Below are 67308 nucleotides of genomic sequence, written 5' to 3'. Positions count from 1 at the left end.
GGTGAGATTCGTTAGGAAATTGTGCAAATTTTATCAGAGATTCAAATCACGCAATCTACACACGTACATTTTTTTTTTTTTTTCGACAATTGTAAACTTTCATAAATAAAATAAACTAGTACAAACAATTCATTTAAAATACACACGTACATACTTCATTCAAGACTCTTCATTGCAACGGCAAGCATTTGTAGCATCAATGCATCAACGAATACACGTCATCATTTTTATTTTTTTTCTTCTGTTTTTAGGTGATGAAACAGTGAATTTCACCCATGAAGTACCTCATCGACTTTACTTGACTGCAAGAAAGAGAATGAAGTTGTGCATTTTTCGGTACAGTATGTAAATCACTGGCTTAACTAGCGGCTTAGCTTACGGGGCCATTTAAAATCAAACAGTTGACTTTTGTCATCATGGCCGAACCTAAGAATTAAAATATGGACATCAATTCAACCGTATAATATAGACGACGTTATTCGTTAATGTACTCACTTCGTCCTTAGCATTTGTTTATCTTAAATTAAAATACTCAAAAATATAAAAGCTAAACAGATAACCGAGACATATCCACATTTGTGAATATCCAATCTCAAATATGGAACATTAAAACTGTTATACCAGGTAGATTTGTACATCAATAACAATCCAAGTTATTGATGCTTCATCGACTAACTGAAAACCGTCACAGTCTAAATCACAGCAAACTGTTTCTACGCTATTATCCGCCTGTTACGGTGCATATAAAAATGACCGTCTCAAATACATAATGTCGGCCATGCATATGTATACGATGTAGATACAATTTAAAATGTTAAATACATAATGTCTCGAACATCGTCTTGGCAGAATGCATTGAAAAAAGCAACATTTATCTTATATACTTCTACATATGAGATGATATTTGATCCTTCTTATAATTAAAATAGCTAATAATGCAGTCGCAAACAAGACTAGCTGCTAGTCTTACCGAGTAACAAAATTTGTGCTTATCTCTAATAAATTTTATTTGAATTAGAGAGGAAAAAAATAAAAAGAATGATTGCGACTCGGTTGGGATGTATCTCGTGGTTTAATAATTGAATGCTAAGGAGTCAACATGGCGTCGAGTTTCATGCAAATCAATATTAAATATTTGAACTAAGACGATTTTACCTTAATACTAAAATAAATATTACTACTCCCTTTATTCGGTGAATTGTTATCTACTTTTATTTTTTGGTACATTATTTATTTGTTATCTATTTTTATATCTCAATATATCTATATTCTCTAATAGCTTATTTCACATGCATTGGTTTTTGTGTAAAAAAATAGATAATAATTCACCGAAATAGAGAGACTATTACTTATTTATTATACTGTAAAAGTTAGGTTCGAATCCGTTTTATAATTACAGCTAGTCTTGCTTGTGACGGGCTATTTCTGTCACAAGCTTGTGACCTCTCACAAAAAGGGGAGAGGGGAGAAGGTGGGGCACCCCCCATGTGCTTCCCCACTCACCTCTCATGGGTCATTTATGGGAGAAAACGATATCCGTCACAAGCTTGTGACAAATATCGTCATCACAAATAAGAATTTGTGTTATAATTATAGGGTGGTTTGCATAATTGCAGGAGTGGGACTCAGTGACCACACGTAGTAATAACAAAATCAATGTAGGGGACACTAATCTATCGTAAAATAAGAATAATTAATAAACAAATTAGTTTAGATCCCACACAATTAATGCGCGTTTTATACACTGTAGACCTGGTAAAACGGGTTATCGGGTTGGGTTTGGGTTGGGTTAATTTGGGTGGGGGTCACTTCGGGTCTCTCATTGATTTCGGGTCAGGACGGGTCATTTCGAGTTTCAGGTTTGTTTCGGGTTTGTTGGTCGGGTCCATTTTGAGTCAAGCGAGTCGGGTTGTTTCGGGTAACAAAATTATATATATATTTAAACTAAGACGATTTTACCGATATATAATTGTCAATTTAAAATATATATTCATCTAGTCTTACCGAGTAACAAAATTTGTGCTTACCTCTAATAAATTTTATTTGAATTAGAGAGGAAAGAAAACAAAACAATAAAAAGAATGATTGCGACTCGGTTGGGGTGTATCTCGTGGTTTAATAATTGAATGCTTGTATAGTTTATACTCAATTACTCATCCATAAGACCATCCTTAAGCAAAGGTCACGCTAACTAGGTCACGACCCGATTTTACTCTTAATCCCACATTATTAACCTTGACCCAATTCAACAGTATAATATAGACGACGTGCCATGTTCCAAGCACAACTATCGTCAATATCAGAATTTTTTGCCAAATTGGTGTTTATTAGCAAAATAATTAGGGAGTTGGGGTTGGTTTGAAACTATTTTGACTTATGGTGTCCACGTCATCAGTTTTTATTTTTTTTCCAGTTTTTATGGTAAGCCGCTAAGTTTCTTAGCGGCTTAATATTTTTTTTTTAATTTTTTTTTTCAAAAAAAAAAGTGATAAGAAACCTAGTGGCTTTACTATTCAATTTTTTTTTTTTCAAAAACCGTCACCTTCTAACACTGATAACAGCCTATTCTAGAAATGAATAACCACTAAAACCGCTAAGAAAGTTAGCGGCTTCCCTATTTCTCTATTTTTCATAAGCTTATGGCATTTATTATCTAAAAAATGACAAAGAGATAAAACCGCTAAGAAACTTAGCGGCTTTGCCTAAAAATTGGAAAAAAGATGAAACTGATGACGTGGACACCATAAGTCAAAATAGTTTCAAACCAACCCCAACTCCCTAATTATTTTGCTAATAAACACCAATTTGCCAAAAAAATTCTCGATATCAAGAATCTAATTATTTAGACCTCATGTAATATGCTCAACCTAACACAGAGACAAATGCAAATCATGCAATCTACAGTATTTTCTAATCCTAATGAGCACACTGGTGTGATTCGTTAGGAATTTGTGCAGATTTTATCAGTAGCCGATGAACGCAAACGGGTCAGGTCGGGTCCAAATCACCAATGTGGATTGAAGGACTTCGCATAGCAATAGTAAGGACTTCACCAATGTGGGTTGAAGGACTTCGCATACCAATGTGGATTGAAGGACTTCGCATAGCAATAGTAGCCAATGAACGCAAACGGGTCCATTAAGGCATTAACTAAGAATTTCGAATTTTCCCCTCGCTGCACCACTATGAACACTTGGTCTTGACACACGTAATCTTGGAACTTGTTCTTCACGCTTGCATAGTTGCATGCATTTTCGACATCAGCTTGACGATGATCATTTGACACTTCGTGTTATAGTTTGCTACGTAGATGAAAGCCGCATTCTAAACTCTGTATAAATTGAGAGAAATCAATCTAGAATAGCATAGCAATAGTTAAAAAAAAAAAAAAAACGGGTCAAATGGCTACTATTTCAACCCGCAAAGTTGCGAAGCTAAATTATTCTTTTTACCCAGATCACCCACCTTGTCAGGGTATTACAACATAAAATGAATATATTGTTTTAAAATAAAAAAAAGTTCAAAAATAGCACTTAAATTGGATAGATGAGATGACATTTTTGATAATCCTATGCATTATGCTTTATGTCATTTATCCAATTTGAATAGACCCGTTTTAAGTCTACGACAGACATATATGTCCGTTCTGAACAATATTTTGTGTATGGTAATTGGTACATCTTTCTTCCACTTTTGCATTTCCTAATTTTCAAAATTGTCTATACCGCTGATTATAATTGTGACGAAATACTAATACTAGTATTGGCTGGTTTGGTTGGGTTATAGGAGACGATGGACGGGGATGATGCTTCCGCCCCGGTGTAGCATGCTACTCATGAAGTCACGGTGGTCGTCTTTTAAGTTGACGATTTTTTCTTTATTTCTTTTCTTTTTTAAGTACGATCGAGTAAATATTTTTCAGTTTGTTCCTTTTACTACTTTTAGTAAGTTAAAACCATGTACGATGTACTTATCTATGTTATCATCAATAAAATCTAGACTATAATGTACTGTATGTGTTTCATGTTCACTTATCTTATCGCGAAAGTGGCAATTTGTTGAGAAATAGGAACATACATGGGATGTACTAACTCAGACCTCATTAGTTTTTGAGCTTATGTGTATTTTTTCTGAGCTTTTTTAAAGTTTATAAGTTATATTTTAATTTTTGCCGTCAAAACTCAAATTTAACTGAGCTTATATGTAATGTTTTTGAGCTTAATGTCTAATTGAATGAACTCAGAAACAAACTTTAAAACAAAACTCGAAAACTTTATCGTAATGCTCAAAAACTAAGCAATTGGTGGTAATACATCGGATGTATAATCTACTTACTACAATTTGCCCGCTTAACTTTGGTCAAGGGTGAAATTAGGCCCCTCAAATTTCAACTGTAGCAATCAAGCCCCTTAACTTTAACAAAAAGTGAAATTCAGCCCCAATTTTTAATAATTACTTAAAACTCAACAAAAATTCATTTTTATATTTATATTACACAACCAATAACAAATAAAAATTAATAATTTCAGTTTTAATAATTTATATAAAATTAATTATTCACCTAAACAATAATTTTACATTCATCTATGATAACACAAATTAAAATATGATAAAAATTAATGAACTATTCTAACATTTATAATAAATTGTCTAACAATTGTAAAATGATCAAAAATACTCGCCATTACAATTATATATTTTTATAAAAGTTGTACGATTATAAAAATTAAATTTTGTATTTGATTAATTCGATTATGAAATTCATTTTGATGGAATATTCATGAGAAATCACACAATAGGGTTTAATTTCACTTTCGATCAAAATTATGGGACTTGATTGCTACAAATGAAACTTAAGGGGCCTAATTTCACCATTGACCAAAGTTAAGGGGGCAAATTGCCACTTTCGCGCTTATCTTAGTATAAAGTACTCCGTTTTTCTTTACTCCCTACGTCGGGTTCATTAATTTTATTTATTTATTTGTATTAGAAATATTTTTGAAGAGTAATTTAATCATCTACGTAATCTATTATCCACCTGTCACCCAATAAGAACCCTTACAATCACAGAGATTTTTTCAAATAAAAAATCTCATAAACATTCATAAAGGCAATCAACTTGAACGAAAAAAAAATAACCGTTTTTGAAGTCGTTGCCAAAAATTATGACGAATTATCTTTTTGCATAAGGTTTTTAGACAACATTTGAGTGAATTTTTCTTCATTATACATGACTTCTTTTTGCCAATTATAATTTATAAAAGATTTTTTCATATCAAATCTCAGTATTGTAAGTTTCATACTTCGAAATTTTATATTTACTAGTCGCTGCGCCGCGCCCTCCCGGGCGCGGAGCTTCAATTTGTCGAACACCTTATATTATTTTCACGGCATTTGAATGTAGTTTAAGTGTGCGTAGCTTTTGATTGGGAGGTGAATTAGTTAACGTGTTTGTCCTCCACCTGTGTACGATTTGAACGGAAGCGGTTCTATGCATTTCTGGCAAGGCCAATGCTTTAGTATAGCGTTGGCGGTATTACGTTGAAGCAGTGAAAAGGCATGCTAATCGTAGGGTACAACAATCTTAGCGCCATTCAACTTGGATATAGGTAGGAATTAATACAATTAGTACGCCATAAGTTTGAAGGGAAAGTTATACACTTATACACAAAACAACAGGGTTGTTTAGTAGTTAAATGTTTCTAATCGCCCGCTAAATTTTGATTTGATCAGTTTGTTCTCACTACTGCAGATATTTTTGGAACTGTCTGAAGAGCACCTAACCCAAAACGTTTCCTGCTTATACTTGGTAGTGTGCACCGCCAACAAATCAAAATCACAAAATCCATCGCAAGTCCATCAACAAATCAAAATCACCCGTTATACTTGGTATGGACCGGGCGCCGAACTCCAAATTGAAATTCCGTTTGGAAGATCGCATATGCAAGCATCAGAATCGAAATATATTTTCTAAACTACACAAACGTATATAATCCCATGCGGTAACAAAGTACGCCTTAAAATTAGTCTCAATACAATTTCATTTGACTGCAACTTAATCTGTAGTGTTATGACTTATGAAGAAAAAATGTTGCATACAAACAGGAGGCAGGTTTTAACGTTTCTATAGTTACAGTGGTTCTCTACTAACAATTCACGGGAACACCGTTTGGAACACGCTTACAACTGAATCAGATGCATTAGTTATTTCTTGTTCGACCAATGCTTGGACACATTCTAATTCCCCAAGGAAGTAAGATGCATCACTTTCTGATGCAACTCAGAGGTAAGGTCATGGCGGAGGCTAATTTACGGCCAACCAGTTAGTGTAGCCGTGTTTTTCTATTTCAAACATTCGTCGAAGCTTGAACGCGAAAGCTAGTGCAATGATCAGTGGTGTTGCCAAATTCAATAACCATTGCTCCCATATACCCCGAATAAGATAAAGCGGGGTGAAGCTTCATTACTGAATCAGGGCCAATTCAAAGTCAGCTAACTTCTACGTCTCTTCATGGTCGCCGGTAGGTCGTAGGGAAGGAGTTCAAGTGTGGAAAAATAGTGCAAGGAATAGTTGTTAGTGCCAAGTACACCGGAACATTTCATAACTGCTATATGGTACATTGATTGCTTATAGAGACACCTCACTTGCGGCCACAACATCAAAATTAACAAATACGCAATGACAAACAACAATATACATATATCCAAATAGGGGTAACAAGCTAACATTTCGACCACTTTAGTTAGCAAGTCCCAACATTTGCGGACGGAGAAGTGGACTACACACATTACCACCTTACGTACTCTAGTTAGTGGTTCTACCATTCTTCGGGCTTCTTGAAGTGCTACGGACAGGGTTACCTTTCACGGCTTCGGGCTTCTTGAAGTGCTACGGACAGGGTTACCTTTCACGGAAGGAGAAGTGGACATAGTATTTCCGGAGATAGACATCGGCTCAACTCAAACCTCTCTTGCCCCCACCTTAGAGGAGCTAGGTTATAACAAACAATATAACCCTATATATTAGCAAACCAGCAAGTGCCAATTAAATGCACTCTAAATTCACTTCCTTCTAAGTTCTACCACCTTCAAAGAAACACGAAAAAATCTGAAAGTTAGGAATATAAGATCAAACCTTCACTAATTGTGAACACCGAGGTAAAACAAGCAGAAAAAATAAAACTTGTGTACATTATCAAGCAAGCGGGATTTCAGAGTCTATTGAAGTAGGAATACCTGTAAATTTGGTCTCGGGGATCACTTAATGTAGTTAGCTCCACCAAACCTTACCATGCTTCTTACTGCCTACACAACGCCATTTAGCAAAGTTAAATAGCAAGTAAACTTACTCTAATCACCGTATATAAGTACACAGGAAAGCTAAATCACCGTATAAGTACACGCCTCTACCATTTGGATCAACACCACTCCCACTCCCACTTCCACCGCCACAACCACTTTCGCCTACGCCACCGCTAACTGCTAAAAAAATGGCAACCTAGCAATGGAGGCATATAAGACACAAACAATGCTTCTAATCGTTTAGTCATTTATCACACAATGTTACGATTTCTTCTGATGTCAAGTAGCAACTCTTTTGGTAAAACTTGAAGACGCTAAGAAAAAAAGTTGGATGAAAATAGGCTCAGCCAGTAGTCGTTGTGTTTTCACTGTATTACCAAGCCAAAACTATACAAGCACATAATATAAATGAAAAAATGCACAGTTGTTTTCTTCTTAACTTCAATGTTTTCTCCAATTGTCGCAATTCTTTGCTTCACCCAATCCTTCACAGCCACCTTTTCATTGTTGGTTGCTCAAGTAAACCTAGGCCTCCAAGCCTTTTGTTAACTCGCCCTTCGACTATTTTGGTTCTAAACTGTTCAGGTTTGGATAACAGATCTTCCTCCTGCATTCCAATGTCTATTCCCTTTTCAACAATTTCTTTGAGAACATTTTCTGTAGAAAGATATTCTACTTGAGGGTACGCAAGCACTTCCATGGCCAGATCCATGACCTGTTCCCGAAAATAACACCCCTAGAAACAAATCCAGTTTCGCCGTTCACCTAAATTAGAACACCGATACGACTGTCGTGTATTTAGGAGCCTATTCTTCCTGCACCTGTGGTCCTACTTGCTTTACACTAATGTGGGTCACTTGGGTACTACCCCTTCCAGCGTTTTTTATAAAGTGCTTAAATTTGTTCAAGCTACACGCCGAGAGCAGCTCTTCACCCCACACCCAAAATTAACATAAACCCCGATCATATATAGGTCAACACGTCATTTAAATACTTGTAAGCTAACATGATCAGTAACATACTTTCGGTCAAGGGAAAAACCATCCACAACAACATTTTAACGACTGATTCCAAGCACACTAATAGGTATAGAGTGATCCGCCTCTTATCAATGATTATGGTGTATATATAAATCCAAACCAACTGTACTCAAAACAAAGACGCCAACTTATATACTCGACAAAGGTCAGAGATTGTGACGAGTCCAGTAATTGGCCAGTAAAATGGTGGTCATTCCTTGTTTGAGAAACACTATGTCTCTAAAATCCAAATGTCTCCCACATAAATTATAGACGAAAACACCAGCTAGGTCATATTAGTTACATATACGATTCAACACACAAAAGTTGGTGTACCAAAGAGTTCATAACTAAACCACTACATGTGTGCCGAAGTGGTAGCGCCACATTATCAAGCACAGTTCAATTCGGAACCAACCAGATGAAATTAAGACTTACCATCACAGGGATTTGTTGACTCGGGGGTAAAATGCTGCATATGTATGAAAACAAAGACCATGAGATCCCCTGCCTAAACCCGGACATATGGGCACTCCATATTATCTATCCTCCCGCCCATTCATAATAAGCTACCTTTCCCCAACTCACTTGAGCTCCCTTGAATCCTCAACCTCAAAACTAAGTAAGAACTTCTTAGCATACATGCAGACACCATCAGCCATAGTTTAGATTTTTATGATGTCATTACAAGGTCAATTGCACACCATTCTATTGAAGGCAGACACAACGAATGCCACGCGATAACAGTAATGGACTTCAATATATTAGAGGAAATAACCCAATAAACCCACGAAAACCAAAACGACCAGTTAAGCCGGGAGATAGGAGTCAATGGATGTAATTGGGGAGGAGAGAAGATAATAGGATGAGTTGTTAACGATTTTATTAAATGGTGATGGGTTGAATAAGTTGGGAGATGGGAGTCAATGGGAGACCATGGTATACGGAATGAAACAAGAAGTACCCGTGTTTTAGTGTCGCCGATGCTTTTGACAACCTTAAAGCGCTGCCAAGATCAAACTGTTGCTCCCCTCTGTTTGCACTTAAACTGCAATGTTTAGCATCATAAAATTAAGTCAACCCGAAAAAGGCGAGATAAAAAACAGAAACAGAAAAAAAAAAAAAAAAAAAAAAAGGCGAGAAATGAAGCACATATTTCCCGCCCGTAGGCTCTTCAACAACGACAATCCCTTGGCCCTTGATCACATATATACCAGATATGGTCAGAGCAAAAGAAGAAAACGGCAATGGAAATAGCAAACCAATAAATAATCGCAAAAAATTAAAAAGTAGAAATGAGGGCAATGAAATAAGGACCTGTGCTTTGGAACCGATGATGCGATTGTCAATCTTAAAGCATTGCCAGGATCAAAATGGCGCCCCCAGCTATGCCGAAATTGCTATGCTCAGCACCTATAAATTCAAACCGAGAAAGTTGAGCTCAAAATAATAAACAACGAGACCAAGAAAAAATATGCGAAAACAAATCAAGACAGTAAACCAGCAGCCTGAAGACACTACAAGTATGTCACCGTCCAGTCTGAAGATACTACAAGTAACTAAACGTACATAAACAGATTAAGAAAATGACCGAGTAGAAGGAAAGACTTTGATGCTTGCGCTGGAAGTTGCAATGCACCATAAAATCCAAACCAAGGAAACAAGATCAACATAATAAACAACGTTGAGAAGCTGCGCTGAAAGCTGCAATGTCCATGACCATAAAATCCAGATCCAGAAACAAAGCATCAAAACATCAATCGACGATAAGAAGGATAAATGAGAATGGAAATACGGATCCAAATTAACACAAGGCTTCTTTGGCTATGGAATATGATTCAATGAGAGGTAACACCCCAAAAAGAGTCTAGTACGAACGATTCAACACCAAACAGCAGGTGTACTGCCAAAGTGTCACTTTTGGTCTGCTCCCACAGGCATAAAAGTACAGTTACTGAAAGCAACAAAATTTTCGGAAATTAAGAACCAGGGAGTGATGAAACGGCACAACGGATTTCAAATTTTGGGGCCACATTCATCAACTTATTGCCAAAATATTGGGTAAATACCATTTTCATCCTATATTGTCAAACTTTGTGATGACCAACATCGAATATACTACCATCAAATTGCTTCAAAAGTACTATCACTACATCATATTATTATTCTTATTTTTAATGAATGTATTTTCAAAGAATTACTGGTTCCAAGTTCAGATTCGCAAATAACCAACTCCAAACGGAGGGAATAACAATATGATTAATACGAGCAAAAAAAAAAAAAGTAGTCTATTTACTCTAGTATCTACTTGCCTTTCCTGCAAGCCCTGTTTGGGACCAACACCAAGCACGAATGTGACCATGGTGATTACCGATGTGTCGCATGATAGTCATCACAAGTGAGGTTCCTGAAGGGACATAAAAGCTCAGGAGTTAAAATCATGAAAGTAAAGCAATATACCTCTATCAGTAACATTGGGACAAGAAAGAAAGGGGTGAATGCGTGGAACATGTCACTTAAATAAATTGCCTCCACCTTAAGGCCTCTTAAGAGATATGTAGTAGGCAACAAATTTGGGTGCCTCTCATACATAAACATGCTAATGCTAACAGACCAGAAAGGCACACAACATCTTCTAATCAATAGAAAAATTACCCAACTATATCAACAAGCAAGTATAAATGTAAAAACTTTACGAAACAAAGGTAAAAGTACCTTTGAATAGAGATCAGCTGCAAGAGTATATGTGCAGGCCCTGCTAACCAGACCAACAAATAATTAATTTGCATCACTTGTAAAACTAACAAACAACAATAAGTAAACTACAATTACATTTCTGATAGTAACACTAATCAGCATAATAATAGGTTACTCCAATACTCCCAGTAAGACCAACAGTTTTGAAGGTGACACAAATGCACTAATAATTTAGATGAAAAAGTTGTGTCCCACCTTTCTAAAGGAGTTGTAAGGGAATAAATCACCTAACCCTGCATTTTTCAACTGGGAGAATTGTGTATATATACACAAAGGCCATGAGGCCTTACCACACACCCTTCTTTTCAAGTACAAGAAGCCTTACTTTGCAACCCCTCCTTTTTTTCCTTAATTTAAAACACCACGTGGTCATAAACATGGCTCTCCTCCGACAATCTTTTTTTTCCTGTGACCCTTACTACACTCTAGTGTACCCAACCTACTAACTAACAATGTATAAGACACGCCTAATCCTCGAGCCCAAACAAAAAGAACAAGCGAACAAAATAGGGACACTCCCAAAAAAACAAAAAAACAACTAAAAAAATGTTAAGGTTGTGTACCTGAGTTATGAGGTAGAAAGGGAGACCAAACTGCAGGAGACGCTGACATAGCCTGGTGAGTGATGAGGAGTCGGTGGAATTTGAATTTGAGAAAAAAAGAATAGGGCTCCTAAACTTTAATTAAACCACATTCAAACAAAGACAATACCACAAAAACTAAAGAAAATAAGGAAAACTAAAGAAAATAAGGGGAATTTGAAAAGAAGTACCAGACCTTCAGAAATTATAAATTAATGCCAAGGAAATGATGTTTCTTAGCATTCATAATCTCAGCAACATCCCTGCAAGACACATGATAACATTAATACTAAAATCAAATATGTTGGGGATTTAACTTTGAAGACCAAGACCCTCACACCATCTTTGGTTTACTGAATGGTGATGATATTTTAAGAATACTTGGATAATAATAAAAGGTAAAAGGTGTGGGAGGAGGCGGCAGCTTCAAATTCAAAAGGAGGGATAAACTTCAAGGGAGCAAAACGCAAAATTGATATACTAACGAAAGATTTTCAGAAGGAGGGTAGTAGTGGTAAGCTTCAAATTTGATATACCAATGAGGGGTTTTCAGAATGAGGGATCAACTTACCACTACTACCGCAGCCATTAGGATCACCGTACCTGGACAAACAAAATGATGGATTGATCCTAAAACAATCACCCAGAAAATTGGAGAATCCGTTAATACATGCAACTTACTATCGACAACCTGCTGTATTAGACAAACAAAATGATGATCAATTATCCAATCATTTCAAAAAAGCAGCAGTAGAGTAACCAATAATGGTGGTAATGATGATATTACCTTCACTTATCTCAGATTAATGGACTCTTCCCAGGATTAGTACTTTCTCTCCATCTTATAGCGACCTACGAGAAAGATTGATGTCAGCGCATTATCAGTTATGGACTAACCGTATTTTTATACACAGATAAAACTCACCACCTCGCCAGTTTGTTTATTTATAGCTCGCCACACGCTCCCAAAAGTTCCATCACCAACTTCTTTGATAAGCTTATACCTGTATACCCGAGAGACTAATTTATCACCGCCAGCTCACAAAACCGAGGCAAACAATATATTAGTTGAATGAAGTATAAACTGACCTCACCATTGTTGAGTTTGAATCCTCTGGCGATTGCTCTTAATTCAAAGAGATTGATAAATCTCGGACAAGACTTAAGAGATATATACAACACCAGTATTGGCGATTCTTTCTAAATAAAACTAAAAGAAAAAAGGGAAATTTACTGGATAACCCAACTGATCCACCAGTTAAGTTCTATGACAGAAGGCACAAACTCGTAAATCCCTATTATCAGCTACGTTTGTGGGCTTGATTACAGAATAATACCTTTGGGCCTCAAGATCCAAAAGGGTAGATGACGGAGGCACCCAGAACCAAAAGGTCATGTTCTTCGAAGGAAAATCCGCATGTCAAGGATGTCAATAACTTGAGAGCTATTTGTGAAACAGTCTAACGTCTAATAGACACGACAAGGAGCTACGATAAAATAAAATACTATAGGCAAAGACAGTTTAAATGGATAGCTTATCTAATGGCGACTACAAAAGCAATCAGCATTCTTCCATTAGCAAATATTAGCCCTGCAGGATAAACAAGACTCATTTAGGATCACCACAAATAAGGTACATATAAGTTGAACATTAAAGATTAAGGTACTGAAAATACCCCATAAAACGAGACTAAAATGGCATACTGAATAGTAAGGACATGGTTGTCACCGCCGTCTTCATCGCCATCACACCAGTCCAACTCCTTCTGCAAAATACCGAGAATTAGATCAAGAAATCAAGCAAAAAACGAAAACAATGAATTCAGAAAATTAGGGAATCGAATAAACTACGAAAATTAATTTCATAATCAGTAATAAATAATTTTAAAAAATCCACAAATAATAGGATTTAAGATTAGAATTAAATACCTAGGTCTTGATTAGAAGACTGGATCGCGGCCGAGAAGCAAGAGACGGATGTAAATGAGGAGAATGGAACAAAAGAAAACATAGGTAAGAACATCGCATGAAGAGAATGGAACAAATCCTAATCGTGAAAATGGCGAGCGATTGTGCAGCAACTGAATTTGTTAGGGGTTTGTGAGAGTGGAAAGTAAGATGGATGGCAGAATTAAGAAGACGAAGTTGCGGTTGAAAGGGTAACAGGAATTAATTTGCAACTGAAATCACCTTTAAGAGGAGGGTGAGATCAACTGCAGAGCCAGCTCACGTTCAAGAACCCAAGCCTAGTTTGTAGCCTCCTAGTAATTACAGGCACATTTAAATCAAAAAGAAAAAAAGAAAACAACCCAACATCCTGACAACGCAATTAATTTACACAATGAACAAATCAACACGGACTATGAATTGAAAGGACCCAATATACACTCAGTTCAATGGTGAAAGCAAATAGGAACATCAATTCAAAATATACCTTCTCTAATGTCTGCACGCAATCAATAATCAAGAAGGCGCCCCGAAGGAGAGGGAGGATGAGAACCACCCAACCAACAAGGTGAGCCTGAAACCATCCAACAGTTACAGAATTCACATTCTCCTGAAAGCACAGAAAGTATTACTAAATATCAACAATCCCGTAGCCGTAACCGCCAATAACCTTTCAAAGGAAGCCAGAACGACGGAAGCCGTACGAGCCACATTCAAATCCAAGGTGGTCTCATCCTCAAAAGTCCAAGCACACTAAAATTAATAAATTCCAAAAAACTAATCACCCAACATGAAAAGAAGGCACAAATCAACACGACAAATGAAATGGAATGTACAAATAAACAACTAACTTGATTTTCAAACCAAATCAGAACATAATTATCAACAGAACCCCAAACACACTATAATTTAAAAGGTCAGAAGCTACGTATTAACCATCCACAACAACAGATGAATAACTATAACCGACCTCTACAGTGATTACGCGCAATTAAAACTCAAAGTTACTCAATTGAAGTATAAATCTAACTAAGCAGGGAAAGGTCTCTAACAACTGTTGAGCCAAAGCAACATAACAGGTAAACCCCGAATTCACTAAGTACACAATTAAGTAAACAAACAAATTAGACATTACCATGCAGAAACAAACACTGGACATACTTCGTAAACAAAACGGTTTTCTGAAATATAATTCAACACCAAGGCTATATATTAACAACAGTAACCTGAATAATAACAACGGCAATAATATCAAACACAATCGCAATAGTGATTTAGTGACAACAGGTAAACCAATTAAAAAATAATAACAACAATAATTAAACAACAGGACGCCAGATCGGGAAGTAAAACAACCAGATCGCACATGAAATGATCAAATCACATTTCCTAACTGCACATGAAACGATGTATTCGCAATTCCTAATTTCTAACCTAAAATCTGAAAGCGGAAATGACAATATACCAAACACAACAACACGTTAACAACACAACAACAAATTACAATGGTAAAATAACGCAATAAGTGTAAAACAATCAACAAAGAATAGTAGCTTTGTAACCGAAGTAAATACCTAGGTTTTGCTGAGGTAAATCTTCATTTGTGCGAGAAACCAAAGACGGAGGAGAATAAGCGGTCAAGAGAAATGGCAGAGTAAAAGGATTAGATTGTGGCTGTGAGTTAAAGGAGAAATGAAGGGAGGAGATCTTCAAGAAGGATCCAACGGTAGGAGGCTATCTTGCTCGGCTACTATTCATTGCTACAGTGGGATAAGTTGGGGCTTTTTAAATGGTAAGGATTACTCTACTTACGATCAAATATTTTAAAATTTAACCTTCGAAAAGTAGATGTTCCAAATCAATATGATTGAAAGTGTTATAGAATAAGAAATAGAGAAGAAATGATAGAGAGAAAACAAACAAATAGATTGAGAGAGGGAAGAGGGTTGGTTATTATTCATCTCATATGGGGTATATATAGTACATAGATGGAGGCTGAATTACAACCTAGTTACATATATATGGACTATACTGGATAGAAGCCCAATGGATATCCATACTAATTAATGTTACATAACACTCCCCCTTGGATGTACATTACTGAAGAACATGCCTCGTTAAAACTTTAATAGAAAAACCCTGTGGGAAAAACACTAGTAAGGAAAAGAGTACAATATTCTTCTAACACGCAAACAAATAAGCTGCCTCGTTAAAACCTTTCTATGGAAAACCCAGTGGGACAAAACCATAAATAAGGAAAAAGAGTACAGCGCGTGCACACTCCCCCTAATGGACACTCCCCCTAATGGTTACATCACTTGTAAAACGTCAATGCAACTCATGATGTGACAAAGTTCTCGATCTTTGAAATAGCTGTCATCGTACTTGATCAACTTAATAAATGCCTTCAATTTAACAAGAATAGTTATTGTAGAATTGTTGATCGCTTCAAATTTCATAATATGACGATAGTCATTCATAACGATTTTGCAGCTTCACTCCAAATGATCTTGTCACTTTTGTAGTTTGAAATCACCTGAACTTTTCTTTGCAAAACATATTATAACAATGTGCATTCATATGATATGTGACTAATTTCTAAAGTATATGACATGAAAGAATGTAATGATGTGATATGAAACTAATCAAAGAGGATATACTTAGTCTCTATATGCACATGATGATGATGACTCGATAATGCAAACTGTACAGTATTGTTTTCAATATCCATGATTTGGATGGATTTCAGGTTTATGAGCTCGTTAATAACCATAAATATGCCGATGGTTAAATGGACTTGTAAAGTCCTAATCCAATTGGCAATTGAATATTGCGCGTAAATGTGTATCCGTTTCATATGGATATACTTTTATGATCATATTAGAAATGTAAAGAATCGTCATTCTTCATATATTACACTGTAAGTGTAATTTAATATGTTAAAAATTATATCGTTTTACCAACTTTTCACTTACTTTCTCCCCCTAAGGTGGTAAAAACTATATTCAAGATAGATTGCAATCATTCACTTGACCACCTTATAATGCGATTTTCTCATGTTAAATGAGATGAGTGGACATTATTGATTATGGGGAGTAATGTATAATGCAATTGATTATCAATTTGCTGAATAAAATGCCCAATTAAGAAGATCAACTTGTTCACATAATATTCAATTGTGAATTTTAATAGCACAAAGTACTCTTATTAGTGTTATGTGGCTTTCAAACCACTGAAGATAATATCAATTCGTACAATTGAATTTATAAGGTCTTTTCAACCTTGATTACTGTTGTGCAACTTCATTGTTTAGATCTTCTAATATCAATCATACACAATTTTTAGTATAAGTACTGTTTGTATAGAATTAAGGCTTATATGACAACGGGTATAGTAAGAACCCCGTTGGCCTTCGTTTTACATCAGAATTCTTTTACTTGGAGTTTTAAGCACTTGTTGAACATATAAGTTCAGTCATATACGAAGTTGGCCATGTCTCAATATATGTGCAATTGTGCACTTAAATGCCAAACTTTTTTTTTTTTTGTTTGACAATCGGGTTAACGAGACCTACATATTAATAGCACGCTTAGCTATCCTATGAGCGGCTTTGTTACAAATTCTAGGAACATAAGCAAAAGTAATACAATGAAAGTTTGCTGCTAGATCGGTTATATCGTCAATAGTGTTCCTTGTCCAATGTTTGAGTTGAGAGAATCGTAGGACTTGGGCAAGAACACATGTAGACAATCGAGAAAAAATGTTAATATGGAGGATGTTGCGCGAGAGCGCCCACTTTAAGGCTTCCCTAATTGCCAAAGCTTCCGCTTGTTCAGCATTCTCTGCCATTCCTTTGATACAGAATTCAGAAACAATATCATTATAAAAAAGGATGCATCCGCCAAACCCAACAGCAAACTCCTTAGACCACGCCGCATCCACATAAATATGAGTCCGAGAGCAACTCACAGAACTCTGAATCAGAGGAAAGGGTACTCCATTCCTAAGATTAGTCAAGTCTTCCTCCATCGGTGTTTGGAAAGCTAGGGGCCCCGGTTTCCCATCTTCAGCAGAAAGAGCTAAGTTAAGGGAGTCTTGATAAAGAAAGATAGCACCAATAGGGGAGCACTCGGTACTATCAAAAATGTTTCTGCACCTTACCACCCAAATAGTCCAAATGATACACAAAAACGAGAGACAAGCCTCATGCTTATTGTCAGCCTTAAAAAGAACGAAGAGCCAATTGCAAACCCAAGACCGGAGACTCAAATTATCCCCGATTGTGCCCTAATCCCCGGAGACTTCCACCCAAACTCGTTAGCAAATGAACAGTCCCGGAACAAGTGTTCCGGTGATTCCGTTTCTTGTGAATCACAAAGCACGCAAGTAAAAGGACCATCAAAGCCCCTCCTTAGGAATCCTTCCCAGGTGGGCAACGATTAGTGAGAAGTTTCCATAAGAGAATGATCCGACTTTTCGGCCCTGGCGGTTCCAAAGAATTTTTGAAAGACACCCATACATGCAAAGCGGAACTCTTGATCGGTCCTTCGGGGAAGTCAAGTGTTCCATAATTTTGAAGAGCAATGTGATAGCCAATCTTAACCGAGTAATTCCCGGATGACGAGGCGGACCAATAGAAGATGTCGCGCCTTGAGCATCGAATTGGAATAGCAAGAATGTCCTTAATGGAAGTTTCATCAAAAGACATAGACACAAGTCTATGGTCCCAATATTCTTTGTTGCAAATAAGATCTTTGATTCTCAAATTACACAAGTTGGGTGAATCAGTAAGAAGCTCAACACATCGTGGTTTCGGCACCGTTCCATGAACCCATTTAGTATTCCAAACACCAAGGTCGGAAAAAGAGGAGAAGTTCCATGCTAAATGAGGTTTGATGAGTTGAAGGCCCCAAACAATACCTTTCCATCCCCACGAAGAATTACTCTTGCCATCGTTAAAAAGCAGATCACCATCACGCCACTTTAGGCCATATTTAGCACCAATAGACTTACAGAGAATAGAATCAGGGTGAGTGATCATTCTCCATCCAATCTTTGCTAGAAGTGCTTGGTTGAACTCCTTCATTCGTCTAATACCCAGACCACCATTCCCTTTGGGTTGACTAAGGAAAAGCCTACTACACCAGCTAATAGAAGGAGATTTCTTATGACCCGCCCACCAAAAATGTGACAAAATAGCATCTAATCTTTTTGTCACACTTACGGTATTTTGAATACCGATAGAAAGTAAACCGAGAGGGAGGACAAGACAGAAGAAATCAAAGCCAATCTACCCGCCGACGATAGAAGAATGCAATTCCATGAAGATAATCGCTTCCTTACCTTATCAATGATAAACTCAAAAATTTCCCTTTTACTTTTAATCCCACCTGAGAGTCCCACGTCCGTAGGAATACCCAAGTAAGATCCCAAACTAGTGTTACACGGTATGTTGAAGGTTTTCAGGCATTTTCGAGCAAAAGACAGACTAGAGCTCGAACTTAACATCATAGAGGACTTATTATCATTAATAACCTGGCCGGAGGCATGACAATAATCCTTAATAACTTTGTCAAGGCTTTCGCAACTCTTAGAATTACCTTCAATAAAAAACATAGAATCATCCGCAAAAAGCATATGGGAGATAGGGATACTATTTCTGCTGATCTTTATTCCTCGTATAATCCCCTCCTTCTCCATACGTAGAATGTTTAACGAGAGAATTTCCGTGCACATAACAAAAATATAAGGGGAAAGAGGATCGCCCTGACGAAGGCCGCAACTCGGGTGGATACGTCTTGAAGGAACTCCATTAACCAGAATTTCATAAGACACCGTCGTGATACACTTCATAATCAGCTGAATGAAATTAGGAGGGAATCCCATCAAGAGAAGCGTGCCTCGATAAAGTTCCATCCAACCGATCATAGGCTTTACTCATGTCAGCCTTAAAGGCCATCCTACCCATCCTACCACTTCTAGATGAAGAAATTTTGTGTAATACTTCATTTGTAATTAAAATATTATCACCAATATTCCTCCCAGGGACAAAAGCATTTTGAAAGTCACCCACTAGTTTTCCCATGTACTTTTTCAATCAGTTAGTGATACATCTAGTAATGACTTTCATTATAACATTGTATAAGCTAATCGGCCGAAAGTTATCAACTGTTTCAGGGGCACTAGATTTCGGGATAAGAACTAAGAAAGTCTTATTCAGAAATTCTGGTGAGCTATTACCATTGAGGATAGCCAAGACAGTCCCAACAACATCATGCTTAATAAAATGCCAACACTTATGGAAGAAGATAGCAGGAATACCATCAGGTCCCGGAGATTTTAACGGACCAAGTTGAAACACAGCCGTACGAACCTCCTTAGGGGTAAAGCGAATGCAAAGTGCATCTCTGTCATCAGGAGAAAGGAACTCTTTATTAATACTGAACAAATTTTTCACAGTAGGGCGGTACTCATCAAAAGTGATCTGATTCGCTCCTTCCTGAAAGAGTCTAGAATAGAATTGGACAAATAATCCCTTAATACCCTCATTGTCAAAATTCCACTCCCCATTATCCATTTTAATCCCAGCAATGTAATTCCTGCCTGCCCTACCCTTAACCCAATTAAAGAAGTACTTGGAGCATGTATCTCCCTCGGTGTTCCATTTCATCTTGGCCCTCTGTTTCCAATATTTAGCCGAGACTTTAGCATACTCCACTTGACTAGCATATGCAGTGGTGAAAGTTCGAGTCACTTCCTTCATCTCAATATCGTGGAGCCCTTCAACCAGATTGTCATCAAAATCACTCCATTTCTTATTCCATTCTTTCCTCTTGGAAATAGACCAAAGACGCATACAATTTCTAGCTCTTGATAACTTACGTATCATTCTGACGGTGGCAGAGCCTGAGAGTCTCAGTCCATCCGTTGTGAACCAAACGAATACATTCCTCATAATCCAGGTTCCAAGCCTCCATACGATAAGGTCTTCTACCATTACAAGTAATTAGATCTGTTTCAAAGATAATAGGCGCATGATCTGAAACTTGAATAGGAAGATGAGTAATACCGGAATTCGGAAAAATATCATTCCAATCCCACGATCAATAACCCTTATCAAGTCGTTCCAACACTACACTATGATCTTCTCTCTTATTACACCAAGTAAATCTTGGCCCCTTAAACGGAATATCCATCAGAAGATGCTCAGCTTTCCATTTATTAAAAAGAGCAGCCTCCGGAATCCGACCCTTACTACCTCCCCATTTATCTTCTTGATAATCAACTTGGTTAAAGTCCCCTATAAGGAGGAAAGGGTTGTCAAAAGATCGAATCCATTCACTAAGATCATTCCAAACAGCTTCACGTTTATGGGTGACTGGTTCGCCATAGATAAGACATAAGTACCAAAAACTACCGCTACATTGCGTGACTTTGATAATAATGAAGTTTTGACATGCTAGAAGACATTCAAAATTGGCATCATGTCTAAAACCAAACCAGAGACCTCCTTTGGTTTCATCAGCATCAACACCAAAACTCCGAGAAAACCCAAAAGAACGAAACATAGGATCAACTAAAGCTACTTTACATTTTGTCTCAGCTAAGAAAATAAAATCAAAATAAGTACTTGAAAGAAGCGCCCTAGTCTTAGCGATTGTAGGGGCAAGAGGATTATTAAATCCCCTAACATTCCAACAAAGTCCTTTCATAAAGAGAAGAACCACCACAGCAATACCAACCAACTCCACACCAGGCTCATAACGACACAATCCATCGATTCCCCCACCACGAAACCAACCCATAAAGGCTCACCAGAGGTGGTCAGAAGAAAACAGTAGCCATCCAAAAGTCTCACATAACACCAATTGAAAACCGGAGCGAAAATGCCACTACAAACCCTTACCAAATCAATCTCAAACACGCACAACACATCCAACCAACACTAGAGAGAACCAACAAAAATTCCCGTAACATACCCAGGATAAATAAGTAACAGACCTCATGACCATAGCCACCCCAATAGTCGAAATAACACCAACATGACAGTAACCACCCAGCCAAGGGCCAACACACACCCTTACCATAAAAAGGCAAAAAACAAGGAGAGGAGCACTGAACATGAACCCCGCAAAAGACACCCAATTTCACCAAACGACACCTCCCAGAACCACCGCCATACAAGCAAAAGGCCGGACAAAGGGACGACAAAGACCAAACACAAGAGACACAAGAACACAATAAACAGGCCAAACCAGGGGTGGGGGGAATGGGGGGATCACCCCTAGGTTGCAAATATGGTTTTCGGTGACAGGACAAGGGTACGGAGGGACGGGAGTCCGACACAGATAGAGTCCGAACCATTTATATAAAAAGAAAATCACCAAACGACACCTCCCAGGACCACCGCCATACAAGCAAAAGGCCGGACAAAGGGACGACAAAGACAAAACACAAGAGACACAAGAACACAATAAACAGGCCAAACCAGGGGTGGGGGGAATGGGGGGATCACCTCTAGGTTGCAAATATGGTTTTCGGTGACAGGACAAGGGTACGGAGGGACGGGAGTCCGGCACAGATGGAGTCCGAACCATTTATATGAAAAGAAATTGTGACCGAAGGGTTGACCGCTAACAATTACACTCAGCCAATGTGAACGGGAAACAATAAAACATGTGATTCTGAAGCCTATCCTTTCTATTGCTCAGAAAAGCCAGGGATGATTACTAGTCAACTGGATAAAAGCAATGGCTATGATCAATCACCATGAAACAGCTACTACGCCAAAATCACAGAGAAGACAGCCATTGGACCGGCTTGGTACCATTTTCTATTGGTTTTGTCTGCAAAAGTTTGTTACTTGTGTAAACTGGGTTTGGACTGATGTTGTCAGCGAAGCCTTCATCAAAAATCAAACAAATTAATTAAAAGGCCAGGATCAGCTCTCGCGAAATAAAGGTTAGTGTCGCGCTGATTTCGCCACTGGTTCATAAAGACCTCGCTTACCCACATTAACGACAGACGAGATGAGACGACGATGTACCGCACTTCGCACTCCAAGGTGAACCGCAGACGGGGAGAAGAAATAACGACGGCAGGGGAAATCGATCCGCCGGAGATGAGCAAAGACACCGCCTCATCTCCGGCGGACAGCCGGTCGACAGAGGAGCGAGGGTGTCGGGTGGTGGCTGAATGTGGTGGATTAGGTTAGGGTTTTGATTTGGGGGTTTTTAATTTGGGGGTAATTACACTTTCTCTCTCTAACTCTCGTCCTAGAGCTCTTCTTGTACTCTAAGTTTGAGGGCTTATTATTAGGGGTAAATGCCAAACTTATTGGATGCTAAAATAATGATTAGCTATTTAATAACGTATGTGCTCAAAATAATTTATTTCCACTTACGTAAAGAAAACGATGTTGTATAGGACACCTCTAGTGTCTCTTGTAAATTGGCAAAAATGATTACTATCCCTTTGGGGAATATGACGACGAAGTAATTTATTTTGAGTAACCATTCGTTTGTCGTCTTAATAGTGCTAACAATTACTCCATATGATGAATAATTTAAGATATAAGAAAATGAAGAATTTGATCCAAATAAATAAACAATATGGGTAAGATTACTCCATAAATAAACTAGTCTCTCATTCAAATATTGAAGACTAGCTCAAGTGATAAAAGACTGTCTCACACTTAATTGTTAGGAGGCCGTCTCACATTAAATTGATAGGAGATGGATTAAATTGATAATGGACTGTTCTCACATTAAACTGATAGGAGAATGTCTTATATTATATTGATAGACGATTGTCTTAAATTATAATGACAATCATGTCATGTTAAATGGATATGAGATCGTCTGAAATTAATTAGATAGGAACTCGTCTGAATTAAATAGATATGAGATCGTCTTAAATTAGAATGACTGATAAGGGATCGTCTCATGTTAAATAGATACGAGATGTCTCACATGAAATAGATAGGAGCTCGTCTCAATTAAATAAACATGAGATCGTTGTGAATTAAATAGATAGAAGATCGTAAATTATGATGACAGGAGACTGCCCCACATTAAATAGATAGGAGGCCGTCTCACACTGAACTGACCGAAGATTATGTCAGATAGGAGAATGTCTCGTATTATGTTGTTAGAAGATCGTCTTAACTTAAAATGACGATCGTTTCATCTTAAATAGATATGAGTTCGTCTCAATTAAATAGATATGAGACCGTCTCACTTAAATAGATATAAAATCATATTAAATTATGATGATATGAGACTGACTCATATTAAATAGATAGGAAACTACCGTCTCACATTAAATTATTTTAGATTATCTCACATTACTAGAAGATTGCATTCAATAAATTGTGAAAAACGCTAACAGATTTTTCTGTATAGTCATACATGTCCAGCAGTCCAGTTTAAAATATTCGATATCTGCATTATGCTATGGCTAAAATACCAAGAGAGTATACGAATTATCATGGGTTAGTCTATACATTAATAAATGTTCTGTATTAAGCACACAAGCATGACATTATTAAGAAGGGTATGGCGGCAATTCGTTATTATTAAGCTTGTTCACATGTCACTACTCATTAAAATCAAGAATTAAGAAATAATGATGCTATTAGAAACAGAAAGATTACTTATGATGACAAATTTGGTTAACATAGATTACCAAAATAATATGCAAGTGCTTTTCATATGAAATTTAGTAATTCATGGAAGCAGTAATATAAGAAGCATGAAAAATATAAGGACATGATAACAGAAAAGTAATGACATGGTAGACGTTTGAATGCAAAAGACGTATGAAAATCATTTTGATGGAAACTCAATTGGTTAGGGTTTACCGTATGCTCATTCGGCTAGATTTCGTGCTGATAACGTGTTATAGAATAAGAAATAGAGAAGAAATGATAGAGAGAAAACAAACAAATAGATTGAGAGAGGGAAGAGGGTTGGTTATTATTCATCTCATATGGGGGTATATATAGTACATAGATGGAGGCTGAATTACAACCTAGTTACATATATATGGACTATACTGGATAGAAGCCCAATGGACATCCATACTAATTAATGTTACATAACAGAAAGGAATTTATTTATGATTTATTTAAGATATTATATAAATTTCACTCATATAGTTAAATTGGTGTGTATACTTTTCACTTTTATGTTGTTACTCTATATATCATAAATTTTTTTTAAATAAACCCGAACGGTGTTACCGACTTACCGTGAACAGTCTTATAACCAACTAGTCTTTCTTAAGATAGATATATCCGTCTTAAAGTTAAAACGGGTCAAGTATGTTAAATAAGTCAAAAATTAAATGCCTAGGGATTAGGTAATAATAACAAGTGAGTTGTTATTTGACCCCGACCCGTATTAAGATTAGGACGGATACTTCCGTCTTAAAACGATAATTTGTGATAAACTATATGGTGGACTACAGTTTTGGGCCCAGATGACCAAATCCAATCCAAACAACAATTATATCCAAAACTTCAACAGTTAAGTTTTACAGTTTAAAGTAATACAAGATCAACAACACATTGTTGCAGACTTGTAGTAAATAATTTTAACCAAACCAGGAGGAAATCAAATGGAATCCTCAGAACCCGAATTCAAAATCGGGCAAAGGGTTCATTCAATCGGAGATACCCGAAGAATAGGAACAGTCAAGTATGTGGGTCCGGTTGACGGGTATTCGGGTACATGGGTCGGTGTTGATTGGGATAATGCTGATGCTAAACATGATGGATCTTTAAATGGGATCTCTTATTTCAAAGCTAATTCCGAGTTTTCGGGGTCTTTTGTTCGGCCCCGTAACTTGTCTTCGGGTATTACATTGTTGGATGGGCTTTATCTTCGGTACCGGGCCGAATCGACCCGTGAGGAAGAGGGTATGTAATTATCTATGTACATTTCTGCTGATTGTATTTTGTTTATGTTAATTGGTACAATTGTTGGTTTTGTTATTATGTTGTTGAAATGATTTGTGAGCTGCACATTTTATATTATGATCGCGGCGGAGCCAGGATTTTAACTTGGGGGTGAACGAGTAATAGTGTAAGGTAACTTGAAAAAAGTTCGGAAATTTTAACTAAAAACTCCGAAATTGCTATTGTTCAGCGGTTATGATCGCCCCTGCTAGACTGCTAGCCCTCCCTTAGCTCTGCCACAGTGTGGAGCCGTGGTCACTGGTCAGTTAATGGAGAATTAATTCTCGACGCAATTTTCATTATTGGTAATTTGGAAGTAGCCTCTTTGTGTTCATATGTGTAAGACTAAGTATATCCGGCCGCTTTTACCTTGCCATAGGTGGGACTGTGGGAGTGTTTGAGGCAATTTGGTAATGTTGCTGTATACAATATACCTAGTTTGAATTCCTAGGGTTGATCCTGTTTTCGGCTATTAGAAACTGAAAACTGTGATTTCATTTTATCGGGTCTTTCTGCGACTGAATGATATGGAACTTGGAAGATTTATCAGAGTAAGGAACTGTTATTTGGATATATGTCCAAGTTTTTCCGTCATTTAGCATGGTTTCTAGAGGTTTAATGAAGTCATTGTTCGCCCGTTTCTCTCAACATAACAGAAGATACAGCAGCTTCTGTATCTCTTGTTTTGGTCTTGCATGATTTTTATGCTCACAGTCAATTTGTCTCCTTTTCTTGTACCAGATGAAATGTATGTCTATTCAGCAAGTAATAAAAAGGTGTCTATTCAGCTTGTTGGGTCGGAAAAAATTCAGAAGAAACTAAGCCATTTTGAGGAGTTGGCCAGTGCGTCAGTAGCTTATCTTGGGGTTAGCTCTGCTGGACCTCCATCGCAAATCAGCAAAGTAGCACCCAGTAAGTTGTTATTGTCTCCAGTAGTTAAGAAGCCAATTTAATCTTGAAAGATGGTACTGAGTACTTCAAAAGAAAACGGATATGTCATACAATTTCTGGAATAGATATAAAATCAGGTTTGTGATAATTTTGTGGGTTAGAGAGGAATATCAAGTTACTTTGCTGCTGTAGCTGTCACAGTTATGTTTATAGGACTGATCCTAAATAATCTAAAATATTTGAGTTTAAGAAAGGAGAGGATGAAGAATTTTCGGTAGAAAGGAACATATAAGAAAATTAAGGGAACAAACCATATCCTTTCTGTGATTTTCAGTGTCCTAGGTTATAGGTATAAAAATTGGATTATGAGTCCTGATTAATGGGTGTGTGACAAAGTGTTGGACTTTGCTTTTTTTTTTTTTTTTTTTTTTTTTTAATGAAATATCTTCGTATTTTGGCTTTAAATGAGGTGTGCAATTGAGTGCCTGACATGAGTTCGAAGGGAATAAGAAGAGTTGGAGTAACATAGCACAACTCCTATTTAACTTTAAAGAACATAAGGCCATAACATTCTAATCCCTCCAACCCATTTATATTTTTTAACTTTTCCCTCCAACCCATTTATGTATTCCCATTTTCGCTTGTGCTTTATTCAAAATAATTTTCTCTTTTCCAAATTTAGTTAGGAAATGAACATCCAATATTGCCCCTAGTTATGTAACTACTACTCCCTGTATCACAATTAAATTGAGGGCAAATTGTAATTGCCTGGATGTTTGCACTGCAGATCTGAAGGAGCTTGATTTAACGGGAAATTTGCTGTCTGACTGGAAGGTGTGTAGCTCTCCCAATATTAGTCACTCTACACTTCTCTGCATTTACTGGGGCATATCAAGTGACAGCCTTAAGAAACTTGGATGGTGGGGGTGGGTCGGGGATATATACCCTCTCTGAATGACCCCCACTTAGATTAAAAGCACAAGGCAGAGAGTAGTCTTGCATGAGGATGATGGAAGAGGAGGGAGGAAAATTTTCCTGTATGTGAAGGGAATTTCTTAACAAGGATGGTTAACCCCAATCCTCATTCACTGTTTGTACGGCTGTTCCCCGCTATTATCCAGATACTAGAGTTTGTATCTATCCATCCTTCCCTTCTCTTTCCCTCCCTTACCTGGATCGTAAACTTCTATTGATGATACTGTAGAAACCTCTGACATATGGTTGGTTGAAGTTCATTTTTCTTGCATTGTTAGGTGGCATTCAATTTATCACGAACAAGCGACTTTGAGTACATTACCATTGCTATCATTTTGCCTCTGCCTACTACAAGTACTCAATGGAGAATATATATGGGGTTACTAGTATTTGTTTGTTTATTGCCTGACAAAAGGCAACCCCCAGTGACAATACACACTTGTAGATTTTGTCGATACAGCGCTTAATATACTCTATAAAAGTGTGCTGTAGCATTCTCATGGTGTTGATTTCACCACGGAGTTAATTGAAGTCGACTTTTTCAATTTTTTTGGTTTCAGGATATAGCAGATATCTGTCAGGAGCTACCTTTCCTTACGGCACTTAATTTGACTAACAATAGCTTGGCAGTGCATGTTACATGCCTACCAGTTTTATCCAACATCCGTGTTCTGGTGCTGAATTCTACTGGTGTAAAGTGGACACAGGTACACATTGTTGCTGAACTATCTTGTATGGATTGCATATCTTTGATAATCATGCTATTCTGTGTAGGTGTTCCATGTTTTACCTGTCTCAGGCACTATATACTGAGTACTTTAATTCAGTTCCCCGTAGAACTATTTTCTGTTTCTATCTGCTTAAGTGAGTATGTTGCGTCGACAGATTGAAGAGCTGAAACAATTCTTGCCATGCCTTGATGAATTGCATCTGATGGGAAATGAAATAAGCGAAATTACGGTATGCCATATTTTTCTCGTTAGTATCTTGCTTTGGTTACACTTGAATCTGCAACTATAATTGCATTTATGTGTGTTGAAATATCAATCTTTTAATTCCGGTGCTATCGTTCGATATAATGTTATGGAATATCCATGTGGTTTTACAAGCCCTATCTCCAACAGCTTAGGATTTGAATACTATAATCTGGCATCTGGGGGGAATATAGTTGATGTCTAATTTTTTCTCTTTCGTAATGTACAGACAACTAAAGTTGACGTTCTACTTGCCCCACTTGATTTGTTTAGTAGTATAGAGGGAGGTCTATGACGTTGCTCCTTTTTGGTTTGATTGCTTCTGAAGAGGGAACGGGGTAGGAGCGGAAGGGAGGGAGGCAGGGGGGTGATAGGCATGCTGGCTGCTGAAAACCATGAGTTGCTTAAACATACAACCATTTAACTCTAACTAATCTGTATCATGTCTCTGGTGCCGTTGTGCTTATATGAGTATTATTTTTCTGTACTGATGGCAAACACTGAATGACGTGGGGGCCTTGAGGCCGAGGCGACTGGTCTAATTTTGGTTTCTAGATGAGAAATAGTATTGTACCTAACCCAGATTTCAGTTCTACCTTTGTTTTTCCTTCTCTTCTAGTCTTCTTTCCCCTCATTTTTTTTGGCTTTTGTAATTTTGGCTGTGTTACTCCGACACGGTGTCGTGTCTGACACGTATCGGAGTGTCGGACACGGCTATGGGTGAATTTTCCTTTTTTGTGGTCTAAATTGAAATGTCGAAATGTCGTGTCGTGTCGGACACTGACACGTGTCTGACACGCGACACGGCAGTTAAGTGAAGTGTCGGAGTAACATAGAATTTTGGTGTTCATCTATTTCTTCATTATAATTTTTTTTTGTGTATTTTGCAGCCCACTTCTTCAAGATTTGTCCAAGGCTTTGATTCTCTACGTGTTTTGAATCTTGAAGATAATTGCATATCTGAGTGGGATGAAATTGTGAAGCTATCGGAGCTGACAAAGTAATTAAGTGGATTTTCTGCACTTTTACTACATAACTTACTTTATATCCCATTTCTTTTTTTAATATAGCACTTCTTTGCTTCTTTTCATTTCTTTCAATTTACTCTACATATATAAATAGATTCGAAGGGGAATCGGGAATATAGGGCTGAGATGTGCGTGTCTTGTACACTTTTAGAAGCTTGCTTATGACTTATGAGTCTATTTTACTCTTTTATCGAAGGTTAGAGCAACTTCATTTAAACAAGAACAATCTTAGCCAAGTATCTTATCCATCCAACAAAACTACCAACAAGTCCTTCAGCAATGCGGCCTTTCAACACTTGCGTTGCATTCTACTAGGTGATGTGAAAAATATTCTCTCGTAGTTTGAATTGCTTTTTATATGGTGGTCTATATGATATGTGTTTTGTTGGTTATTCTATTCTTGTTTCTTGCAGGTGCTAATGACATTGCAGATGTCGAATCTGTTGACTCGCTAAATTCTTTCCCAAGCCTAACTGTATGTTTATCATCTTCCTGTATTTGTTTTATGCTTATGGTATCAAGAAAACTGATTGAATGAAAGTAGCGTATTCCTTTATAACAGTATATTAATCTGGTTTTTACTTTTCTCTGTTGCACTTTCGTTTATTGTGAAGTTGTTGCAAATCTTAAACACAATTTTCTTATGTCACAATCTGTCATTATTGTTGATAAATGTCTGTCGTTTGAGGAGAAATAGAATCATATGTTTTCCTTTAATAGTTATGCTCATCTGATCGTTGCCAATGTTGCTGTTTTCTTTTCTCTCTGGGTTACTTGCAGGAGGTTAGACTATCTGAAAATCCTATCGCTGATCCGGTAGATGGTGGTGTACCAAGGTTTGTTTTGATTGCAAGGCTAGCAAAAATTGAGATACTAAATGGAAGTGAGGTAATCGTTTTAAAAAGTTCAGTGTCTAATAATACTGGGTACTCGTTCATATTTAAATGTAACAATTTTAAATTGCTAGGTGAGTGTTCGGGAGAGAAAGGAGTCTGAAATCCGGTAAGTCTCTTGATTATTAGCTCACTGTTGTTTGACTGTTGAGTGAGTATTGCGCTATGCTATATTACTTTGATGCTTCATTTTGCCTGTATCGTCCTATGTAACTTATTTGACATTCCAATATTACAGCACACTTTGACGCTTCATTTTAAGTTAAAAACACTACTTTTTCACAAAAAAAGTTGTCTGACATTCCACCCTGTGTCGCTTGTCACCTTTGCATTCAAGCTGGTGTAAGATAGCTCTTGAGTCTTGAAGTCATTTCTCTAGGGGTGCTCATTTATGCATTCACCATTACTTATGCATGCCATTTGATCTTCACCTTTTATTCTTTTCTCTTTGCCATAGTCATGGATGAACTGACAACTTCAGTTTAGGCTCATCTCTATTTGGAGTGTACGTTAAGTGGAAAGTCTATGGGTATGTTCGCGCATAGACAACTAACAACGGAACTGATAAAATAAACTGTTGGTCAATTATTAGTTTTACTGTTAGGTAATTAAATAATTCTCTAAAGAAGGAGGGAGGGGGGGGGGGGGGGGGTCTCTGATGCGATCCTTTGCTAGTTCTCTATGATTTCTTTCTGACTTGGCAAAAGCAGACACTGTCCCTGCTAGCGTTTGAGCCAAGCATCCACGCTAGTTACCATGACTTGATAACCTTGGTTGTTGCATTAATCATGGTGGCTGCTGTTGGTTTGATCCGTTACAATGTCCATTCGATTATTTGCAGGTACGTTCGCTTAGTTATGTCAAAGTTCCATGATAAAGAAGAGGACATCAAACGGTGTCACCCCCGGTAACTGCTCTACTTCAGCTGATTCTTTAATTTCTGTCGGTCTTTTGTTTTTAAGCTTCTCGTTTAACAGAAATGGCGTGCCTAACTGATATGTCAAAGACTGGTTGATATGTACGGTACATTGAATGTGCTATAACCCCCTTTTTCCATAATACAAATTCTTTTGAGATGGTTGTAACTTGTAAGCATGAAATTGCTCTAAAACAAAACTCACCTGCCCGGTCAGTGCCCCAAATATGTTCTTGGATCCCTTTCAAGTTTACAATAGTGTCATGAGAGACCACTGTTTCCGTAATTTTCCTATATGCTTATTTGGGCCAATCCTTGTAAGTTGTACCCTCTCTAGTTGTGAACGAAACAACTCGTACCACTCGCTCCTCTCTAAAAGATCCGGACAAAATGCAAGTGTAAAGATATACTATAGGCTATGTTACTCCGACACTTCACTTAACTCCCGTATCACGTGTCAGACACGTGTCCGACACGACACTTCAATTTAGACCACAATGGGAAAATTCACCCATAGCCGTGTCCGACACTCCGACACGTGTCAGACACTTCAATTCAGTCTGAAGGTGGGATGGGAAATATCATCGAAGTATACTTTCTCCGTTCCTGCCATTTTTTAACATCTGTATTTTAGGCAAGTTTTAGAGTTAATGCGACAACTTATCTCACTTTCTCCTCTCGAATAACCCGAATAAAAAGCAAGTGTAAAAAAATTGGTGCGACGGAAAGTACTGTTGTCTTTCTCACGTTAAAGTTTATGCCATGGTACAGATTTTACGAGCTCAGAAGATTGCATGGTTTAGAAGAGGAAAGGCCATCTAACAGTGGAGCTGGCCCTCAAAAAATGAGCTCTGGACTTCTCAGTACGTTCTGAAATACCATAATCTTTTATAGCTTATGGAGTCGGGTTGGAACTGCTGAAAATGGTATCATTCTGTAATACAGGTATCACTCTGAAGTGCGTTGGAGCATCAATGGGAGAAAAGGCGCCATTAACAAAAAAGTTACCTGCCACAACCACGGTAATAACATTTGCCCTGCTACCATCTTATGTTTGGCGTTCTGGGCTGTGAACGCTGGTTGACGTTTTTTTTTTCCCATCGTCCTTAAGGTTGGAAAGTTGAAGATTCTTTCTGAGAGTCTCTTTAAGCTGAAGTCAGTCAAGACAAAATTGTTTCTTCAAGAAGAGGTAACGAAATGGTCTTCATTTTACTTCCAAATTTTTTACCTTTAAACTATCAGCAAGTTTACCTTTTTCTTTATTTGCAAAGTCACTTATCATATTTTACAGTATAATACTCCGGTATAAGTGATGTCTTACCCCTTCACCTCCATTTCTGCAACATTGAATTCACCACTTCTGCAACATGTTTATTGTTTAATTTTTCGACCTTTCACTGGCATCTCTTTGTTAATCGGATTTTTTTTTGCAAGGTATATACGCTCTTTCGGTCACTTATTACTATCTTGGTTTTTCTTTTTTCACTGAATTCTCTTCGTAGCTTTCTGTCACGCTGTTTTTTCTCAACAAAAAATAAATAAATCACATCGTTTCCCTTCTTTTCTTGCTTTCTTTATTGTCTTGTTTCCCTTTCTTCTTGCTTTTCATACGACATGTTGGCGAACCCTAAATAATATACCACTTCCTTACAGGGCTCTCCATTGCCAATACAACTTGTTAATGAAATGGATTCCTTGCTTGATGCCGGAGTTGGTAATGAGTCAACCATTCTCATTGATGAAGAGACCTAAAAATTTCATATCCTCTTTTCCTTCAAAATTGAGATGGGAAAAATCTAGGTAAGACCTCAACACCTGGGTTTCTTTCTCTGGCGGGAAATGGAGCAATCGTGTGGAACTACATGATGCTTGTTGTGGTTACTACTATGTTTGAAATGGATCATGGCGCGAAGCTTCTTGGACACAGAACCAGGTTAGAATCACCATGGCTTTACAAACTTTGAGCGAGAAGAATGGACCTTAGTTGTACAATTGGTCGAAATTAGCTAAATCGGACATGCATAATTGCAAATGTAATATGCCCTAGGTCCAAACATCCATTTCGATCTTAGATTTTATCGGTCGCTTTGTGAATGGGGATTGAATTAGTTAGTTATCATACTTTTTGGTGAGATATGCTCCTACTTTCTAAAATTCACACAATTTTCCGAAGCGTGAAAATTAACTTGATTCACTAGATCAGATGAAGAACATGTAAATAGTTGACATAAATCAATAAATGTGGTTCCATATAAGAGTGGTGGTTAACCGGTAAGTATACGGTGGGTTAAGGTTGTAAAGCACCGAATTAAATCAATCAAATAAAATTGAAGGCCGCTCTTATTAGTAAAATAATGAAACTACCCGTAAATCTTTGTTAGTAGTACGAAGTTATCGCATATATTAGTACCGATTTAGGGTTACATTATATAGATATCAAAGTATTGATTAATATATGCATAACTTGGTACTTACAAAACTTGGTACCAAGTTATCGCATACAGAGTTTATTAGTCAATACTTTTTGTGGCTCATCTTATCTACGAGTACTAGAGTTGGTTCTTCTTGTAGTTTAAAATATTTACAAAATCGGCGGGTTTTCTGAAATGCTGATCCGTCCTAAAAAGCTTGCAAGAAAACATACCCATATAATTTCACAAATGCCTTTAGATTTTATTAAAGATGTTGATGAGGTTGAATTACATAGACAATAAAGTCCGACTTAAAAGTGACGAAATAAAAAAGTACAGCCATAACCATAACCATAACCATAACCATACGTAGCATCAACAAACATCGGAATTATCTAAAGGCCAAAGAGGAAAAGAACCCATGCTACACCGGGACTGATGCATCGTTCCCTGTCTCCTGAACACGAACCACAAACATTTACATTAGTATTTAACACTACAAGAAAAACTAAAACAGGCGACCGAAATTTGGCGACGGATATTGGTAGTCGCCAAATTGGCGACTGATTAACAAATTAGCGACTGATTTTTTTAAAAAAGGGAATCTAATTTGGCGACTGATTTCAAGGTAGTCGCCAAATTGGCGACTGAAATTCAGTCGCTAAATGGCTTTTCGGTCGCCAAATTTCTTTATAAATTATAATAATCAATTTTCGTTAATTAAAATTCAAATGATCTTGTACCATTAGATGGTAAATATTTTTATACCTGACAAGGTGGCCATGCTCTATCGCCAATATAGCTTGGGTTGAAAGATTCGAGTGTTGAAATAGCAGCCATTTTCACAGAAAATGCAGTTAACCTTGTAGTATTATATTATCAACAATATATCTGCTTTGCTTTGCTTTGCTGGTTTTGTGTATTGATATGCTTCACTTCTTTCTCGCTATTTATAGAGCGAGGATTAGCGTATTTTCCGATCTTCCACCTTTTACAAACCGATAAAATAATACCCCGTTATATTGTAACCACTTGGATTCTTTAATCATATAAGTAAAATAAAATCGATAGACGTGTCATAGTGCCATGTTCGAAGCGCAAGTGTAGCCAACATTAAGCATCTAATTAGTTAGACCTCATGTGATATGCTCAGACTAACACACACACAGATGCAAATAATTAATAATGCAATTTACGGAGTATTACAGTTTTTTTTAATCCTAATTACCAGTGCTGAGATTCGTTACGAATTCCCGCAAATTTTAGCAGACAGATGCAGATCATGCAATCTACAATTCTACATACGTCCTCTTCAATTCAATTTACATGCTGCACGTACGTATGTATTTCATGACTACTCTGGATAATTTTTTTTGGTTAAATGAGATTATTTGACAAATTAATTTGTATTTTGGGGTCGGTTTCAAATTATTTAGGATTAATGGGTCCACGTCATCACTTATATTTTTTTTCCCGCTTTTATGTAAAGCCGCCAAACTCTCTAGCGGCTTCACCACTGTCTCACAAACACAAACAAACCACCTCTAAAATTTTCTGACCAATACTCTTGTAAGCCGCGGAGAACATCAACGGCTTCTTAAATGTTTCTTTTTCTTGTTTCTACCATTTTTCTTAAACCATGTGAGAGCATCCACAATGGTAAGCTAGTTGGTACTAGCTTACCTTTGCCACATCATTTTTTGAGCAACAACAATTTCAAGTTACAAGTTACTACAATGGTGAAACCAATTTAGTATTAGCTTGATGAGACCTAACGAATACACTTTTCTATTAATTTATTTAATTCTTAATTACTAAATAAAAAATAAATGAGACAACTATTTTTCTATTGGTTATATTTTCTTGTGGGTCCATTTAAGTAAGTAGCTTCATGGAGCTACAAGCTTGAAATTATTTGAGCAAAGCTAATCTATATGTACAACTCCAATGGTTGAGCTACTAGCTTACAATTTCTAAAAATTGCAAGCAAGTCCTTTTTCCCAACCATTGGAGATGCTCTGAATAACTCGCTTCCTCTTTTATTCACTCTCTGCCTTCTTTTTCAATCCCCACAGAACCCATATCTGGCAAGACTCCAATCCCTCGATAAAAAAAAAACTCCAAATTTAAAGCTTTCTAACTTGGTGTTTCTCCTCAAAAATGTACTCCCTCCTATTTACTATTTTCTCCTCTATTTTCTTAAACGGATTATTACGATTTTCTTCTCCTTTCTTATTTTGGAAATTTTACTCTTATTTTATTCATTCATCTCTCCTATCACCAAACCTCACTCAACTCTTTTACTCATATTTTATTATTTTTCTTAATATTTTTGCCCTACAATTTCTTATTTAACTCCTAATTATTCATCATTTTCTCCTATTACCAAACCCCACACAACCCTTTTTGTCCTTTGCAAAAGGGAACAATATGGAGAATAAAAGGGAGTATTAAATACAATATAAACACATCCTTCTTACATTTGTTCCTTCCCAAATTGAATGAAAACAAAACAAAGTTGAAAAAAATTAAAAACTCACAAGCCTTTTCATCTTCTTTAATGAAAATGAATGTTGTTTTGCAAAGTGAGAAGGTCTTTTGGAGAATTTTTGGGGAAAATTAAAAAACCCAGATTATTTGTTGCTTATTTTTGTTGTTGGTGTTGGTGGCGGTGGAGGGGAAGGAGGGGTGAGGTTTAGGCGATGGTGGTGGCGACAGAGAGGAAAGAGGTATGTGAGTGCTGAAGAGGAAGGAGAAAGCTAAGGACGAAGGAGGAAATGGTTTTTGGTGATTGATTGATGGAGAAGAGTTGGGCATATGTTTTGCAAACAAAGAAAGACGAAAACCGCTGAGAAAGTCAGCGACTTCATCCCTTTCTCTTCTCTTCAAAGTTGAGCCACTTTTGAAAAATTACAAAGACTAAAACCGCTAAGTTTTCTAGCGGTTTCATTTAAAAATAGAAAAAAAAAATTAAATTGATGACGTGGATCCATTAGTCCTAAATAGTTTGAATCCGACTCCAAAACGCAAGTTAATTTGTCAAATAACCCCATTTAACCAAAAAATTCACTCATGGAAATGCCAAATATTTGTGGCAGCCCTCGGTCCTGAACTATTCGAGTCCTAGGCAAAATAGTATTTTTTAAAGCAGTTTCAATGGCAAGCAACCAATTTTTTTTTATATTTTTTTAACAGCTGTAAATAAAGAGTTTTGCAGATGACATTTGACTCATTTAGTCAAATGCAGTTATTTTAATAGGAGTAAATCAAAAATTACTTCCTTTTAAAATCCAGTTTTTCAAAATTACTCCCTTATATAATTTTTTCCTAAAATTAATCCCTTAAAATGCACTTTTATCAAAAATTGCTTCAAAACAGCAACTTGAGTTACTTATTCCGTCATTTTATGAACTTATTTTGTTTGTGTCTTAGTCAATTTATACTTTAAAACGTATAACAATGGGGACTAAGTTCAAAAATATACGTAATAAGTCACCTAAATTTGAATTTTGAAGCAATTTTTGATAGAAGTGCATATTAAGAGAGTAATTTTTGGAAAAAATTATATAAGAGAGTAATTTTAGAAAACAAGATTTTAATAATACCATGAACTAAAACAACAAAGTAACTATATCGGATAACATAAGTGTGCTGATGGCGAACGGACGGCTAAATACGGAAATCCACATCAACATCCACAACATTGTTGAATTGGCGATCACATGTGGCCAAAAGATCGAAATATCTTTACTCTCTTAATCAACCGAGTTTCGGAAAAATACCTTCGAGGATATCAGTAACATGCCCGTTTGTTGCTTTAAATCTTAGAATTTATCGTTTTCCCTTGCTGCATTTGGGATCAAGTTTCGGTCGCTTTGTGATTAAGGATTGAATTTGTTGAGTGCACGTCATTCGGGATACATTTTTGTGTTTTTATGGGATCGTCTTCCATACTAAATTTAGGTTGCAACATACACGACTGATTTATATCGTCACTGAGATCAAAGCCGAAACCAAAATTGAATATGATGACGGACACTATAAAACTTGTCTGTGCAGCTGTTATTTTGAGGACACTTTACTGAGATCAAAGCCGAAACCAAAATTTAACATGAAGTACGTACATGGTGCTTGGCCAATTTGGATTCTCTCCATTACCTTCCCTCTTCATTTCTTTTAAACAAATTGTATTATTTTTTGGAATGATCTTAACACAGTCGGTAATACAAATACAAGTAAAAGACCGAATCAGTTGGATATATAGGAAGTATCTGGAGGAGATACAACAGACGAAATACAGATAGGATTGAAGTGGATTGAAGCAATAATTAAATTAATGCAAATTCTTGTTTTACACGGCCACTTTTTGTCTGAAACTTTAGATAAGAATATATGATCATTTTATGGTTAAATGTAACCACACTGATTCAGCCAGTGTTACTGCTTATGGTAACTTGTTTTTCAATAATGGTCACATTTAATAATAATAAAATTGTTACAAAATCTCGTCTTATTGCTTTAAACGGGTCTGAAGCAAGATCAACTGCACTATGATCATCTGCTGCATCATGTGATGTCTGAATAAGATGGCTACGTTTCCATGTAAAAGGATTGATAAAGTTAACAAGTTGATAAAAGATCTTATCTTTACAAACACATGCGACCCACGAGGTCACGAGAGACCCTCTATAAATCGCGAGACGATGAGAAACAAAGGAAGCATATATAGCAATTATTGTTGATCATACAATTAGTCTAAATTACATTTTCTGCGAAATTAATTATTATGGCTGCTATTTCAACACTCGACTCTTTGAAATTGACTTACGTTGTTCCAAAACACGGCTTCATACCATATCCGCCTTGTCAGGTACAATACTCCGTAATATTTAGTACAAGAATTATTTGACGACTTTATTTTAGTTTATGAAATTACGACAACTGACGATTATAGTCAATCCTGATTAAATACTAATGAAAATGTTGGTGTTGGTGCGATGCAGGAGATCGCTGATGACGCATCCGCCCCGGTGTAGAATGTCTTCACTTTCCTACCCTTTATTTGGCCTTTAGATATTTCCCATGCGACGGTTGTTGATGCTCCCTCCTTATTATCGTCATGCTGGATTTCTATTTTAATTTATCGTCTTATGTTCCAATTTAATTATCCGTTGAGTTTCTGTTTGTTCCTTTTTATGCTTAAAAGTACCTCCATCATCATCAACCTCTTCAATAAAATCTAAAGGCACTTCTATTATAAGAATCATTTTCAAATTTTATTCGTACTTTCTAGCGAGTTTAAGACGGAATCATGTTATCAGACACAAGATAACACACGACTGATACATACATCCTTTAGTTCAATCGATTCGACACGTTTATTCAAAATTCCACTAAAAAAGAGAGAATGTAGAAAATCACTTGAATACGAGCAACTACTCCAAAGTAGTTAACAATACAATTTCATATTATTAGACTTAATTGAGTTTACCAAACAAGGTTTACGCGAAGTTTACCAGTCGTATGTAATCACCATCCTCGCTGCAATTTTAAGCAACTATCGGCGCAGATGACTTCCGCCTTTCCTGACGCTCTACGAAAACGATTTAATTGATTCGTAAACTTTGTTTGGAAAACCTTCTTCCTGTTACCACTGGTTGTTATTGATAATTTGTTCAAAACCGGGGAGCATGCAAGCAACATTTCAATCAACTTGAGTTCCATAAGAGATCCGCTACAAATGCTGACGTCTGCGTAACAGAGACGGTGCAGCACAACATCGGGGTTGTAGTCTACAGTGTCGGACATCGGATGTTTGCTTTCAGTAACCTGAGAGAAAGAGCATTCAATGACCTTAGGGGGTGTTTGGTTCAAGTCATAAAGGTATGAGGTATGAGTTTGGAATGAGCCAAACCCATACCAAGTGTTTTTAGATAGAAATATTAAATATTAAATAAAATACGAAGTTTGGAACATAATTGTATTAATCGTTTTAGATAGAAATATTAAATAAAATACGAAGTTTGCAACATAATTGTATACTTACAGAGATGTGAAGTCTTTCGATGGCAGGGCAGCTTTGGATAAAATTTATAATCGAATAAAATTCATCGGTATTATTCAAATAAATGGATGATAATTCAAGTTCTCTCAGTTTATCAAAAGCTGGCGGCAGCAATCGCTCCTCGCAAAATAACTGCAGTAAAAAAAAAAAAATCACTTCGAGTGCCGGGATTATAAATAAATAAAGCTGCAAAGTTAAGCATACCAAACCTCAGCAACTAACCTTACAATATTGGCCTTTTAAAACAAGGTTTTCAAGCTTACGCGAATTTGCGAGATCCTTGATAAAAACCCGTGAACAGGTTGAATGAGAGGCGGCGGCTTCATGCCAATTGTGTAAACCAAAAACTGCTGAAACTAGATTTTCAGCGTTTCTAACATCAAGTGATATATGCACGGAATCCAATATCAGATGAGTAAGATTCGGAAAGTTTATCACAATACGGTATATACCAACGCAGTTCGTTAATCTTAACTTCTGCAAAAGTGGACAATTCTTAATAAGACGATTAAACGACGTTCCAGTAATCGTGATGTTCTCAAGCTCGAGACACTTCATCTTTCTAAAACCCCCAAAATTACGAGGAGGTTTAATTCTGACGCGGTGTAACATCAGTTTTTCAAGGTGGTCACAAGAGAAGATAGATCTCAATTTAAAATCAACTTTGGACTGATTCTGAATGCTAATGTCTGAAACACCAGCTCTCGACAGGTAACATATCCACGGATCAATATCGGGACAGGATTTGAGAGCGGGAATGTACAAGTGGAACTTGGACAAGTTTCCTGAATGATAAAAGAGAATATTGGTCACGATGCGTGAAATTCCATGGGTGTCATGTCTCTTAGCCGCCTTAACGAGAGACGAGAAAAATTGAGCATCAAATGCAAGTTTCTGTATCGATCTCCAAAAGTCGAACCACTTATGCGAGAGAACAGACATTCGTGCAGCATCTCGAACTGGTAAGAGCTCCAGGATGACATCTATTACATTCACTGGCAACTCACTAATTAAGTCTGCAGGACCGCCGCCAAGTGCCGTCTTTCCTCTCTTCGAGGCTTTTTGTTGCAACATTTCTCTGAATGATAATTGTGTTTTGGTGCATAGCTATACGAAACCCTAACCTAGATCTAAAATATCCTAACTACTTTCGTAAGATAAGATAATAAGGAGTATTTTATTATTATATGGAATATATTTTGATAATATATACCATCTCCCTTATTTCTTTCCTAAACAATATCCTAACAATAAAAGATAAAACATATGAATGAGACCGAATCAGTCCAATTACGAATTTTTTTGAGATCTCTCCTTTTTTTTGCCGATGACTTATGTACACCATTGTTGTCAGAATCCCGATTCGATTCTATGTTTCTACGATTTTACGATCCAAAAACTCTTGACCGATCTTAGATCTTACGATTCTGTTATGGTTGTAGAATCTTACGATCCTATTCGTTTGAAAATTTCTAGAGGTAGGATCATAATACGATCCTACGATCTCACGATCCCATATTTATAAAATATATATTTTATTTAATGACATTGTAAAGTTCGAATCTTGCGTAATTAGTAGGAACATGTTCATATAATGACACAAAAAATATTATTAACTAATAACTTATGAATAAATATTAATAAATATGTATTTTGATCTTTAATTTTATATTTTTATCAAATAAAAAATTATATTTAGTGAGTTTGTAGAATCTTACGATCCTACGATCCGATTCTACCGATTCGATTCTACCTACCCCATCGATCCAAAGTAGAATCCCGATCCTGACAACATTGATGTACACATTAATTTTTGCTTTGTTTATCGTCTTGTTTCCCTTTCTTCCAACCCCAAATAATCGTCTTGTTTCCCTTTCTTCCAACCCCAAATAATCTACCACCCCCTCACAGGGCTCTCCATTGCCAATACAACTTGTTAATGATGCAAGCCGCTAAGAATTCGGGCGGCTTTATGATGACATTCTTTTTTTTTGTTTTTAAAAAAATTTAACAGTAGCAGTTAAAAAATGGTACAAATATAAGCCGCTAGAGATCTTAGCAGCTTCACCTAAACACTAAAGAAGATGAACAAACTGATGATGTGGACCAATTCACCCCAAATAGTTTAAATTAAACCCCATAAATCTAATTAATTTGCTAAATAATCCTCATTATCCAAAAAATTCACCAACAATTCTTATTGTTGAAGATTGGGTGATTTTCAGTCACATTTATATAACCTTACCAAAGTCGGACTGAGAAAATGCTCAAATTAATTAGTACACTCATATACACATCCTTTAGTTCAATTGATTCGACACGTTTGTTCAAAATTACACTAATAAAAAATAAATGTAGAAATAACTTGAATACGAGAAACCTTGAATACGAAAACAAGGTTAATAAGCAGTGTGTCATATATAATGAAAGCCAATCCTAGTCGTAATCATCATCCAAATCAGAGAATATCGGGTGAGGGGGGTTCAGGGCAGATGACTTCCACCTTTTGTGACGCTCTACGAAAACGTACCAATTGATTCATCATCTTTTGTTGGAAAACCGTTTTCCTGTCACCAGTGGTTGTAATTGATAATCTGTTTAAGTTAGGAGAGCACGCAAGCAGGAATTCAATCAACTTCAGCTCCAGAATAGACCCACTACAAATGCTGACGTATGCATAACAGAGACGGTGCAGCGCAACATTGGGGTTGTAGTCTACAGTGCCTGACACCAGATGTTTGCTTTTAGCAACCTGGGAGAAACAACAATTAATCACATTAATGGTTACCATAACCAGGCTCTATCCGCCAGTCACGGCTTACTATTGTACAACAGAGATACTTACAACAATGTAAAGCCTTTCAATGGTAGGGAAGCTTCGGATAACATTTATAATTGTATAAAATTCATCCATATCATCCAAAGAAATGGACAATAAAGCGAGCTTTCTCAGTTTTTGAAAAACCAGAGGCAATAACGGCTCCATAAAAAATGCCTGCAGCGAAAAAATTATTTCAAGTACCAGAAGAATTAAAATATAACTGAACGTTAAAGGCACCACATACGTCACAGACTGACCTTACAAAACTGGCCTTTGAAAATAAGCACTTGAAGGTTACGCGAACTTGCTAGAGCCTTGATAAAAACCCGGAAACATGTCTGATGAGAGACTTCATGCGAGTAATCTAAACCAAAATATGCTGCCACTAGATTTACAGCATTTTTGACATCAAGTGATACAAACATGGTGTCCACACTCAAATGACTAAGTTTACGGAAGTCTATTACAATGCGGTCCAAACCAAAACACTCTACTAATCTTAACCTCTGCAAAAGTGGGCAATTCGTAACAAGATGATTGAATGATTTTTGATTAACAACGATTTTATAAAGCTCGAGACGCGTCAAATTCCTAAAACCCTCAAAATTATGAGGAGGAATAATTCTGAAGCCTTGTAACCTTAGTGTTTCAAGGTTGCCACAAGAGAAAATATGCGAGCTCAACTTAATAGACGGCATGTACTGACTTTGAATATAGACGTCTGAAACACCACCTGATGTTCTCGACAAGTAGCATATCCATTGATCAACATCCGGGCAAGATTTAAGAGAGGGAATGTACAAGTGGAACTTACGCAGGTGACCAGAATAGTGAAAGAGAATTTTGCTCACAATACGAGAAAATTCATTGGTGTCGAGTATTTTATCCTTGAGAACCCGTTTGAAAAACTGAGCATCAAATTGAAGTTTTTGTATCGACCTCCAAATGTCGAGCCAAAAGTGTGAGACGACAGACATTCGTGCAACATCACAAAGAGGTAAGTTGTCCATGATGACATCTATTACGCCCCTTGGCAGATTACTAATTAAGTCCACAGGACTGTCAAGGGTATTTCCTCGCTTTACGCTTCCTTCTTGGGCCATTCTGCAACTGAATAATAATAACAGTAATTAAACAACCTACATGAATAGAGAAAGACCGCGCAGGTGGTTATTTAAACAACCCCAAAAGAAAACCGTAAGCAACCCAATGAAACTAATGAAGTACTCTTCCCGTCCAGGTCAATTGTTGCTATTTGATTTTGGCACAAAGTCAGAAAAGAAAAATGGACCAATTATAAGATGACAAGTTGAATTGTTTCCCTCCGTTTATTCTTTGTAACTAATGAAGTACACCACATCAGATCAATCACATCAGATCAATCAAGGGTATTTTTAGGCATAATTGCGTACACCAATCAACACAGACATAGTCGTCCCGTCCCAATCAATTGTTTCCCTCCGTTTATTCTTTGTAATGGAGAGTTATTTTAATCAAACGTAAACAAATGATTGAGACGAAGGTATTAATATTAACAATCAATTTGTCTGTGAGTGAAGCAGGGGAGAGAAGAAAATCAAGAAAGTTTACCTGGAAGTTAACTTGGATGATCGATTATCCGTATTGTTTTACAAGCGTTATTGTTTGGATTTTAGGGACACAGCGACGGTCTTTTAGTAAGACCCGATTTTGCCTGATTTTGCTCTTTAATTTTGTTTAGGAAACTGAAATATTTGCTAACATCTCTCTCTCTCTCTACGAAATTTCATATTTTTTTAACGCAAAAACTCCAAGTTAATTTTGATTTTTGAGAGATATCTCACATATTGGGGGTGAGGGATTTCCTATTTTTTTTTTTTTTTTTTTTTTTTTTTTTCTATTATGTGTCGAACTAGAAGTGGGATATGGTGTCTCGTGATGTTCTCTACTTCTCTTATTATGAGACTAGTCCATCAACTAAAAGCCCAAAAAAATCTAATACTTGAAAAAAACCAACATGTTAAACATCGACGACATTTTACTAATTATCGTCGATATTTTTTAATGACTTTCTTAATCTATCCTCACTCTAAACCTTCCATATTTTAACATCTTTTTTTCAAGTATCAATTCCGCCACCAAATTCAAGGAATCGACGATAAGTAATCTAAATTAGTTTAATTTTTTAAAAATTTATAATTAGTTAGTAGTTTTAGGTGGCTTAGAATAGAATCGTTAATGTTATAACGGATTAGCCCTTATCAATTACCGCGGCAAAAATTAATCTAAGGTCCTGTTCTTTTGGACTTAAAGTTGCCGAACTTAACTTAATTTTTGTGAACTACTACTACTACTACTACTAATAATAATAATAGTAATAATAAAGAAATATAACTACAAAAACACAAGTAAAGATTATAAAATACTTTATTTATATAAATTAATATGTTCGTACACATTACCTAATACATGAAAATTGTTATAACGGATGCAAAAAAGAACTGATAAAAACAATAAAGAGACAAACGCACAGATTTACGTGGTTCACTAACGGTGTGTTAGCTACGTCCACAGGGCAGAAGGGAGAGAGTTTTATTGATATGTGATGAGTTTTGATTCTGATTCGACAGTATGATCATTAGGTAGAGGCTTAGAGAGTTTATATAATACTCTCTAAGACCTAATACAGAATGACCTAATAAAGGCCCAAAACAGACCCCCGCATAGTTATTCGAAGCGGCGGTTAACAGAATCAAGGCACAAACCCAACAAAAATAAAAAGTAAATCACATTACTTTTTTTTCTTTCTTTCTAATCATCTAGTTCCATATTATCATCTTCCTCGTCACTTTCTTCATCTTCATTTGAGCTCACCCCGTCAAATCCATTGCCTCGCCAAATGTTCTTGACTATGTTATTTCGCACCTTGTACATAGCTTTTTTCCGCTTCTTATCAAACATGTCTGAATCTGTTGTCCCTAGGATGTTCTCATGTTGTGTAACAGTTATCCCAAGAGTGTGCATCCGTATAAAATTATGAAGTGTGAAAGTAGAAACAATAATGGACATTTGATACTTAGGTGACATTTGAGGCATAACTTTTAACACCTTCCACCTTTTTTTCAATTGACCAAATGCCATTTCAACTTTCATTCTCAATGACGAATGTCGGTAATTAAAATGCTCTAACATACTTTCGAGGGGTCTATGTTTAAATTCGGGCATATGGCATCTAAGATTTGCATTTTTATCGCTAATAGGAGACAAATATCCTATTGTATTCGGGTATCCAGAGCCCACTAGATAATACTTACCTTTAGGTGGATGCGGGAAAGCATATTTGGAATTAGTTAAAGCATCCCGCCATACCGTAACGTCATGGGCACTTCCCTCCCACCCAACATGGATAAATGTGAAGATTTTATCAAAAGAACAAGAGGCTAACACATTCCAACTTTTGCTACCATGACGATTTTTAAAAGTTATATAGAATAATAATTAATCTCGGATTTTTTATACAACCGATTTGAACGAAAATTGTATCTATTTTTTAAAACTCGTCAATATTATGAAACTTATTATTTTGCTTAACTTTTCTGAACTTAATTTTGCTGAACTTAATTTTGCTGAATTTTGCTGAACTTTTCTGAACTTAATTTTGCTGAACTTAACTTATAGGAGCTGAATTTTTCTGAACTTAACTTATAGAGAGTGACTTTAAGTCCAAAAGAACAGGGCCTAAGTCAAAAAATGATTTTTTTTTTTAAAAAATTGTATTTTTTTTCCGGACCGAAAATATTTTTGGGTTTTTCTACATGATAACCCTATGTTTTTTCAAATTCTACAGGGTAACCCTACTTTTCAGAGAACACACATGGTAACCCTCAACTCTGTTAATACGCATTGACGTAACCCTTAACTTTTTTTCCGTCAGTTTAGTCCGTTAAGTATGTGACGTGGCCAATTGAATTTTGAAATTTTCTACAACGTAACCTTATATTTTTAAAAATTCTACAAGTTAACCCTATTTTTTCTACATATCACATGTGCATAAACATATAATCCCTTAATCAATCTTTTTTTTCACATTTTTACTTGATTACTCCCAAATTGTCAAATGCACCCTCATTACCCTTTAATTAACCGAGTTTTTAAAGAAAAAATCCAATAAGAACTTTGTTCGACATCAAAAAATTCCCAATAAGATATTCTTAATACCAAGTAAAAGTACTCTATTCCGAACATTATAATAATTAATCCCAAATTTGATTCATAGGGTTAATCTAATTAATAAACTTTTGTTTTCAAAACCTCATCAAATACGACAAAATTGAAAATGTTGTAAATACAATAAAAACTTACTTCAATTATTTGACAAGTTGACACAATAAGTTGGGTAAAAATAAAATTAAGGAGTGGATACTCATTTGTAAACATGGGACTTAATAGTGGAATTCTTTGTTAATTATTGAACCCGGTTTTTGGAAATTTATGGTAGTGATACCTTAAAGAGATGATGATATTAAGAGTTGACGTTTTTTTGGAGTAATCGGGTGAAAAATATACTAAGAATGATAAATTTATGAACTAAGGGAGTATTTTTAAGAGTGTTTCTCTTGTAACAAAATAAATAGGGTTATTTTGTAGGATTTAAAAAACAGAGGGTTACCCTGTAGAAAATCTCAAAATTCAATTGGCCACGTCACATACTTAACGGAAAAATTGACGGAAAAAAAGTTAAGGGTCACGTCAATGCGTATTAGCAGAGTTGAGGGTTACCACATGTGTTCTCTGAAAAGTAGGGTTACCATGTCCGGGAAAAAAAAATCGGACCAAAATATTTTTAAAACCATTACTAACTTGATCGTTGTTTCTGTATGTTTAAAACCGTTTTAATCGAAAAGTTGGTATTAAATTACGATTTTTTCCGAAAAACCGTCTTTTTTTTTGTTTTGGAGAATTTTTGTAATCTGGTTAGTTACAAACATTAAATGGTCCCAAAATTTAATCCAGATCGCGCAAAAAAAAGGAAATTGTTCTTTTCAAGAAATGAGATGGATCTTTGCTCGATTATCGTTATTCATTTATCAATGAATGGATTTTGAAATTTTTTGGAATTTGTATATATCTTTTCCTTGTTTAAAGGACCATATCAATAGCAATAGAAGAACTTTATATAAAATTCTTTATATAAAGTTTTTCTTTTGTCATGTCATATTTTAGTAATTTCAATGTTTAAGAACTTTTAATTATAATAGATCAGATTTATATAAAGTTCTTTAGATTATATGTAATTGGTCTTTCACAATTTTAAAGTCATATTTATTGGTCCCCAAATTCCACTATGTAACAAACTAAGTTCTTATTTTAAAACTTGATTCTTTATTTTAAGAACAACTTTTAGTTGCAATAGAGGAACTTATAATTTGGGGTTCTTATTGACAACCCCAAGAATAAGAAACAATATTGTTATTGCTCTGAGTACCCAATTTTCTTTTGGTGGCCCAGATCGCATATTGGGATTATCGAATGGTTCTAAAGTTATGGGTAAAAATAAAGGAAAAATAGGATGTAGTGGAAAAAATATTATTTAAAGGGTTTAAGAGAGAAAATGGACAAGAGTCGATTATATACATATATCATATATTCTCCTAAGGCAATTAAATAACTCAAATAAGGAAAAAAACGATAAAATTCCTAATATTACAATATATACTACTTGCACTACAAGTATTTACAATATACGATATTGAATAATATCTTTCGATATTATTCTCACAGCCCAATTTAACGAAATGGAGTAACTATAGTTTGAAACAAATTATCCTAAATGGGTTCACGAAGGCTTGATTATTGCGATCCTATGAGGTTGATTAGCGACACAACGATTCGGGATATAAACACATACACACGTAAATTCACAAGTGCCTTTAGATTTTATTGAAGTTGTTGATGATGTCGAATTACATTACACAATATAGTTCGACTTAAAAGCATAAAAAAGGAACAAATTGAAAAAGATAAGTGAAACACAAGAAACTGAAGTAACCATAGGTAGCATCAACAAATATTGGAATTATCTAAAGGCCAAAGACGACGAAAGTGTAAGCATGCTACACGGGGGCGGAAGCGTCATCAGCGTTACCCGACTCCTGCACGCCAACATTTACATTTGTATTTAGTTGAGAATATAATCATCACTTAAATTAAATTTCAAGTAATCTTATATATACCATTAAATGATAATTAGTTTTAGGGTTTTTCTAATATGCTTGTCCAATGGACATATGTTAAAATGTCAATTAATAAGAAATTGAAATATAAATTCATAATTACTATATATACTTGGGAGAATTAGTGTGGAAAAACCGATTTTTTTATACTCGTACCTAACAAGGTGGCCATACTCTATTGCCAACGACATATTGGGGATCACACTTTATTTTTCTTACTAAATAAATATAGAACTAAAACGGGGTGAATAATTTTGGGATAAGTTAGAGCGAAAAGAGGACAATAAAAGTGAAATAAAGAAAATATTTTACCTGACAAGGAGGAAATGGTGTCGGCATTATGTAAAGGGTTGGGTTGAATGAGTCGAGTATTGTTGAAATAACAGCCATTTTCAGAGAGAATGTATGTAATTGAACTTGTATTTGTATTATCTTTGCTGGTTTTGTGTATTGCTATGTTATGCTTCACTTCTTTCTCCCTATTTATACAGGGTTTGGCGTGTTGATTCCATCAACAATTTAATTATTTAATTAGCTCGCTTCTGGCATTCATATCAATGAACGAACATGGAGACGTGCAAGCCATGTTCGAACCGCAAGTGTCGCTTACACTGAAGCATTTAATTAAGATTTAAGAGTTCAAAGCTTTGTGCACATACAGATTCAAACCTTGCTATCAATCAACAGTTTGTTTTAATTTAATTTTTAAATCCTAATAATGAGGTGTAGTGAGATTTGTTAGAGATTCTGCATCGAGGTGGGTAATTAATACCGAGTCAGATATAAAATGAAAAATTAATAGACTAATTAAATTATTGTCTAGTCTATGAGATAATTCTGTTTCAATACAAGAAATCGGAGATCGGACTAAACACAAGATTAAGTACTAATTTTCCTTAATAAACTTTCTCGCAGGTTCCGTTTCATGAAATGTTCGGCCTCTCATTAACCTGTTAATTGTATTATCATCAAAAGTTAAAGTCCGCCCACCGAGCAATAATATAATGCTAGCTCTCTGACACGTCTGATCTTTTCCGATCTTCCCTTCTTACAGACCGATAAAATAATGTACTATTCTAACAGTATAACTATTTATTAGCTAGTTACTACGGAGTATCTTATAATTATCTTCTCGCATTCATAAACCAACTATTAATTCTTAATTTTAATCAATTTGCATTAATTGAGACGTGTCGACACTAAGCATCTATAGTACTGTACTGTATTTATTTTTAATATGAGATTCGTTAGGAAATTGTGCAAATTTTATGAGACAGATTCAAATCATGCAATCTACACACGTAAGTACTTCATTCAAGACTCTTCATGGCAATGGCAAGCATTTGTAGCATCAATGCATCAACGAGTCCACGTTATGAGTTACCTTCTTCAATAGATTACCTTCTTCTGTTTTAAACTGGAAAACTCCTCATGAGTTACGCTGTTTGATTTATGTCCGGAGTCCAATTAAGGTAACCTGGTTTATATTCTATTTAATCGTAACGTTTTGCTAGAAGCCACTTACGGACCGAGTCTTAAATGAGTTTAAGGACTCGTGTAGAATTAAACAGGCCCATTGGGTCTCACACAAGATGAATACGGTGTTTCCTTTTACCGTCAGACTGAAATATGGAAATAGGGCTCTAATTGGATTAGGCCTAGCTGCGATTAAAGTTAGGGTTTAATTAGAAAATTAAGTCTTTGCTTTCCTATATATAGAGATATATGGGAGTCAGTTTCATCCATCCAATTCCTCTGTGAGAAATAATAACCTCTACCTTGTGTACTAGCATACATATCTCCTGGAGGCACTACAATTGGGATCGGGTCGGGTCGGGTCCGAATCACCAATGTGGATTGAAGGACTTCGCATTGTACATTTTGCCAAGAACAAGAATAACTCAGGAACCATCAAGGTTTACATCACACCAGTTCACATCTCAAACCTTACAAGAGCAGGATTATCCTTGCTACCATGACATCAGTACCATACCAAGCTTTTAATCAGTTACAACTCCGGAAATTTATTGACACAAAAAAAGCACAAGTAATGAATCACTTGATTATGAGGGAGGACTCCATAGTAACTTCGATACAATTTCACATTGACTTATTAGTTCACCTCCCTAATTTACAAAACAAGATCGTCTAAGGTAAGTTTAGTTGCAACCTCAAAAGGGGTTGATGATGACCTCCGCCTTCTGCGACGCTCTACGAAAACGAATCAATTGAATCATCCTCGTTGCTGGAATACCGTCTTGGCGTCACCGGTAGATGTAATTGATAACTTGTTCATGACCGGGGAGCATGCAAGAAAGAATTCAATTAACTTGAGATCAATCTTAGACCCACGACAAATGTTGAGGTCGACGTAACAGAGAAATAGTGCGGCACAACATCAGGGTTGTAGTGTACAGTGCTGAACATCGAGTGTTTGCTTTCCGTAACATGAGAGAAAGAGCATTCAAATGACATTAATAGTTACCCTAACAAGCCTCTAGTAGCTACAACTTATATGGATCATATCAAACTAAATTGAACTAATACACGACATTGAGTGTGTCACTGCACCATGGTATGCACCCGCAATTAGCAACCAAATGCGCAATCTAATAGTAGTACACCATCACTATTGTACAAGGGAGACACTCACAGAGATGTAAAGCCTTTTAATGGTAGGGCAGCTTTGGATAACATTTATAATAGAATAAAACTCATCCGCATCATTCAGAACAATGGATGATAAATCAAGCTTTCTCAATTTATCAAGAGCTGGAGGCAGCAAGGGCTCCTTAAGAAATGCCTGCAACAAACAAAAAATCGTTTCAAGTGCCAGGATTAAAATTAAAAATAAGGCACCAAACCTCACCAACTTACCTTACAAAACTGGCCTTTGAAAACAAGCTTTTGAAGTAGCTTACATGAACTTGATAAGAACTCGCATACAGGTCGAATAATGAGAGGCTTCGTGCCAGTAATGTAAACCAAAAACAGCTAAAACTAAATTTTCGGCATTTCTAACTTCAAGTGATATATACATGCTATCCACAATCAGATGACTAAGATTTGGAAGGTCTATTACAATACGGTCCATACCAACACAGTTTGTTATCCTTAACTTCTGAAAAGTGAGCAATTCTTAATAAGATGACCGAATGACTTTTCAGTAATTGCGGTTTTATCAAGTTCGAGATAAGTCATCTTTCTAAAACCCCTAAAATTATGAGGAGGAACGACTATGACTCCACATACTTCAGTTTTTCAAGGTTGTCACAACAGAAGATAAAGTTCAACTTAAGAGCAACCTTGAAGTGATTATGAATGCTAATGTGTGAAACACCAGCTCTTGACTCGTAACATATCCACGGATCAACATCAGAGCAGGATTTAAGAGGGGGAATGTACAACTGGAACTTGAGAAAATGGCCTGAAAGATAAAAGAGAATATTATTGCTCACGATACGTGAAAATTCATAGGTGTCGAGTATCTTATCCTTAAGGACTAGCGAGAAAAAGTGAGCATCAAATGCAAGTTTCTGTATTGACCTCCAAACACCAAGCCATTTCTGTGATAGAACAATGTTTAGTGTTATTTTTATCAAGTTTGCTACCATTTATTCTCTCCCCTTGACTTATTGTCATTTATATTATTGTTATTTTTATTAGTTTAGTCACTTTAATTTAATCAAAGTTTTGATCTTTATCACTCCTACCATGTTTAGTGTTATTGTTATATTTCCTTAGTTTATTAGTTTAGTTTACCTTAAAGTTTCTTTCTTTATTGTTAGAATAGTTTTTAATGTGTCTTGTGTTAGATAAATATGATTAGTGAGTAATTTGTTCACTAGGGTTCGATTAGACCCCCAACATGAGTAATTTACCTAATTAGTCCCACTTAAATTAGTTGTTGAGGGGAAATTAGTGGGGTTTGCCAAAGGGGTTAGCTTGTTATTCTTCTAATTAGGAGCTTGGTTGATTGTTATCATTGTCCATCAATGAGAGTTGGTTAGGTTTATAGTCATCCACCTTTTTAGAGTACTTGTCTATTTGGGTTGAACCCGGGAAGAGGAGCTCATTGAGGACGCTTTTGAGAACCAGTTTGTTTTTCACCTTAGGAAAAAGGGTTTGGAAGGCCGGGAATTTATCGTATGCTTACTGACTCCTAGCAATAATCGACTACCTTGGGATGGCGCGCATTCTCGGGTCTTAGAGTATTGTATAGGAGAGTCAGAGTCACGAACCCGGGAGGGAGGTGAGTCGGGGGTACTAGTGTCCTATAACGAGCCCGGAGGAGAGTTAATAGGCGAATTAGAGACGTTTCCCCTTACTTAATTGCCCTAAAATGACTAATTGGCAGAATTAATATGGTGATTATGAATGTTGGTGGTTTAATCAAATTCTAGGTCTTTTTTTATTGCTTAAACCAATTTACATTACTTGTTTACTTAATTTAGTAGTATAAATTTAATTTATTTTTAATTTAGCAATTAGTTTAATATTAATCACATTCTTGAATTCGCGTAGCTAATCTATAATTTGAGACAAGCTAGTACTCAATTTTTGATCTCCTTGTAGTTCGATCTTGACTACCTTACTACATTAATTAGTTAAGTTGAGTTATTTATTTGATTGGGGGAGGGCGACAAACCCCACTATCAATAACCTTACGAATGTCAGACTAAGAAAATGTTCAAATTAGAACTCTCATATATATACATGATCCTTTAGTTCAATTGATTCGACACGTTAGTTCAAAAACGTAGAAATAACTTGATACAAATTCTATCTGAAAGAATAAGACTCGTATGGGTGCAGCGGAAAACCAACGAACTGAACAGTCAGCTGAACTGTTCGATGTCAGATTCTGGAATAGTAACAATGATTTTAAACGGTAACAATGAAAGAACAAACAAGATCCGAACATACTAGGTACAACCTGATCTGATTTGTTAGGATATTTGACAAACTAGACCTATAATTTGTCAATGGGGTTGATTGAACTCAAGACCTATTGAGAAACAATCTAGTTAGGCTCGAAACGCGTAGAAAACTAATTGAAACTTGGTATGTAAACTACACACTCAAATTAGAGAGAAAACACAAGAGAGTTTTTCATATCATTCTGAATCATTCGATCTTAATCATAAACAAAGAGAACAACCAGTCCTTATATAGCCTAGTCACATGCCTAAAATAACTGAAATGAGCATCTAAAAGGTCTAAATAAGTGCCACACTTATTAGACACTAAATCCTCTACTAATTATACTTAAACCTCTTAATTGCTGAGAGTAATATGCTATTAACTACTCTAAATGCTGCTGAAAGTTTCAGCTTATTCCACACATTATAAACTTATAAAATAAAATGTAAATGGGCTTGTGTATAATCCAAACATTGGACCAAACACACATGAGGTTTTAAACTAGCAATCCCGACAACCATAGCTGCCATAGACGTGCTATCATGGCTCAAACGAAGCTTCAACAAATCCCCATCACTCGGATCACCATTCAGACTATCCAACACCTCCACCTTATAATAATAATAATAATAATAATAATAATAATAATAATAATAATCTACAAATGGACCCTTTCTCTCTTGCTCTTATCCAGAAGGAAAAAGCAACATCTGCTGAATTCTGGAAACTTAAAAGGATAGAGCTAAGTATTCTAACTAATGATACAAGTTCATGATGTGAAACATAATTATACAAGTTCCAGTTTTTTCTTTCAAAAGATCAAGGAAAGGCGGCATCAACAAATTATAGGGGCAATTCAAGATGTTAATGGGCATTCTCATAAAGGTTTGGAAGATGTGGGAAATGCTTTTGTTGATTTGTACCATCATGGGCTGCTTGGCTCTTCTTAAAGTGTCAATAATATTGATCCTGAGATTTTTCTCAAAGGGTGCTTGTGTAGATTCAACTGACTGTTTTAATGTTTTTGGGATACTGGGTTGGTCTCTGACAGGGAATACGGTATTATGATAAGTTATTTTATTGAGTCATATGGTAATATGGAAAATTCTGATTGAATAAAGGGAATAACATAAGGCCGTTGGAGGGAACTCGGGTCATACTCAGCCTGTGGTTGGCTGATTCCGTTACGTTCACTCATTTTCAGGTACACGTCTAAGGGAAGGTTAAGTGTGAGGAATTTTCACCTAGAAAATAAAATGTATATAATGTATAATTATAGAGTTTTTAGTTCTAGTTTTATAAGTGTAATTATTTTATTGTAAAGCCTTGTATTCTCTGAAGGGGAATACGGCGGTGCGCCGTGTAATTCCGCTGCTGTTTATTTGTACTATAATTAGTTATTTTTGAGCGGCCTGTGATGAGTGCATTTTATATAGGCATTTTGTACTTCATTTGCACGCATTTCTATACATTTTGTGTTGTGTTTAGCTACAAATGTCCTCCGAATTGTCTACTTTGGTTTCTCTAGTCTTATTTGCAGGAATGAACCAAAGAGAAGCTAAATCAAGCTTAACATATGTCCTTATGCATGCATTTAGGAGATGAGTTGAGTCAGAGCCTTAAGTATACTATTTTGAGATGAGCAAAGAAGTAAGATAGCTAGGCGAGCAAAGGAAGAACTTCAAATTATTAGTGCCTATTTTGAAGAGCCATATCTCGAGTTATACAACTGATTTTCAGGTAATTCCAATTGGAGATGAAAGCTTGTCCTCTACCTTTCCAACGCCACCGAAAACGCTCTGTTTACCCAAGTAACGAAGAAATGGCGGCTGTTTGAAGTTTAGTACGCGAAGTAGGAATTGTGCGCTGGAAAGTACTCGATCGAGTACTATATTGTTCGATCGAGTCCTTTTTCTACTCGATCGAATGGGTTTTTTTTATAGTGTTCGATCGAGTACTTTGATCGAGAAGTTTTAGCTTGGATTTGTTGAGTGATTTAAAGTTGCTCGATTGAGTGACTAACTTATATACTCGGGATTTTTATTCCGTGTTAGGTTTATTTTATGTTAATAATGACTTCCCTATATAAAGGAAGTCTGGATTAGGTCATAAACACACTTTTTACTCTCTTTTACACACTTTCATACTCTTAAACATTGTTAATCTTCTAATTACCGCTGCTACTTTTCTCATTGCCGGATTCTTACTTTGTAATCATTCTCTTTCCCTTAATCTAATCTTTTGCTCGGTTTTAATTATTGTTCTTCTTTATTGTCTTTTAATCTCTATTCTATTGTTATCATTGCTAGTATACAATTCATCTTTATTATCTCTTTAGTATGTCTTCTCTTAGCTTATTCATCGTTATTGTTGTTAATTCTAATAGCATGAGTAGCTAAACCCTTTTGTGTTAGGACTAGGGGAGCCATGGTGGTAATGTGACGATGTTGTGAATAGGCTAGATGATTATTTGTGAGAATCTGCGACCATAGCAATATAACTATAATATGTTTAGTTGTGTGCACGCTTCTAAACCCCTTAATCTGGTTAAATTCGCTCCTAGATCGGAAGATTGGAATGAACAGACCTGCTATGAACAGTAGACTACCGTAATGAGGTGGAAGTTAAGTTAGTGGAAATCTAGGGTGGATAGCGGACCGGAAGGACCTTTCCCTTGCCCTTCTCACATCAGTATCTAGATTATTTATGACTGAGTCGATGAACTGCCATGGTGAACCGAAATCCTGACATACTTCTCTTTATTTGATTACAAATTTGCTTTCACTTGCCTTTATTGCTCTCTACTTTATTTCTCTTGACCTTTACCTTCAGTAGTTTAGAAAACAAATTTAAAACCTCCTAATTGTGACTAGATAGACGGACTTATAGATAGATACCTTGCCTAGCTCCCTGTGGAGATCGATCCTACTTGCTGCTAGCTTCTGTTAGTTGTACTTAGGTATTTATTTTTGATACCTAACGACGGTATCAGCCCGCTTGTTTTTCAGGGCGTTACAGATTTGTATCAGAGCCGCCCTGCAAACGTGTGGTGAGCCTTCGGCCACACATCTAGCGGGGAAAAGATTCTCGGGGCTAGTATAAAACTCGAAACATATAGACTAACATAGAAATTGACGAATAATGAGAGTGGGTAGATATTATTGTGGGGTTGATATTATAGGACTACGTGATATTTATGAATGTGTTGGGTGGTTGTGTAGTACTAAGTAGTAGTTAATTATATGCTTTGTGTTTACAATGTGATCTATTTTTTTGAGATTTATAGAGCTAGTACGAATTTTGATATGGGCATATGTGTATTATGGTACATATTCTAGATTTAATATGACATGGAGTCCGTAGGATTACTAGCAAGGAGTATATTAATTGCCATATGGTTTTTATGTGTGCTATATTTTTTTTTGGTGTGCGTAAATTATTTGGAGTTACTTATTCCATAACATGTAGCCATGTATATTAGAGTAAGATAAGATGGGTAGTCAAGTTTCGGGACATTTACCTTCAAGATTTCTACTTTTTACCTTCCGCTCATTAAAATTCGGGGTTGTTTATGTGATTTCAAAGTTCTTATACTCAAACTATGTCACGTATAACAAAAATTTTAAATTAGTTCGTCTATGGTGTAGTTTAAAATTTTAAGATTGTATTAAAAAAAATCTCCCGAGTTTCGAAAAATCAAAGTTAAATTTTTGGTTAATAGAACACTTATTTTTCTGGCTTTGAGTTTTGAGAAACTGGGCTTTTAAATTTTTTTCAATTTTCTATTTTCAAGTTACGGGACGAAACTTATTTTAAGGAGGGTAGAATGTAATATCCCAAATAAAATTAGTTTTAAAATATATATTATAATAGGACCATTAGAGATTTTATAGACTAAACTCGTATATTTTTCTGTATACACGAAGACGGCTCCATTTTAGTAATTTGTCTAAGAATATATGAGTCAGAGCCGTTATGATTTTTACTACTCCGTACTATGTTAGATAACTTTACCGAAGATGTCTTAGTCTAGTGGTTAAGACGGAGGTATTGTGGACAATAAGTCTCAGGTTCGAATACCCCCTCCCCTATATTGTAATGTGATTTAAGTGCGCGCTTCGATTGAAAAAGAAAAAAAACTATGTTAGATAACTTTTAGGAAAAAAAAGTACAAGCATCTAATTCTACATACAGTTAGTCTTGCTGAAGACGGGTCGGAGCAAGTGACGGGTAATCCCACTCACAAAACGGATAGAGGGGACAAGGTGGGGCCTGGGGGCACCCCCATATGCTTCCCTCTCTCCTCTATTTGGGTCATTTGTGAGAGGAAATGGTATCCGTCACTCCAAAGTGACGGATACGTGCCATCTTCAATGAGATTTTGTGTTCTACATAAGCTACACGTAGGTCTATTAGTGACTCATCAAGGCTAACATCATAACATCATTTGGACGTGGTGGTCCCTTCATTTGGGAAAGCAACAAGCATAGAAACGCAGACAAGGGAAATTAGCTAACGGTGAAAGATGAATAATAGGGTAATATTAGTGACCTAACAAGGTCTCTTGTACTTAATTAAGTTATGATTTCGGGATCTTTTGTCGATATTAGTAATTATTTATCTTTGAAATAAGATATTAGAATTAATCGGTATATTGGTTTCATTCTTAATTTCATCTTATGAATGTTATATTAGTTACCGTCTTATAAATATATGATTGTGATAAGGTGGTTGTTGTCAATTGTCATATTGCAAAATAGGCCAATTGTAGCATTTCGGATACGATTATTCCATATAAATTAAAAGGGCAACGTTGGCTCCAGGAGCGTTGGCTCCATATAAACTCTAAGAGGGCGTTGGCTCCATGTTAAAAAGGAGCGTTGGCCCATGAGAAATACGTAATGTCTATTTTCTTCAATAATGGTATACCGGCATTAGTGTCATATGAATATATATCCTGTTGGTATGGTATTCATATAATGTTTTTGGGATACCGGGTTGGTCTGTGACAGGGAATACTGTATTCTGATAAGTTATTGTATTGGGTCATATGGTAATAAGAAAAATTCTTTGAATAAAGGGAATGACATAAGACTGTTGGAGGGAACTCGGGTCATATTCAGCCCATGGTTGACTGATTCCGTTACGTTCACTCTTTTTCAGGTACAAGTCTAAGGGAAGGTTAAGTGTGAGGAATATCCACCTAGAAGATAAAATGTATATAATGTATAATTATAGAGATTTTAGTTTTAGTATTATAAGTGTAATTATTTTATTGTAGAGACTTGTATTCTCCGAAGGGGAATACGGCGTTGACGCCCTATAATTCCGCTGCTGTTTATTTGTAATATAATGAGTTATTTTTGAGCCGCCTGCTTGTTTTTCAGGGCGTTACATGCTGTTACTTTCTTGTATTCATTTCCAAGAGTCACTGAAATGGGGTAGCAAGAAGTCGTCTTCTTCCTCAATATTTCTGGGTTTGGGGTAGCATCGGCTACCCTTTATTACCCTCTAAGTTCACCTCTGTTTGTCATATGCTAAGAAGACAAGCCTAGACCTGACAAAAGCAACTCAACACAATTGACCCGGTTTGAAAAGGCTGATCGAGACCCGAAATTGATCCAAACTACATCACCCGAATGTCACCCGAAACCCAAATTATCCCGACTCGGTCCGAAACAGACCCTACCTTTCTTGTCCCGTAACTGAGACGACCCAAAAATAACCGATCCAAAACCGGCCAGCCAACCCGAAAAGACCCGACAAAACGTAATTCAAAAAACTTGAAATGACTTTTTCACTTCTATTCATTGTCCCGAAAAATGTCCTGACCCGAAATAACCCGGCCCGCTTGACCCCAAAAATGACCCGCCAACTTATCGAACCTGAAACCCGAAATGACGGACCTGACCTTAATTAACCCGAAATCAGTGAGAGACTCGAAATGACCCATTTCGAACTGGCCCGACCCGAATTCGGGCCGATTTACCTGTTTATTACCAGGTCTAGACAACCCGCGAGGCTGCCTCATGGCTTCACTTCTTTTCCTTTCAAAATAACAAAGACTAAAGCCGCGAGGTATAGCTACGATTTCACCTAAAAAATAGAAAAATAAAATTAATGACGTGGAGCCATTGGTCCCAAACAATTTGAAATAATAAACCTATTTTGCCAAAAAAAAAAAATTCTAACATTTTGGTACAAAACAAAAACTACTTTTTTTTTATTATTATATTTTAATAAGTTTTTTAAATGGGATGAAATTGCGATTTAGTACCGTCGGGGCGTTAGGTAGGGGTGTGCAAAATCCGGTCTCGACCGGAAAAATGGACCGGCCTGGATCGGAATCTACCGCACCGGGCCAGAATTTTTAGTTATTCCGGTCTGGTCTCCGGTCCAACATTTTAAAATCCTGGTCCGTTTCGGCCCAAGTCCGGTAAATTCCGATCCGGACCGTAATTATTAGTTATTTACTTATTTTTTCTTAAAATTTTATTTTATCCAAAGACCGGTATTTTTGGACCTAAATTTAAAAAAAGTTGACTTGTTATGGAGAATTTTTTTTAATTCGGTCAGTTACAAGTATTAAATGGTCCCAAAATTTAATCCAGATCGCGCAAAAAAAGGAAGTTGTTCTTTTCAAGAAATGAGATGAATCTTCGCTCGATTATTGTTATCCATTTATTAATAAATGGATTTTGAAATTTTTAGGAATTTGTGCATATCTTTTTCCTTATTTAAAGCAACATAGCAATAGCAATAGATAAAGTTCTTCTTTTATCATGTCATATTTCAGTAATTTCAATGTTTAAGAACTTTTGTTTACAATAGATCACATTTATATAAAGTTCTTAAATTGAAAATATATTATATGTAATTGTCTTTCACAATTTCAGTCATATTTATTGGTCCCCAAATTCCATTATGTAACAAACTAAGTTCTTATTTTAGAACTTGGTTCTTTATTTTAAGAACAACTTTTAGTTGCAATCACTAGTAGAAAAAACCCCTATTACGACGCGGTTATCGTGGCGGTTCTAATAGAAACGACGCGAAAAGCCCAATTAATTGGCGGGAAGGAAATTTTTAAGCATGTAAGAGGTCTATAGTGGCGGTTTAAGTAAGAACCGACGTGATAACATAAGCTTTTTATGGCGGTTCCAAATAGAAAACGCCACCATAGGTCTATTGTGGCGGTTCTGTTAACAACCGACGTTAAAAATGATGTTAAAAGTTAATACAAAGTGACAATTTTTTAGGCTAAAAAACCGCCATTATATGTTTTTGTGTCGGTTTTTAATTAAAACCGATGACTTTAATAAAAAAAAAATCTCCAAATAAAAAAAACCCTTTACAATTCCTTCGTCTTCTTCATTCCACAACGCCAAAACCCAAAACCTGAAAGTCTGAAACCCAAAACCCTTTTACAATCCCCTCACAATTCAACTCCGGCAACCACCGACGCCAGGCCTCCCTCACCTGCCCATCACTGCATCCCATACGCCGAACACACCAACTCTCATTCCTCTCTCCTTTCTTCCACTCGCCGCTGCTCAAGAGCACCACTCACCCTACAATCACCACCAAATATTTGTTATAAGCTGTCGCAGATGCCGATATTGAAAATTACAGATTCGATTACTCACCCCTCACACTAAAGCATTATTATAAATAAATCTTTACCGATTATTACTGAGGGTTTCAATTAGATTCATCAATTGGATTCATTTTCGTTTCAAATTTCATTTTCTGCAACCAGGTATGGTATTCTAATTTCCTCTTTATTCATTTGAATTATGTTTATCTAATTATTGGTATTCGAATCGCAACTTTTGTTCTCTTTGATTTTGTTCTGATGCGACGGTAACCAAAAAATCGCCATGTTTTGTTTCTGATCAAAGTGATGAGATGATTATTAGTATTAGAATTTGAACTTTGTTCTGATTAGAATTCATGTTAGGGTAATTGATACGAAACATATTTTACGCCTGTAAGATGAATAAAGCACCCTTTTTATTTAGTTGATTGATTTCGGGCTGCTATTTCAGTTTAACGCATAAAACCGACTTCTTAAACTCGTGCTATTTGAGACCAGCAAAAAAGAACTTGGGCTACAGCCATAACACATGCTGTTCCTGCGACTTGTAAGGCATTACTAGCCTTTTTATTCGAGTTGAGAAGGCTACTATTTTCAGTGTAGTTTTATCATATACAGAGAATGTACCAGGCTACCAGCAGACTTGAATGTCCCAAGATGCATCATAAACGCACCATACAGCATGTCGGGCTGATCACACGGATGCCACCACGTCCTGATGTATCAGGGTAAGAGTGCGAAGGTACGTGACAAGGCTTACCCATATGAGGCATGTGATTTTTGATGTGTGTGTGTAAGAGTTAGAGTTGGTGTGAGAACCTCATCCAAAAATGTCGATGGCTAAAACAGAGCTTGGTATGCACTAAAATCGCACTTTAACCAGTATCCCTCCACTTTACTCTTATTGCTTTTGAGTCCATACCTGGTATATGCAGGAGCTAAAAACAGCCCCTACATACCTTATCTGAAATCTTGGTTTTTTCTACTTCAGGTATAATTCTGTCTATATTGCGGCCGTCGTAACCACCGCTTGCCGCTCCTTTGCTCTCAGCAGCAACAAAGGTATAATTCACTATTTTCTACTCCAACATAGTTATTGTATTTGTACTTCCATTAGAATTATTGCTCGATATGATTGGTGTTGTGTATTCTGATGTATGGTATTTTTCCAATTTATCTAATAATTGCCCTTAAGTAGAAAGCAGTAACCCTAGGTTTTGCTTTTTCTCTTGTCGTAGTTTTTGTACTTTGGAAATCTTTTGCTACTTATGGATCACAGATTAGGAACAATATTGAAACTTTGTAACTCGGGCGTCCTTAAATCTTATGCAAACAATTTGCGCATCCTTTGTTCTTTACTGTGGATCCAATTCATCATTTGTTTTTGTTAACTGTTTTCAAATAATGAAAGACTCTCGTCTTTTCTTTCCCATGGCTCTTCTTTTCAACATTGAAATATAGTAATCTGCATATCCTGCGTTGATTTTGATAATTTAACTTGTCTATTCGTACCCCTACTTATGCGTTAAAGTTATTACTTGATTTATCATTTTGTTTTTGTATTTTCTGGTAGCCTGGTCCTTCATGGCGGGAGCTGTTACTTTCAAGCAGCAATGTCCACTAGGTTTTGAATATTTATGAAGCTCTAAGACATAAGTTTCCACTCAAAGGATACTGGATTGATTGCCCTATTGCAGTCTCTGCTCGAAACTTATTGTAAAGTTCTGTTCTAACTGGGAGTATATTTCTGACTGGTAATTTCTATGCTGCTTTCAATGCTTGGTAATATATTTAATGATAGTGTAGTAGGAATAGAGAGTACGTAGTTTTACCATTATTTATCTTGCGAGGTTTGTTGGACATGTTGAAATATAAACCATGTATATATCTAGTATGCTGTTGTAGTATGTCTTTTTTTTTTTTTTTTTTTTGGTACGGTGTTATGAATATCATGATTGATGAGTGAAGATGGTCCTTCATGCCAATTTTTGATATAGTTCATGCTTTTTTAAGGTCTTAGTGAACATAATTTCAACAGCATAGCATCGTTGCACCGCTTTTAAGAACCTAAGTATCAATCTATATAGCACATCGCTAAGTGAGACAAAACTAGCGTAACTAAAAGTCATTACTCATTAGTTTATTCATCTGATTTTGTCTCACTCATACAAAAGCTTTCAATCAAACTCAGGAGTGTTCTATAATGTCTTATGTTGATTTTAATAATGCTTAGGTTGTTTTTCTAACTATTTGTTTTCTAAATGTATATATTATTGCAGATTCAACTATGTTAATTGACGAGATGAAAGATGTTAAAGACGTGTGGTCTATTAAATGTTTAGAGAACATGAAATGTTAGATCAGTTTGTTCACTAGACAATGTATGTGATTATTTATACACTTGGATGTATAATTTTGACATCGACACTATTTTCCGTCGGATGATATGCAAGTTCGTTGGTTGGCATTCTTTTGTATGTATTGTTTATTTATTTTGCTATTTGTCTTATCAAATCAATGTCGACATTGCTGCCGAAATTTTGGTAGCAAATATTTTTTTTTTTTAAAAAACATTTGTCTATGGTGGCGGTTCTAAAGTATGAAACGCCACTATTAGTTCACCTTTAGTGGCGGTTCTTTACTAACAACCGACGTCATAATTACCTTTGGTGACGGTTCTTTAACAACAACCGACGTTATAAAGAACATGTAGTGGGGGAAAGTTCTTATTGAATTACCTATGGTGGCGGTTTTCAAAAAATAACCGCCACTATAGATGAGTTACAGTGGCGGTTCTTGTCTAACAACAGTTGTTTTATATAAGTTTATAATGGCGGTTTTGTATAACAACCGCCACTGTAGGAGAGCTATTGCGGCGGTTCAACAACCCTTTACAACCGCCGTAAAGTTTATACGACGCCGCGATAAACGACGGATCCTAAATCTCTAAAAACCGCCACAAAAGATCATTTATAACCGCCACCGTAGGGGTTTTTCTACTAGTGAATAGAGGAACTTTATAATTTGGGGTTCTTATTGACAACCCCAAGAATAAGAAACAATATTGATATTGCTTTGAGTCCCCAATTTCCTTTTGGTGGCCCAGATCGCATCTTGTGATTATCGAACGGTTCTACATTTATGGATAAAAATAAAGGAAAAATAGGATATAGTGGAAAAAATATTATTTAAAGGGTTTAAGAGAGAAAATGGACAAGACTCGATTATATACATACATCATATCTTCTCCTAAGGCAACTAAATAACTCAAATAAGGAAAAAACGATAAAATTCCTAATATAACAATATATACTACTTGCACTACGAGTATTTACAATATACGATATTGAATAATATCTTTCGATATTATTCTCACAACCCAATTTAACGAAATGGAGTAACTATAGTTTGAAACAAATTATCCTAAATGGGGTTCACGAAGGCTTGATTATTGCGATCCTATGAGGTCGATTAGGGACACAACGATTTAGGATTAAGTCGTTAGGTATGATATAAAAAATGGGGGCGAAAACAATTAGATTAAAATATATACAAAAATTGGTAAGTGTGTTGATCCGTCCTAATAAAATGCTTGCTATAAAATACAAACAAGGACTATATATGAGCCGAACAAAAAAATTAAATTAAAAGTAGAAGACATAAACACACACGTAAGTTCACAAGTGCCTTTAGATTTTATTGAAGATGTTGATGATGTCGAATTACATTAGACAACATAGTTCGACTTAAAAGCATAAAAAAGGAACAAACTGAAAAAGATAAGTGAAATACAAGAAACTGAAGTAACCATAGGTAGCATCAACAAACATTGGAATTATCTAAAGGCCAAAGACGACGAAAGTGTAAGCATGCTACACGGGGGCGGAAGCGTCATCAGCGTTACCCGACTCCTGCACACCAACCATGCACCAACATTTACATTAGTATTTTTCTTACTAAATATAGAACTAAAAAGGGGAGAATAATTTTGGGATAAGTTAGAGCAAAAAGAGGACAATAAAAATGAAATAAAGAAAATATTTTACCTGACAAGGAGCAACTGGTAAGCTCCGTAGGTAATAGGTTGGGTTGAATGAGTCGAGTGTTGAAATAACAGCCATTTTCAGAGAGAATGTAATTGTACTTGTATTTGTATTATCTTTACTGGTTTTGTGTATTGCTATGCTATGCTTCGCTTCTTTCTCCCTATTTATACAGGGTTTGGTGTGTTGATTCCATCAACAATTTATTTGCATTAATTGAGACGTGTCGACACTAAGCATCTATAGTACTGTACTGTATTTATTTTTAATCTGAGATTCGTTAGGAAATTGTGCAAATTTTATGAGACAGATGCAAATCATGCAATCTACACACGTAAGTACTTCATTCAAGAATAACTCAGGAACCATCAAGGTGATCAAGGCGTTACAGATTTGTATCAGAGCCGCCCTGCAACCGTGTGGTGAGCCTTCGACCACACATCTAGCGGGGAAAAGATTCTCGATCGGGGCTAGTATAAAACTCGAAACATATAGTCTAACATAGAAATTGACGAATAACGAGAGTGGGTAGATATTATTGTGGGGTTGATATTATAGAACTACGTGATATTTATGTAATGTGTTGGGTGGTTGTGTAGTACTAAGTAGTAGTTAATTATATACTTTATGTTTACAATGTGATCTATTTTTATGAGATTTATAGAGCTAGTATGAATTTTGATATGACATGGAGTCCGTAGGATACTAGCAAGGAGCATATTAACTGCCATATGGTTTTTATGTGTGCTAATTTTTTTTGGCGTGCGTAAATTATTTGGAGTTACTTATTCCGTAATGTGTAGCCATGTATATTAGAGTAAGATAAGATGGGTAGTCAAGTTTCGGGTCATTTTACCTTTAAGATTTCTACTTTTTATCTTCCGCTCATTAAAATTTGGGGTTGTTTATGTGATTTCAAAATTCTTATACTCAAACTATGTCACGTATAACAAAAATTTTAAATTAGTTCGTATATGGTGTACTTTAAAATTTTAATATTGTATTAAAAAAAAAAATTCCGAGTTTCGAAAAATCAAAGTTAAATTTTTGGTTAATAGAACACTTATCTTTCTGGCTTTAAGTTTTGAAAAACTGAACTTTTAATTTTTTTTCAATTTTCTATTTTCAAGTATCGGGACGTAACTTATTTTGAGGGTAGAAAGTAATATCCCGAATAAAATTAGTTTTAAGATATATATTATAATAGGACCATTAGAGATTTTATAGACTTAACTCGTATATTTTTCTGTATACACGAAGACGGCTCCATTTTAGTAATTTGTCTAAGAATATATGAGTCGGACCCGTTACGATTTTTACTACTCCGTACTATGTTAGATAACTTTACCGAAGATGTCTTAATCTAGTGGTTAAGACGGAGGTATTGTGGACAATAGGTCCCAGGTTCGAATTCCCCCTCCCCTATATTGTAATGCGACTACAATAAGGTGGTCCATTTCACCTCGTTGACGAGGTAATAAGGTGGTCCCCAGGTTAAGACGGAGGTATTGTGGACATCATTTCACCTCGTTGACGAGGTAATAAGGTGGTCCCTTCATTTGGGATAAGCAACAAGCATAGAAACGCAAGACAAGGGAAATTAACTAACGGTGAAGGATGAATAATAGGGTAATATTAGTGACCTAACAAGGTCTCTTGTACTCAATTAAGGTATGATTTCGGGATCTGTTGTCGACATAAGTAATTGTTTGTCTTTGAAATAAGATATTAGAATTAATCGGTATATTAGTTCCATTCTTAATTTCATCTTATGAATGTTATATTAGTTACCGTCTTATAAATATATGATTGTGATAAAGGGGTTGTTGTCAATTGTCATATTGCAAAATTGGCCAATTGTAGCATTTCGGATACGATTATTGGTTTAAGATGACATTACTTAGGAAATCAAAACTGTGTATACAGTAGGAGCGTTAGCTCCATATAAATTAAAGGAGCAACGTTGGTATCAGAGACGTTGGCTTCAGAAGCGTT

At 36.1% G+C, this 67308-nt stretch overlaps 3 protein-coding genes and 4 long non-coding RNA genes across 48 annotated transcripts; 2 read left to right on the top strand and 5 right to left on the bottom strand.

Moving 5' to 3' along the window:
- Positions 1-6568: 6568 nt before the first annotated feature.
- Positions 6569-15369, bottom strand: LOC141644012 (uncharacterized). Of its 41 annotated transcripts, XR_012543842.1 has the most exons (18): positions 15181-15369; positions 14615-14701; positions 14277-14383; positions 14094-14180; positions 13850-13920; positions 12749-12869; positions 12585-12663; positions 12447-12511; positions 12231-12350; positions 11856-11922; positions 11642-11693; positions 11037-11076; positions 10634-10728; positions 9639-9734; positions 9286-9369; positions 7390-7498; positions 7237-7305; positions 6569-7086 (listed from the first exon to the last, which is right to left on the bottom strand). It is a non-coding gene; the product is annotated as an uncharacterized LOC141644012 (long non-coding RNA). The 41 variants fall into 41 exon arrangements; XR_012543862.1 differs by lacking the exons at positions 14277-14383; positions 14615-14701 and having other exon boundaries at positions 6569-6861; positions 6906-7086; positions 7390-8793; ... (1 more) ...; positions 12585-12869; positions 14094-14216; XR_012543836.1 differs by lacking the exon at positions 14615-14701 and having other exon boundaries at positions 12585-12869; positions 14277-14359; positions 15181-15368.
- A 5706-nt stretch (positions 15370-21075) lies between these two features.
- Positions 21076-22865, bottom strand: LOC141632080 (uncharacterized). Its single transcript, XR_012537753.1, has 2 exons — positions 22616-22865; positions 21076-22508 (listed from the first exon to the last, which is right to left on the bottom strand). It is a non-coding gene; the product is annotated as an uncharacterized LOC141632080 (long non-coding RNA).
- A 2256-nt stretch (positions 22866-25121) lies between these two features.
- LOC141644011 (tubulin-folding cofactor E) lies at positions 25122-37571 on the top strand. Of its 2 annotated transcripts, XR_012543829.1 has the most exons (16): positions 25122-25526; positions 26307-26477; positions 27244-27290; positions 27992-28138; positions 28317-28391; positions 29296-29405; positions 29630-29748; positions 29847-29908; positions 30214-30321; positions 30401-30435; positions 31168-31233; positions 32014-32105; positions 32188-32264; positions 32354-32431; positions 32896-33289; positions 37422-37571. XR_012543829.1 is itself a non-coding variant. In XM_074453421.1 (15 exons), the coding sequence occupies exons 1-15, from the start codon at positions 25226-25228 to the stop codon at positions 32992-32994; spliced, it is 1587 nt and encodes a 528-aa protein (XP_074309522.1). In that variant the 5' UTR covers positions 25122-25225; the 3' UTR covers positions 32995-33376. The 2 variants fall into 2 exon arrangements, 1 of the variants encoding a protein (XP_074309522.1); XM_074453421.1 differs by lacking the exon at positions 37422-37571 and having other exon boundaries at positions 32896-33376.
- An 807-nt stretch (positions 37572-38378) lies between these two features.
- On the top strand, positions 38379-38919 carry LOC141644010 (uncharacterized). The gene is made up of 2 exons (XR_012543828.1): positions 38379-38523; positions 38657-38919. It is a non-coding gene; the product is annotated as an uncharacterized LOC141644010 (long non-coding RNA).
- Positions 38920-39081: 162 nt separating this feature from the next.
- On the bottom strand, positions 39082-40829 carry LOC141644008 (F-box/FBD/LRR-repeat protein At1g13570-like). The gene is made up of 3 exons (XM_074453420.1): positions 39940-40829; positions 39700-39849; positions 39082-39482 (listed from the first exon to the last, which is right to left on the bottom strand). The coding sequence occupies exons 1-3, from the start codon at positions 40789-40791 to the stop codon at positions 39183-39185; spliced, it is 1302 nt and encodes a 433-aa protein (XP_074309521.1). The 5' UTR covers positions 40792-40829; the 3' UTR covers positions 39082-39182.
- A 1144-nt stretch (positions 40830-41973) lies between these two features.
- On the bottom strand, positions 41974-44259 carry LOC141632072 (F-box/FBD/LRR-repeat protein At1g13570-like). The gene is made up of 4 exons (XM_074444656.1): positions 44129-44259; positions 42796-43648; positions 42563-42712; positions 41974-42469 (listed from the first exon to the last, which is right to left on the bottom strand). The coding sequence occupies exons 2-4, from the start codon at positions 43639-43641 to the stop codon at positions 42176-42178; spliced, it is 1290 nt and encodes a 429-aa protein (XP_074300757.1). The 5' UTR covers positions 43642-43648; positions 44129-44259; the 3' UTR covers positions 41974-42175.
- Positions 44260-64942: 20683 nt separating this feature from the next.
- LOC141632067 (uncharacterized) lies at positions 64943-65464 on the bottom strand. The gene is made up of 2 exons (XR_012537752.1): positions 65317-65464; positions 64943-65181 (listed from the first exon to the last, which is right to left on the bottom strand). It is a non-coding gene; the product is annotated as an uncharacterized LOC141632067 (long non-coding RNA).
- Between the last annotated feature and the right edge of the window lie 1844 nt (positions 65465-67308).

This window comes from Silene latifolia, chromosome 2 (genome assembly GCF_048544455.1).
Source record: "Silene latifolia isolate original U9 population chromosome 2, ASM4854445v1, whole genome shotgun sequence".
NCBI lineage: Eukaryota > Viridiplantae > Streptophyta > Magnoliopsida > Caryophyllales > Caryophyllaceae > Silene > Silene latifolia.
This window is presented reverse-complemented; position numbering and strand designations above follow the sequence as displayed.

Coding starts and splice junctions, on each gene's coding strand:
- LOC141644011 (XM_074453421.1), top strand. CDS start 25,226: ATGGAATCCTCAGAACCCGAATTCAAAATCGGGCAAAGGGTTCATTCA. Junction 29,749..29,846: donor CTTGCGTTGCATTCTACTAG/GTGATGTGAAAA, acceptor TGTTTCTTGCAG/GTGCTAATGACATTGCAGAT. Junction 29,909..30,213: donor ATTCTTTCCCAAGCCTAACT/GTATGTTTATCA, acceptor GGTTACTTGCAG/GAGGTTAGACTATCTGAAAA.
- LOC141644008 (XM_074453420.1), bottom strand. CDS start 40,791: ATGTTGCAACAAAAAGCCTCGAAGAGAGGAAAGACGGCACTTGGCGGC. Junction 39,850..39,939: donor TAAAAGGCCAATATTGTAAG/GTTAGTTGCTGA, acceptor TTTTTACTGCAG/TTATTTTGCGAGGAGCGATT. Junction 39,483..39,699: donor TCGAAAGACTTCACATCTCT/GTAAGTATACAA, acceptor TCTTTCTCTCAG/GTTACTGAAAGCAAACATCC.
- LOC141632072 (XM_074444656.1), bottom strand. CDS start 43,641: ATGGCCCAAGAAGGAAGCGTAAAGCGAGGAAATACCCTTGACAGTCCT. Junction 42,713..42,795: donor TCAAAGGCCAGTTTTGTAAG/GTCAGTCTGTGA, acceptor TTTTCGCTGCAG/GCATTTTTTATGGAGCCGTT. Junction 42,470..42,562: donor TTGAAAGGCTTTACATTGTT/GTAAGTATCTCT, acceptor TGTTTCTCCCAG/GTTGCTAAAAGCAAACATCT.